This window comes from Mytilus edulis, chromosome 7, assembly GCF_963676685.1.
Source record: "Mytilus edulis chromosome 7, xbMytEdul2.2, whole genome shotgun sequence".
Classification (NCBI taxonomy): domain Eukaryota; kingdom Metazoa; phylum Mollusca; class Bivalvia; order Mytilida; family Mytilidae; genus Mytilus; species Mytilus edulis.
This window is the reverse complement of record NC_092350.1, coordinates 80812860-80873807: the sequence shown is the minus strand read 5'-3', so window position 1 is coordinate 80873807 and position 60948 is coordinate 80812860. Positions and strand designations below refer to the sequence as shown.

Sequence of the window (60948 nt, the reverse complement as noted above, 5' to 3'; positions counted from 1 at the left end):
TTCACCATATTAATTAAACTACACAGTTCGGTGGGTTTGAAAGTACTGCAAATGGTTTCAGAGGTGATGGATACACAGTCCATATTTTTTGTTTGTGCTTGTTAAATGTAAAAGAGGCACTGGAAAGGATTATTAGTTCACTAGGTCACAATTACTGTCATCAAAAAATGAGACAGACTGCAAAAGTTGTGGATGTAGAACATAAATTGACTTTCTAATTTAGAACAAAATTAGTCACATCTTCCAAATCAATGGTAATCTGTTAATATTAAAAACAATGTAAAATTTTATAACCATTTGGACCTAGACTGCTTTCACTATCACTGTCTTTAATTTGGTGAACACACATTTATTTGTAAAGGAGGTAGAATCTACCCAAACTGAAAAAGTTGCGCCATTGTTAAACTTTATTCAAAATTCATTAAAATGTCTTTCTGGTAAAGCTTTTATTATTTTTCCTACTTTGTTTTCAAGGATATTTGTTGAAAACAAATGTATGTCCTACTTTTAATTATAAGAACAACATTATCGAAACAATGAAATATTAACCCTTTCTAGGGCCTCTAGTTTTTTGGTGCATATGTACTTGTCAGGTACAAAATTGTTATTGAATCACTAACCTTATCATATGCTTCACAAATGTCAGTATTTATAATAAATTTTATAAAATATTATTGTCTATTGAAATTGTCATTTTGTATATATTTATCAGTCAAGGTAAAATAGTTCTTTGAAACCATGAAAAATACAGATATTAGTGGAGAAAAAGTTCAAAATATCATACTCTTCTTAGTTTCTATTTTTACAAAAAAATTACAAACACTAAAGGGCGTTAATTGCCCTTCTATGTAATGTCTGACATTTTTTTCATTGCATTGATTACTATAATAGAAATAAACTTCATGCAGCACACATGACATGTTATAAACTTTTTTAACATGTAATCGTAGGAATATTTTGATGTAATTAATGAATGACCTAGGAAAATTTAGGATTGATTAATTTTATTTATGGAAAGGCTACACCATAAAAAAGTGAGTTTTTGCAATGCGTATAAAAAGAGGGACTAGAGATTATAGATTGAAAATAAACTGACAATGCCATGGCTAAAAATAAAAAGACCAATAGATAAATATTAGTACAAATGACACAACAAAAAAAACTAACGACTAAGCAACACGAACCCCACCAAAAACTTGGGGCGATCTCAGGTGTTCTGAAGGATAAGCAGATCCTGCACCACCTGTGGCACCCCACGTTTTGCTAATGTTATTACAAATACCGGTAAATAGTCGATTCGGTAGGTCACATTCGTGAAAAAGGAACGTGATTGTAGTTATATCCGATATAATCTGTGAAACGGATATTCCTTAACAGTCAAGCAACTCGTGATGGCGTTCGTAAAATTTACAAAGGGATGATTTCAACTTCACCATTTTGAACTCTTGGATTAATAGCTTCCTTGTGAGCAGCAACCCTGTATCAAGGAAATGATGATATGAAATATGGGAATATCGTATCAATTGGGAGATATATAATCCATATGAAGGTGCTGCTGGAATGTTGCTACCTAAAGTTTACGATTGGGAAGCTGCAATTTTCTCTGTTGTATAAAATTTTGTTTTGAACCGACCTTCATTGTCAATTTCTTAAGTGTAAAGTGAACATATAACTTTGGATAGTAGTCATTGGTTTTGAATGGTTGCATCACAGATGAAATACACAACAATCTCTTAAAAAGTATAAACTGGTTCCTAGATTGATATTACAATACCTTTTACACAAACATGGTCTGATAAGTTAAGCTTTTTATTGTGATTTGTTATCTCCGACTACATTTATATAGGTTTTTTCTAGCATACACAATCTTGAACCAACAGTTAAAAATGAATGCTCGCTTAACATTCTTGACGTCCCAGGAATGAATTAATCTGCTCTTACAAAAGGCACAAAATACACTTAATTTATTTGCGTAATGATGATAGATTTCACCTTAAAATTGTTGGCTTTATATTATGAAAGTCTTGATATTTTCTTATAATTGTTTTACCAGAGTTTACAGTTAAATCACATTTCTCCCATTTCGTATTCAGAAGAAAAACCCATTCCAAGAGCAATATAGATTCTAAATATAAAAGTTGCTCGTCAAAAAAAACTCATGCTACATTTAAATGAACGTTAAATACTAAATTACAAAATGCTTTATTGGGGAAATAATCCATCAATTTAAGAATGTATTTTTAGAACAAATTTGCCGTCTTGTGTAACATATATTCCATAACGGTCAACCAACTCGTGATTGCGTCCATAAAATTTACGAAGGGATAATTTCAACTTTACAACTTGGAACACACATTGTTAAGAAATAATGTAATGTTATTCAAAAATTTCGGGCTATCAATTATAAACTTGATTAGAAACTGTGACATGTTCTAACATTCAGGACAAAAGAAGTCATTTTATGCGTGGCTGGGGATTTTACCAACAGTAAAACAGTTAATAATATTTTGTTGTTTATTTAAATACTATGAATACAAATCACAGGCACTTGTCTCAGATTTTTTTTTACCTATATAACATTAAGGTATATAGGTAAAAAAAAATTCTGAGACAAGTGCCTGCGATACAAATGTAGATTTAAGAACATAGTAACATATTGTGAGATAGAATATCTAAACTATTATATTTATAAAGAAAAATATATTCCTTAAAGAATGCTAGTCCGATTCGTTCCAAACTAGTTCGTTCCAGATTTAGACAATTCGTACCAGGTCAATTGTCATTTATACCCTATAATTTAGATCTAAAGGTAACTTACATGTTTTGTTATCTAAATGGCTTTTTGCAATGGTTAATTAATTGTCTTTTTTAACCTGTATTTTTTATCGTTTGTCAGACAATTATTGCTAATTTTATTTCACTTGACCGGGCGGGGTTTACGAAGCTCGGTTTTTAAGACCAGTCCATCTATAGATAGGGGTTTTGGGATAAACTCATCAATGAAGTGTCAAGATATTCGTCCCATAAAATACACTCAGTTCTTTTGTAAATGTGTTTGGTGACTCTGATAAGTTATTAGAATTCAATAATAATTATAATGGCAATCATCCTTATCACACACATCTTCAAATAGGATGTCCTTATGCAAATTAAAACATAATCTCCGCCTGATCAGTTGAGATAAAATTGGTAATACATCATTGTATAATTTTTTAAAACTCAATCTATTAATAATCAAAGTCGGACCATAATAGGGAAAACCCAGTTATAAAAATAAACAATTACAAGGATATATATTTAAAGACACTTGACAGGAATAAGACAGAAAAGAAAATAATACGAGTTGGGTGGAATATAAAGATCCTTCTGGCATCCAGATTGAAATGTAATATTAACAAACGACAAGGCCAAAAAGTAAGGTTAGTCCTTTTTACCTTCTTTGTTTTGTGACGATTAATCAATTTACAAGTACTTCAACATGTTCAGTTTGGTATATATATGCCAGTGAAAAAGAAGTCAATATTCAGGATAACTAACGAATGTACTGTATTTTTCCAAACTGTATTTTAAAAAAGGTCATTGTATAAAGAATACAAATCAGTTCATTTCTTATAAACAACTACACCTTTCCATGTTCAAAAGGAATGTTACTATCAAAGTTGAGGAGTACCAGTACTTTCAACGTGGCCCTTTATGGCTGTAACATGTGTAACGACAAAATTCTTAAGAAATATATATATATGTATGTTTGTACACCTGTGAACACAGCTCAGAGTTGATAGTTATTGTTTGAAGAGCGTTGTAACGATTGAGTCAGCATGTATTTTCATTTGTATCAGTATTTAATATGATGCAAATTAACTGTTTATATATGTTTACCTTTGGACAAGGACTAACATGTCTAATCAAATGGAATTTGTTGGCTTAACAACAGCAGTATTTTTATGAAATTTTATATTAATATGTGTGTTGTCTACAAATTTAAAAATGAGATATTTTGTAAAATTCACTATTTCTGGAGCTTTGTGTTAGGTTTTGACAACGATGTGTGAACAAAACAAACAGACATAAAAGGAAAAAGTCAAAAATAGGGGATACAGCAGTCAACACTGTGTTATAATCTTAATCATATAAAGATTGTACAACATAAACAAATACAAATAGAATAGTCAATTCTACTAATTGTATTCTTGCTTTTAAGTTATGTCTTTTTAACATTTGTAATCTTGTTTACGAATACTTTTTTCGGCATTGGCCTTTTTTCATATCAAATAATATCGACAATTATTGCAGATCCGCGATTTTCGAAGCTCTAGAAAATAAAAAAAATATCCAACGAATTATAGAATTTGAAGAATTAAATTGAAGACTTAATTTGAATTTAAAACTACTGCTTTTGGCAACCAATTTCATCAGATTACTTTTGTGAAATAACATGATTCGAATTTTTTTTTGACTTTTTAACCCACCATGTTTTCTTAAAATGCCCTGCATCAAGTCGGGAAAATTACAGTTGTTATCAAATAGGCAATATCATTAAATATTAAATTTAAAACACCCAAATATAAAAAAATGTCCAACTCAATTATTACTAGAACACGCTGTGGAATTAGACCCTATACTTTAGATAAAACAGAACCAAACGAAGTAACGAAGAATCATCCTCATAAATACTAAACAAGGACATAAACACACCCTAAAACCAGTAGCTAACATATCACACTAAAAGGAATCGAAAAGCTATTAAACGAGATTAACCCTCATAAAGCCACGGGCCCAGTTAACATCACTTGCCGCTTACTCAAAGACATGCAGACACAAATCACACCAATGCTTTGCCTTAAATTTCAAAAAAATCTTACATCACCAGAACTACCCCTAACGACTGGAAACCTGCTAGAGTCGCAACAGCATACAAAAAGGGAGACAAACAAACCGGTAAACTACAATCAAAAATTGTAAAAGAAGTTCGGTATTTTTTTGAAACTTTTTTTGAATTTAATTTTCCAACATTCGTACTATCTGCTACTGAATGGATTTGATTGTTACCCCTTGTCAACGCGTCCGTTACATGTAGTTACAAAGCTATTTGATATTTTGATTTATTAAAAGAATCGCTGGTAGGTGTTTATGACACCCAGGAGTTGAAACTTCGTCACGAAGTGTCGCACAAAGAAGCGCAGTGATGAGCCTATAATCTATGATAACCCTTGACAGAAACATTAAACTTATTTTATTCTAAAGAATGTACTGCAACTGTTTTTTTTCTTTTTTTTTCTTTATTTATAATTTTACTTTTAATTATTCCAATGTCAGCTGAAGAATTCAACTGTATGTCCTCACTTATATAACATCGACTCATATAACATATATAACACATATACAACGTAGTGAACTTAGAACCTACTTTTGAAAAGTTTAAATACCATTTTATCAAAGGTATATTGACGAACCTTTATATTAAATAGACATTACAAGGATCTATTTTCAGTCGTATGATTCAGTTATCTGTTTTGTTAATCATGTATAGGGTTGCAAGATAAAATTTCATGCTTATAATATCTGTGTACGCTTCATACATTAAACATTTCAATTAGGTTTAACGTCTGCAATACCTTATGAAATAACAATTAATTGAAAGCTGGATGACACCAATAGGATACAACATATAAACTTCTTGTAATTAAACATTCCGCATATATAGTTATACTGTAAACAGGGAAATTTTCGCGGTAGTTTTATTTTCGCTATTTTCGCGGTAAGAAGTGAAAAGCGAAAATAAACGACCTCGAAAATATCAAGGAAAAACTCTTTTTATTACATTTACTTTTACAAATTGTGACTCAGATGGAGAGTTGCCTCATTGGCCCTCATACCACATCTTATATATATGTGTTTTCTAATTTCACTTCTGATGACGTACGCAAGACTATTCATTAGTTAATTTATTCATCGGTTTCTTTTTAAGCAAACTGTTTTAAAATCTAACAATCAATTAACTACTAGAATATGTTGTTCAATATATAACATCACACATGATCATACACATACGTTTACTGTTAAACATTAAGTGAGATAATTGATATCTGGATTTTATACCAGTCAACGTGTAATACACGACTCTTAAACTGAATTTCAAAGCATTCATCAGTAATTGTTAACCCTAAAATATATTGATTTGCTGCATTCAAATATTAAACTATATTGCGAACCTGTACCAAGCAGAGTCGTATAAAGACCTATGTTGCCTGGTATAAATTAAGCTCATAGTAGATAGCAGGATTGAAACTTAAGTATTTGAGCCAGAAAGCGTTTCGTCAACAAAAGACTCATCAGTGACGATCGAATCTAAATGTGTTATACCACCATTGAGTTCCCCTATTAGTCTTGTTAAATTTGCACTTATCTAAAAAATGGTGCAGATTTTTTTTTTTTTCCAATAAAGAAATAGTTGGCATGAGTAAAGTTTAATCCTGTCAAGTACTATTTAAAAACAATTCACATAACATTACATAGCATATAAGAACAAACCCATCACTGGAAGTTAACCAATCAAGTTTTCCCCTTTTTTAAACATGTGTTCAAGCTTTATTAAACATGTAACCTGAAGTTTCCAAAATATTCTATAGAAACCCAAAACCAAAAAAATAGTGCATTGAATTCTAATGATAAATGTTTATGAACCAAACCAAAAATTATTTACTGCAATGGAATTTATGAATAATTGCCTACAACTTACAAATTCAAGGAAATATTTTTTTCTACCTATTTTCGATTGCAACCGGATGTAACATACTATGATTTGTTGGTATTAAACCCCTAAAAAGGTTAAAACAGCAAAATATTCAAAGTTGAAGAGCATTGGAAATATAAATACCCAATACATTTTGATAACTCTTTTCGGAAACATTTATTCTAAAAGAAGTGTATTTTTACTTTTCATTGTGTAAACTTTTATCATATACATTTTCAATGCAATTACTTATTATTATAAAATTGTAAAGCATTGTTGTACTTATTGAAAACGTAAATTTAAACAGTTTAAATACCGTTTGGTTTGCAATTCGAAATATGAAAAAAGCTTGATTTATATGTACCACAAGACATGCGAAAGCTAAGATTATTTTAATAACAAGAAAATAGTATGTAGAAAACAAGATGATTAGATAAGTCGATTTGACATTCATATACAAGTATAAGCTGTCAACCTATACGTTTAAAATTTTCCTATTTTGTCAACTGGTAATGCAGTTAGACAATGATTAAATTAAGCGTCTGTAAAAACTGTAGTACTGTACAGAGAATATAACAACATTGTATGGAGTTGAAGAACCATATTTGATACAAGTATCTGTGTTGATATTGTTTGCTAAAAGCTTAAGACCCATAAGTTATGTTTTCGTTTTATTGACCAGTATCTTGTAACAGTCTTGACCACAAAACTATAACGAATTAAGCAGGTTGAAGTTCTTTCTATGAAGACACAAGGGTTTAAGAATTTTATCTTTCCTTTCAATTATTACACATATTATGTTCCATTCTAAGGTTATGGTGTTTTTTTTTAAGATAAGAGTTAGCGTTTAGTTGATTTCTATGAAAAAGTGAATATTACTTATTTTGATCGAAAAACCACAACTGTTTAACTTTAATTAAGCAATATGTTTTAACCAAAGTTTGTAGGTATTATAGTGAGTATAAGTGCCATGTCACAATTGATATAAGCAGAACAAAAAAGATGCAACCTTAACATAAAATGTTAGGCACAAAAGATAAATTTTTGCATCAATGCCTTTCTCTTGTTAAAAAAACCCTTGTGAAAACTTTAAGAATGCAATTAAAGAGCTACATTAAACTAATAATTGAGTATAGAGTATGCAATATTTGTTTCCTTTCATCTTGACTTGCATTCGTTTGAAAAAAGTAAACAAAAAGTTCGTCTGTGCATGAATTTTGGTTGTTTACACATATGATAATTCATGTGTAGTTTTCAGTGTTTTGTTCAATGTTTCATAAAAAAAAATGGCAGTTGCCTCCTTTTGATTGCTTGGATGATCTTTATGTTGTTATTAAATGAACAAAACTTGATATTTTACCTTTGTATGTATAACTGGTATTTATTGCATTTATTTTATGAAATAAAAGAGTTTATTTAAATCCTTCACTTCACAAATGTTCTTGTATATGACGTTAATTTTGTACAAAGTAGTGTTACTCTTGGAATGACATTATATTTAACGGTAAATATCAAAAAGAAGATGTGGTATGATTTCAAATAAAGTCTATTTGAATAGTTGAAAAAAATCTCCAATATAGAAAGAGTCTGTATTGTGCTATTTTTGTTGGATTATTTAGTACACAATGGGTGATAATAGATAGAGGTCTAACAAAATCATCCTAATATACCAATCTACTAAAAAAAAATATACCAATTTATTAAAAAAATGGATTTTTTTTTATTTTACAGTTTTTAGATTATATCATTTATATTTGAAGGGGAAATGTTGTGGGATTTTTTTCTTTTTATCATTATAGTTAAATACAAGAACACTATTTTAAAACTTAGATGTCTATGAGTTTTGTGACCTTGTTATTAATATATATAGCATTTATTATAATAATATCATGTAACCTATTTTCTTACAATACAAAATAAATTCTTAATGAATGACTCATCCATGTGTTAAACTGCAAGTTAAATAATGTCAATGGCCTTTTGTCTTGTCCTTATGAAATGTTATGTATTGATAGATAAACAGACATATATGTAAGAAAAATATTTAATTCTTATTGTTTGTTGTAAAATCTTTCTTCTAACTCGGTAAAGACAAATTTGAGAGAGAGAAATTGAGGTATTTTTTTTAATTATTTTTTTTTTCACCATATTAATTAAACTACACAGTACTGCAAATGGTTTCAGACATGTCGGATATACAGTCCATATTTTTTGTTTGTACTTGTTTAATGCAAAAGAGGCACTGGAAAGGATTATTAGTTCACTAGGTCACAATTACTGTCATCGAAAAATGAGACAGACTGCAAAAGTTGCGGATGTAGAACATAAGTTGACTTTCTAATTTAGAACAAAATTAGTCACATCTTCCAAATCAATGGTAATTTGTTAATATTGAAAACAATGTAAAATTTTATAACCATTTGGACCTAGTCTGTTTTCACTATTATTTTTATCTGACAAAAACATTCATTTGTTTAGAAGGTATACTCTACCCAAACTGAAAAAATTTATGCCAATGTCTTTTTGATAAAACTTTTATTATTTTTCCCTTTTTGCTGTCAAGGATATTTGTTGATAACAAAAAGATATTCTACTTTAAATTATAAGAAAAACATAATCTAAACAATGAAAACCCTTTCTATTGCCTGTAGATTTTGGTGCATATGTACTTGTCAGGAACAAAATTGTTATTGAATCACTAACCTTATCATATGCTTCACACAATTATGAGTATTTATGATAAATGTTATAAAATATTAGTTGTCTTCGGAACTAAAAACATTTATTCAAAAAAACAGTTGTTAGCATGACACGGGTTATGTTCTTCTCATGAAGTCTGGAGCTGGCATGTCAGTTAACTGCTAGTAGTCTGTTGTTATTTGTGTATAATTGTCATTTTGGTTTTTTTTTCTTTGGTTGCATCTTCTGACATCAGACTCGGACTTCTCTTGAATTGAATTTTAAACGTACGTATTGTTATGCGTTTACTTTTCTACATTGGCTAGAGGTATGGGGGGAGGGTTGAGACCTTATAAACATGTTTAACCCCGCGACATGTTTGCGCCTGTCCCAAGTAAGGAGCCTCTGGTCCTTGTAAGTCTTGTATTATTTTAATTTTAGTTTCTTGTGTACAATTTGGAAATTACTAAGGCGTTCATTATCACTGAACTAGTATATATTTGTTTAGGGGCCAGCTGAAGGACTACTCCGGGTGCGGGAATTTCTCACTACATTGAAGACCTGTTGGTGACCTTCTGCTGTTGTTTTTTCTATGGTCGGGTTGTTATCTCTTTGAAACATTCCCCATTTCCATTCTCAATTTTATTTTGAAATTGTCATTTGAATATATAGTCTTTGTTCTGAGTTGTCAGATAGTCAGCTCAAATAAAAAATGGCACAACATGGTTAAGAAAGCTCCCCTTTTGGATTGAAGGCAAGTATGAGATGTTGGGAGCCTGTTGTCTGTAATCTTTTTTGAAACTTTTCTCTGAAACTGCACACTTTATTCAAATTCAGAGTAACATGGCCTTCAAGGTTTATAGTAAAATGCATCTTATTGGGTTTTATTTTGAAACCATGAACTTTCTATTTGTACACTTATTGGCATTATTTGCCCTTCTCAATGTGTGGCATTTTATATCGAGGACTGATAACTATATACCAAAATAAACTTTCTGCAGCCTACATGGCTTGTTGGAAACAGATAATTTATACTGGAGATATATTGATGCAACTGATGATTGACAAAGGAAAATTGAAGATTGATTAATTTGATTTACGAGAATGCTGCACCATTAATAAGTGCGTTTTGCATTTATGCATACATATGATTCAGTTGACGAGCCACAAGCGTTATCTTTTTTATTCCCTACCTAAGGACATTATGTTATTTGGTTCGTTTGTCTCCCTTCAGGTTTTTGATCAAGGTAGTTTTGAATTTTACGGTCCACTGGACATAAAAAAATGATGATGCGAATGAAGCATCTATATACTATAGACACATTCTTATTGCTCGATTGTGACATCACCAAATAAGACTTTAAGCAAAACTGTTACTTGTCATTGAAAACATCATATACTTAATGACAACATGAGTCTCTTCCAGTCATAGTTGTTTACAAGTCTTTTAGTGCGATAATTGGATTTATAAAGATTAATTCTTAATCAACTCATTTTATAAAATTTGTACTGAGACCAACCGTGGTCATTCAGTTAGGTTTGATATGTGGATTTATGATAATTAATACATATCAATTCGAAACCAATGACTACGTATGGAAAATGACCCGCACTTAATCTCATTGACAGTTACAGGATTCTAACGAACAATATACTGCAGTTTGAACGAATACCAAATTTGATTTTCTGGTGAAATAAGTCTTGTAAAAGGATATGAATGGACAATCTATAGTAATTTTAAAAGTTAATACAAATGCTGCTGTACGATTTGAATTTACCTTGGAGTTTTTTTTAGGTTTTTGTTGAATTCCTTTTAATATGTCAGAAACCCATATCTTGTTACAAAATGATCTCAATCTAAATTTAGACAGTATAACGCTTGAATTGTGTTTCTAAATTGGCTCCAACTTTTCAGAGTTTGACCTCTGATGAACAATTTTGGTGTAATGTTTTACCAAAACTTGTATCATTGTACAGTTCATATGTTCTACCAAAACTTTTACTTTAGATGTCAAAATAACACATGTTCCAGTTGAACATTTTTTTTAAAGTCATTACAATTTACAATATATAACAGTGATAAGGTTTTGTTATATAATTTAATTTGATAAACATAACAAAAATAAACAATATTAAACATAATAAATAGATAAATATCATCTTTTATTTTAAGAAACCTGATGATATATAGTATCAGGCTGCGCTCAGCGAAACATTTTATTTGTTCAAATAGTATCAAAAGTACCAGGATTATATTTGTATACGCTAGACGCGCGTTTCGTCTACATAAGACTCATCAGTGACGCTCAGATCAAAATAGTTAAAAAAGCCAAATAAATACAAAGTTGAAGAGCATTGAGGACCCAAAAGAAGTGCATATTTATTATTAAATTTTTGTGTTAACTGTTTTTATTTACATTTGTATTTCCTTCAACATTATCACGCCTGATTTAAATGTACCACTTGTAATTATAAAGATCTTTTTTATTAAATAGGACCATAGTATGTATGAAGTTTCCGTCACTTAATCTTATTCAATTGAAATGAACTAAATGTAACTAAAGAGAGTAGTAACGTGTGTTCTATCTTGAGTAATATCTACAAATTGAAAGGGAACTCGATGGTCGTTTGAAAAGACATTATATTTGATTTGTATTATTTTTTTCATTGCGAATTATCCATTTCTGTCAAATCAAATATAATAATCTATTCAAACGAACCTCGAGTTCCCTTTCAATTTGTAGATATGAATCACGATAGAACACACGTAACTTCTCTCTTTAGTTACATTTAGGTAATTTCAATTGAATAGATTAAGTGACGGAAATTTCATGAAATCAAACATATTTTATCCCATTGAAATAAATAAGGAAGAAGAATGGTGGGGTTTTATGTTGAGCCTTGATCCATTGCTATCTTGGATTTGAATTGACAACAATAAAGCAAACGAAGGTCATGAATTTGTATGTCAAAATTCAATATGCCATACAATTCCTTTAAATATCTTTCAAATCTCAAACGATGATGACACAGACTCTCTGTAGGCAATAAAGAGATGCAGAGAGAATACAAATAGATATGAAACGTTATCAATATGTTAATATTATTTTATAATTAAGAATTGAATGCTTCTTTTTGTAACTCTTTGGGGGTGTAAAAGCGTTGACCGACGTACATTTTGTGTTTTCGCACGGTCAACGCTTTTAAAACCCTATGAAGTTACAAAAAGAAGCATTCAATACTTATAATTATATTTTTTTAGCCAAGATCATCAAAACATGAATTTTATAATTTTTTTATATAATTAACCTGTGCACTTTATAATCGGACCTAGTGTTTTCATAAATGATTTTTAAAGTTTTATTGTGTATTGAATTGCTTAAGGAATAACATGTGATGTGCAATCAGCCAATCAGAATAAGGTATTATAATGAAACATTCATCTAATTTAATTATTCAATAATAACAAATACTATTTACAAATCTCAGGTCACTGGCCTGCATATATATGATATTTCATAAATATTAGTGCTTGGAAATATTTAGTCCCAAAACATACGGACATTCCAACATTTGTCGAATGTTTCCAAGGTTATAATTCAAAAATAATAATTCGAAAGCTTATATCTTCTTTTCTAAACTTGATTAATTTGATTTGGTATACAGGTAATAACAATCCATATTTAGAAATATCCACATATTTATGAATCAAGTATTGAAAGTAATATCAACTGTTCTGAATGACTTTAATTCGAATCCTGGTTTATATCATTTCACCAATTCTATTACCTGTTTGGTTTGAAGAATTGATAAAATACTGCCCGTTCTGTTTATGTACTACAGTTGCTTTAAATAAGCCTATTTACAATACCAATTTTGACCACAAAATATTCTCTTTTTTTAATTATATCTTAGAATAAAACTTTGAAAACAGTTACACATGTTCAGGCCTGGACCATTAAATTGCAATGTAAAAATTAAAATCACAAAAATACTGAACTCCAAGGAAAATTCAAAAAGGAAAGTCCCAAATAAAATGGCAAAATCAAAAGTTCAAACACATAAAACGAATGGATAACAACTGTCATATTCCTGACTTGGTACAGGCATTTTCTTATGTAGAAAATGGTGGATTGATGTAATGCATTACATTACAATAACTTTCTGTTTTTTCCATGACATTTACAATAACAATTACAGTTTTTTAGGTTTTTGTTTAAATCTTTTTCAACTGTCAATGGCTGTCCATGTACATGTATTAAAAGTAAGCATGTGGCATTTTTTATTCAAATAAAGGCAAGAGTAGTATACCGCTGTTAAAAACTCATAAATCCATGAACAAAAAACAAAATCGGGATAACAAACTCAAACCGAGGGAAACGCATTAAATATAAGAGGAGAACAACGACACAACACTGAAATGTAACACACACAGAAACAGACCAAGCATCAGACAAAATCCCACGAGAATAACAAATAGCACATCAAAACCAAATATATGAATTTGGGATAGACAAGTACCGTAACACGTCTTATCGCACTGTCAATTTACACACAAAAATAAGAGAAAACAAACGACACAACATAACATAGTATTTAAATACATCGCAAACTATACACCTATATATATATATACTAGCTATCTGTTGATGCAAGCCATCGTTATTTCTGTATAACTATAATTCGTATCTCTCTTTTATAAAGTGTGGTAAAAAAATTAATTATGACTTGAATAAAATGTTAAACTTTATGAAAATTAATTAGACGCAGTTATGCCAGCCGATTAAAGGTGACGCATTAAAATCGTTAATACAGACATTTCCGACTTGTTTAATCCAATGGCAAGAAATTCTTTTGTAGACTTAATCTTTAATATTCTCATTCAAAGCGAGCGTTCGATTTTGTCGTATAAGGATACACGTATGTGCATATCGAAACAATCAAAGTATCATTTCGTGAAGATTATAACTTTAATGATATTTAATACTTTCTTAAGATTTTAAGGTAGAGTAAACGTTAAGTAATAATATTTCCAATGACTATTAACACATGTAACAATGAGTAATACTAGTAACCATTTCAGAACAGTATTTTTTATCATTTGATCAAACCTTTTAAATAATTTGACTATCCTAGTAGATACGTCAAGTAGATTTTTTTTAAAACCTAGTCTATATATAAACATTGAACCATTATGGGAAACCCCAATTACAAGGACATATATTTAGAACTTGATATTAAGGGTTCACAGAGAACAAACGGAAAAGAAAATAACATTATTTAAATCTTCATTGGATCGTTTGGTATATAAATGTTAGAGAAAAGATCCCCTTGGAGACCTGATTGAAATAAAGTATTCACAAAAGAGGCTTAAAAAAGGTAAGAACATTCACCTACTTAGTTTTATGATGGTTGATAAACTCACCAAAACATCGACCTGTTCGATTTGGAATGTTTATATATATGCCTGTTAAAAAGAAGTTAATGTAAAGGTACGATAAACAAACGAATGCAATGTCGTTTCAAAACTGTACTTTAATTAAACCGGTTACGGTAAATATAAAAAAGAACATCTGGTATGATTGTCAATGGGACAACATTCAACAAGAGATTATTGACACCTATAGATTACCATATTACGGCCTTTAACAATAAGCAAAGTCAATACCGCATAGTCAGCAATAGAAAGCCTAGAAATGACAAATCTAAAACCATTCAAACGAAGAAAACTAAGGGCCTTATTTCTGTAAATATAAACCAGATTCTCCACAGGGCGCAGCTTTATACGACTTATCTTTTTTAAATATTATGAGAGCTTGAAACTGTCGTCATTTGTCATAATCAAGGTCATAAAAAATAATTATGAATTTTGAATACCCAACTGAATCAAATCTATGCATAACTTCATAACTCATTTATTAATGGTGCAGAAGTTCCATAATTCAAATAAATCAATCTTAAATTTTCCTTTGTCAATCATCAGTAGCATCAATATATTTCCAATATATCTGATCTCTTTCCAACATGTCATGTAGGCTGCATGCAGTTTATTTTTGTTTATAAAGATTGAGCTTGGGGTAGTTGACCCTAAGGGGTCATAAAGTGCGGAGGGTATCTATTTTTCTCTTTTTTTAAGGGGCTCATACTTTTTTCTTTAAAATTTAAAATTTAATTTTTGCACAAAAGATCATTTGGATCTTTGACCACATTAATTTAGTGTCAGAAACCTATATCTTGTCACAAAATGATCACAATCTAAATTTAGACAGTATAACGCTTGAATAGTGTTTCTAAATTGGCTCAAACTTTTCAGAGTTTGACCTCTGATGAACAATTTTGGTCTAATGTTTTACCAAAACTTGTATCATTGTACAGTTCATATGTTCTACCAAAATGTTTGCTTTAGATGTCAAAATAACACATGTTCCAGTTGAACAGTTTTTTTAAGTTCATTACAATTTACAGCATAAAACAGTGATAAGGTTTGGTTATATAATTTAATTTGATTAAACATAACAAAAATAAACAATATTAAACATAATAAATAGATAAATATCATCTTTTATTTTAAGAAACCTGATGATATATAGTATCAAGCTGCGCTCAGCGAAACATTTTATTTGTTCAAAAGAAGTGCATATTTATTATTAAATTTTTGTGTTAATGGTTTTTATTTACATTTGTATTTCTTCAATATTATCACGCCTGATTTAAATGTACCACTTGGCATTATAAAGATCTTTTTTATTAAATAGGACCATAGTATGTATGAAGTTTCCGTCACTTAATCTTATTCAATTGAAATGAACTAAATGTAACTAAAGATAGTAGATACGTGTGTTCTATCTTGAGTAATATCTACAAATTGAAAGGGAACTCGATGGTCGTTTGAAAAGACATTATATTTGATTTGTATTATTTTTTTTTCATTGCGAATTATCCATTTCTGTCAAATCAACTATAATAATCTATTCAAACGAACCTGGAGTTCCCTTTCAATTTGTAGATATGAATCACGATAGAACACACGTAACTTCTCTCTTTAGTTACATTTAGGTAATTTCAATTGAATAGATTAAGTGACGGAAATTTCAAGGAAATCAAACATATTTTATCCCATTGAAATAAACAAGGAAGAAGAATGGTGGTGTTTTATGTTGAACCTTGATCCATGGCTATCTTGGATTTGAATTTACAACAATAAAGCAAACGAAGGTCTTGAATTTGTATGTCAAAATTCAATATACCATGCAATTCCTTTACATATCTTTCAAATCTGAAACGATGATGATACAGGGTCTCTGTAGGCAATAAAGAGATGCAGAGAGAATACAAATAGATATGAAACGTACTCAATATGTTAATATTATTTTATAATTAAGAATTGAATGCTTCTTTTTGTAACTCTTTGGGGGTGTAAAAGCGTTGACCGAAGTACATTTTGTGTTTTCGCACGGTCAACGCTTTTAAAACCCTATGAAGTTACAAAAAGAAGCATTCAATACTTATAATTATTATTTTTTAGCCAAGATCATCAAAACACGAATTTTATATTTTTTTTTATATAATTAACCTGTGCACTTTATAATCGGACCTCGTGTTTTCATGAATGATAAGTTTTATTGTGTATTGAATTGCTTAAGGAATAACATGTGATGTGCAATCAGCCAATCAGAATAAGGTATAATAATGAAACATTCATCTAATTTAATTATTCAATAATAACAAATACTATTTACAAATCTCAGGTCAATGGCCTGCATATATATGATATTTCATAAATATTAGTGCTTGGAAATATTTAGTCCCAAAACATGAGGACATTCCAACATTTGTCGCATGTTTCCAAGGTTATAATTCAAAAATAATAATTCGAAAGCTTATATCTTCTTTTTTAAACTTGATTAATTTGAATTAGTATACAGGAAATAACAATCCATATTTAGAAATATCCACAGATTTACGAATCAAGTACTGAAAGTAATATCAACTGTTCTGAATGACTTTAATTCGAATCCTGGTTTATATCATTTCACCAATTCTATTACCTGTTTGGTTTGAAGAATTGATAAAATACTGCCCGTTCTGCTTATGTGCTACAGTTGCTTTAAATAAGCCTATTTACAATACCAATTTTGACCGCAAAATATTCTCTTTGTTTAATTATATCTTAGAATAAAACTTTGAAAACAGTTACACATGTTCAGGCCTAGGACCATTAAATTGCAATGTAAAAATTAAAATCACAAAAATATGAACTCCAAGGAAAATTCAAAAAGGAAAGTCCCAAATGAAATGGCAAAATCAAAAGTTCAAACACATCAAACGAATGGATAACAACTGTCATGACTGTCATATTCCTGACTTGGTACAGGCATTTTTTCATATAGAAAATGGTGGATTGATATAATGCATTACATTACAATAACTTTCTGATTTTTCCATGACATTTACAATAACAATTACATTTTTCTCACATGTAAACCATAACATTACGATTACCTTGCCTGCGTAATGCATTACATACATGACATACCATATTACCTTTTCAATATAAAAACTAAAAAAAATTCAAAAACTGATTTTTATAAGAAATTTATAAATATAACTGGGGTATATGTACATACAGTGTTGATGGCATTGACTTCAAATATTGGTTAACAAACATGTCAATTGCATTTTATCATCACAAGTGTTTCAAAGGTTTGAAAAATGAATGAATTATCATATAATTTTGTTACCATCATTGATCGCATAAGCATTAAGGGATTTCACAGGGATATTATAAATGTGTCATTTAAGGATTATCTTGTTAAATGCCTAAGGGTTCTGTGAGACAAACATAAGTTGATTAAATTTCACTACAATAAAAAAATTTGGATATTAATTAGATGAAATAAAAACACAGCTGGCCTAGAGAATTAAGTTATGGATCCTGGAAAATTTTTTTAAGGGCAAACTATCTATAATGATTTATTATAGAAAATAACTGTGACAATATTTTATTCAAAATTTTCTTTTGTTTTTGTTAATATTTAATTCTTTACTATATTATTCAATCTTATTTTACCTTTTTCTAATGACAAGTAATGTAAAATAATGAAAGCATTACATTGATTTTTAACTAAATTTAATCATTTCATTGCATGAAATTGTAATTCAGAAAATGTGCATTACAAATTTCTTTGCATTACATGAAAAATGTAAGATTACATTGCATTACAATTACAAATTACAAATTACCATTACCCAAGGCCTGCCCATGTTCAACCTTCATTACAAATATGTCACTGAGCCACTGACCTGTGCAATATAAATATCATAATGTCTTACCTAGATATAGAAATAATCAACAAAACAAATTACAACCAAGTTCTAAATAAAATGTAAATGTCATATCATAAAGGATTTCTAATGATATATCTCCTCTCAAAGAAAAAACATCTTTGTCTTTACATAACAATACTATACACACAATGCTGCTGAGTTAAGATGAGTGCTAGAAACTATTTTATATTGTTCTTTTTTGTGTGTTCAAAATTGATAGGTTGTTCAATATTCTTATGAACTTCTTGTAACAATACAGAACCAGCAGCCAAAATTATTTCAAACTGTTCTGTGAATCTTGATAAAACAACTCTTATTTTTCCAAAGAATTGTCGACGCGTTTTCATTAACGTTTAGATTGTATAAATGCAGCATACTTGTTATATCAAATTATCGCTTATGGAAAAGTAAAAAATTCAGTTGGGATACTACATCAAAAAGAGCCGTATGTTACCGCGTTGTTTGGCATAAATTGGTAAGAGCCAACACTGTAGTTTTTTCCTTATGGTACCAGTCTTGTATTACAACTCCAGTTTGCGATGCATGTCAAAACATGTAGGGAAATAAAATAGTCTATTTCTTCTGATTTTTTTACTGGACTCATTTTTTCTGTTTGATTAAAAGTTATGCTGAATTGAAACATATATAGATTTGAAAAAAAATCTTGCATCTTTTTGGGGATATCAATCCCGGATAGTGGAAGGATATCATGTTTACTGGAAGTGGTGCGGTCTAGTAAAAATAGCAAACAGAAAGTAGGAAAAAATGTTTTGACTTCAGGGTAACGTAACATTTTATTCTTCGTGGCATGACCCACTTTTTTTTTTGATTGAATCACAATTTCACATAAGTACATACATTTGTACATGATATAAACATGGAAAAAAATTCTATGTAGCATTTTTTTATTTTTATATGTTCAAAGATCAACTGTTTTGCATGTAAGTCTATGGAGCAACCTTATCCCTAGCTTAATTCGACATTTTGTATAATTTTACGATTTGCATGTTTTTTTTCGGTATTTGAGTATCAAATCTGAGTGACAAAACGTAAATGAGTAAATGATTTTGCGATGTTACATAAAATAGTTATTTACTTTAAAGTAATTCTGAACTGTATTTAAAAAAAGAACAATTATGAACTACAGATTTGGCTGAATCTAACCGTGAGTATTCAAACAAATCTTCATCAAATATGCTATGGATTAAGCGTAAGCAATGGTCGTGGAAAATATACAGACAATATATGTATGGTTGAATGGACACTTAAATTGTCAAATAGTTATATCTGCAGGTGTAGAGTATTTAGATTTTTTTGCTGTTATTAATTCTTCCTAATTTGTTTTGTTTCAGGTATGGCTTTGTCTACATTAGCTAAAGAGCAAGAAAACTTCTTGAGATACGCAATTCTGATAGTTGATCATTCCAAAGAGGCACTACAAGATCTTATTGAATTAAATTTGAAAAACAAACATCTTGCATTCGATGAATTCCTCAAACAGAATCAGCATGAAATTTACCATTTATGCTATGACTCACGATGCTGTCAATGTCAAAATACACCACATAGAAGAAAACGAATTATATTCCCTTCGCAGTTGGAATTATTGTTCGATAAATACAAAAAGTTACCTTTACACAGAGGGATTGGACATAACGACTTCTGCTGTAGTTTTGCAAAAGTTGGTATCACTTCGCAAGTGTTAGATCTATCACTTGCACGATGTTTGTTGGTGAATTGCTGTTTGGATGTGTTTTGGTTCACCAGTTTAACCTCACATAGTCAAACATTGGAACAATTTCTCAATTCAAATAAGCATACTATTTACCATCTCTGGAAAAACAATCAAAACTGTTGTCAGTGTAAACCTGAATTCATTTCCCCGTGTAATGATTCTTTAATCACTGAAAATGAATGGAAAAGTATGTTCAGCTCACTATTGCCGCCCTGCGAAAATGATAGAAAAAGAATGTCAACAGGATCGTCTAGTGTTTGTTCCGTTGGAGCTACACCTGGTATTGCTACACAAAACATTAATCCAGAAATTCAGCGATTTATCCTTCAGAAGTGCAGCCATATTAGTAAAGCTGTAGATTTCCTAGTTGAACAACGAAATTTGAGATTTGCTCATGTACCAGAAGCAAAGATACCAGATAGTGACTTTAGACTGTTTTTAAAGGATATTGAAACCCATCTTCTTGGAATATCTCGTGTTTGTGGAAAGGAAGCTCACGTGAAAAATATTTTGAGAGATCTTCACTTGAAACCATTATCTTTGAACATGTTAAGAAAATATGAAAAACTACTTCATAAAAACATGGAAGCAATCAACAAGGTATATATAGTTTGAGTTCAGTAATTTTGTGATTTTACTTTTTATTTCAATGTTTGAGCGTTGAAACAGTAAATACAATGCCAAGTTCAATAAATGTTTCAGATGTTGTCACCAACGTCATCGACAGTATTTATCATTATCAATAACCAAGATATCAATAATTTTACCAAATATATAGATAATGATAAGTTTTTATCTTATAGTTATTAAAAGAGGTGTTATTGTTGAAATCGTGACTTAATCGTATATTGAAAATGAATTACCGTATGCATGTGTTTTCATAATTAAGGTAGTCTGCAATCATGTGTCATTTTCTCTTTAGTTGTAGTATCGACGATACCGACTATTTAATTGTAGTTGTTTGTGCTCAGTTGCTTATACGGACTTATGCTTTAAATATTGTAAAATGGCCGATATGAATTCGATATGAACATTATGAATTTCAATATGATTTGTTTGACTAAACTAGCTATCTTCTTTTTCTGTGGTTTCGATATCGATATTTAACTTTTCCCTCATTACTTAATGTTTGAATGGGGTTATATCATTGTGCTATTGTCAACGTATCATCGATAAGTTATTGTTTCGATATTCTATATAGTGTGTCTTGATTGACAAATCAATAAAATTGAGAATGGAAATGGGGAATATGTCAAAGAGACAACAACCCCACCATAGAGCAATGGGTCTTCAATGCAGCAAGGAACTCCCACATCTAGAGGAGTCCTTTAGCTGCCCCCTACACAAAATGTATATTAGTTCAGTGATAATGGGCGTCATTCTAAACTCCGAATTATACACAAGAAACTATAATTAAAAATGATACAAGATTATCAAAGGATTGAGGCTCCTAACTGGGGATAGGCGCAAAATTGCGGCGAGGTTAAACATGTTTAGAAATTTCATAGATAAATGATATAAATTCTGATATCGTTATTTCTTTTCATCTGATTAATTTTCTCATCAACGTGATTGTTCCGATATTCTATATGGTTTGTCTCTATTGAAATAATCAACCAAAAACTGAATCGTATTCAAAATTGAGATGTGTTTCGATTTAAATTTGCTTATGCTTTCAGCAATTAACTGTCAAATGCATTTTCAACGAATCGACTCATAGCGGAATCGGACGTTAGGTTGTCATAAAAAAACGTATATATTTAACAAATTACAAAAGTATAAAAGAAGCTAATACACGAACTTATTAATATGTATCAATGATTCGTGTTTATTTCTATATGAACGTTAATTTAACTTGAGGGAAACATACGCAGTACTTTGCATTTCGTTATCTGATGATTTGTTTTGTATTTTTTGGTTAAAGAACTGTTCAAACCATTAACTTTAAATGTTACAATATGCTATAAAATTGAGAATAGAAATGGGGAATGTGCCAAAAAGACAACAACCCGACCATAGAGCAGACAACAGCAGAAGGTCACCAACAGGTCTTAAATGTTTTATCAGAAATCGTTAATTGGAAACTTGTTAAATGTGATCATTTTATGTCAAAACACCATTCCTTAGTAGAGATTTTTAAAAACTATTAGATCAGAATTATAAACACAACGAACAAGATTCCAAGCAAAAATTCAACTGACTTATAACTGCATTTCCATCCGTTCAGCAGATGAAATTATCATAATTTTAACTTTCAATTTTCCCATTTGGGGTAATAGGTTTAAGACATCCTTGTTTTTCAAATGCTTTCGGTTGGGTCTTCGTAATAAGGTATATCTAACTAAGCACTTTGGACGCACGACATAAATAAAAAAAAAAAAAATCTATTTGGACTAAAATCATGATTTTAAGATTTCCTCAAATATATATTTACACTATTTCGATTTGACTTTTAGAATGTGAATCTCCAACACAGAACTACAAGACAATCAATTCCAAAACTTGTAGACAAATCAAGCAAGATAAGAAAGATTGAAGAACGAGTAGATGCACTAGAGACTTCAGTAGCTGCAATCACAGAGGAGGTAAAGGGCCTAAGTAAAATTATCAAAGGTAGGAATATTTTTATATTTTTTTCTTACCGTACTTATCTTTTATATTCACTATTAAAGTATCAAGAAGACTACGCTTCTTGCTAGATATTTTTTTTATTTTTTTTTTCATTTTTATTATTTGTTCATTTTTGTCTAACATGTCTAATGCAAATCAATTATGAAATTTGGATATATACTTGACACTGGGCAATTGTAGAAAATCGTATCTTCGTATATATTTTTTTTGGTTTCTTTCCCATCAATTCCTTGTTTAACGAAGTGTTAAATTCTGTAAACACGTTGTATTTTATCAACTTGAATGGATATATTGTTATTCGAAGGGTATAACTACACCTAGTAACGCTTGTGGTAAACTAAACACATTTATTCTAAAAACAGTTGTTGGCATGACACGGGTTATGTTCTTCTCATATGTGTTATGATGGTATGCTACTAAACCCCTAACGGGAAGGACTGTGTCTGATGTTCATATGATGAAATCATAATTTTTCAGTGAGTTAAATTGAAGTCTGGAGCTGGCATGTCAGTTAACTGCTAGTAGTCTGTTGTTATTTATGTATTATTGTCATTTTGTTTATTTTCTTTGGTTACATCTTCTAACATCAGACTCGGACTTCTCTTGCACTGAATTTTAATGTGCGTATTGTTATGCGTTTACTTTTCTACATTGTTTAGAGGTATAGGGGAGGGTTGAGATCTCACAAACATGTTTAACCCCGCCGCATATTTGCGCCTGTCCCAAGTCAGGAACCTCTGGCCTTTGTTAGTCTTGTATTATTTCAATTTTAGTTTTTTGTGTACAATTTGGATATAAGTATGGCGTTCATTATCACTGGACTAGTTTATATTTGTTTAGGGGCCAGCTGAAGGACGCCTCCGGGTGCGGGAATTTCTCGCTACATTGAAGACCTGTTGGTGACCTTCTGCTGTTGTTTTTTATTTGGTCGGGTTGTTGTCTCTTTGACACATTCCCAATTTCCATTCTCAATTTTATTCATACAGTGATGAGTAATATTCCAAAATTCTGTTAAAGGATATGTTTTTTTTTAATTTTAAACCCATTGAGTTATATTATATGCAACTGGTAGCCATATTAACAAATATGCGAATGAATATATAACAAACTGCTTTATTGCAAAACATCAATGCCCATCACATTAATATATCCTGGAATTAGATGTTTTATCAAACAATAACAGCCAAACAACCTGCATGTGTATATTATACAAATATCACTGTAAAGCTACGTCCGCAGCCAGTCTACTTTTGTATATTGCTTTTTATTATTGCTGTATAAACTTTCATGACCTCACAAAGTTTATTGCAGTCGCATTCCAATGACGTATTAATAAACGTTATGTTGCAATTCTAAAGCGTAGGAAAAATCATACATTTTTTTTCAAATCGGACCATGTGTTTTTTTTTGGTTATCAGTCAGTGTTGCTTTATTCTTTCTTTTGCTTTGCTTGTAGACCGATCAAAAAGACAAAGACTTATAGGTAAGTTTATTATATGCATATGACATTTATTTATAAATAGAAAATTTAAGGTCTGGTAATTAAGTGGATTATGAGTTATAACGAACGGAAAGCGCTAACAGAAACAATGCGCGATTTAAATGTGATTTTTTATATATATAAGAAAATGTTAAGTAAAGTCCGTATGCTGGTAACATACAAGAAAATTATTAAAAGATAATAACGGTTTCAATACATCACTTTTTTACTAGTACTTTCACTGCTTTCGCAGATCTTCAGGTAATGTGACTTGGAGAAAATCATTTTGACGATTGACCATATACAATGGAAATATTTGAAATCGTCCATTAGAACAACGATGGAAATGGTCGTTTGACCTGATGAGTGTTAAATCTTCATGGTTGGTTTGCTGTCTATGTAAAGTCATTCTAGTCCGCAGTTCATTTTTCGTTTCTCCAACATAGAATTCTTCACAATTTGAACATATGAGAGAATAGATGACGTTTGAACTTTTACAAAACATACTCTGATTTAAAGAAAAAATTCTCTGAAACCGATATTATCAAGATGCTTGATTTCTTGATTGACAACATATTTGTTACGTTCGGATGACGTGTTTTTCAACAGACTGTCGGCATCCCAATGGGAACAAACTGTGCCCCTCTACTTGCTGACTTGTTTCTTTATTATTATGAGGCTGACTTCATGCAGGAACTTCTTAGGAAGAAAGATAAGAAGTTAGCAATATCCTTTAACTCTACTTTCCGCTATATAGATGACGTTCTCTCACTAAACAATTCAAAATTTGGTGACTATGTGGATCGCACCTATCCCATCGAATTGGAGATAAAGGATACTACAGATACAGTTAAGTCGGCTTCATACATGTATCTTGACTTACATCTAGAAATTGACAATAAGAGTCGGTTGAAGACAAAACTTTACGACAAAAGAGATGATTTCAGCTTTCCAATTGTGAACTTTCCATTTCTAAGTAGCAAAATTCCAGCAGCACCTGCATACGGGGTATATATCTCCCAATTGATACGATATTCCCTTGCTTGCATTTCCTATCTTGATTTTCTTGATAGAGGGTTACAGCGCACAAGGAAGCTATTAAACCAAGAGTTCCAAATGGTGAAGTTGAAATCATCCCTTCGTAAATTTTACGGACGCCATCACGAATTGGTTGACCGTTATGGAATAACCGTTTCACAAATGATATCGGATATGTTCCTTACGTCGTAACTACAATCCCCTTCCCTTTCATGAATTTGACCTACCGGATTGAACTATTTACCGGATTTGTAATCACATAAGCAACACGACGGGTGCTGCATGTGGAGCATGATCTGCTTACCCTCCCGGAGCACCTGAGATCACCCCTAGTTTTTGGTGGGGTTCGTGTTGTTTATTTTTTAGTTTTCTATGTTGTGTCATGTGTACTATTGTTTTTCTGTTTGTCTTTTTCATTTTTACCCATGGCGTTGTCAGTTTGTTTTAGATTTACGAGTTTGACTGTCCCTTTGGTATCTTTCGTCCCTCTTTTCTTAACAGTAAAGTGCTTTCCATTTTTGAAATAAATTGAACTTTCTTCTATTAAATTTGGACAAGTCATACATCGTTTATCGTTAAAAAATTTTACAACTGGCACAGATTCATTAAAGTCAAATTTTGAAGATGTTAAATATCGTGTCAGATTTTTCGACTGTCTTTTGCTGTTGATAATTTTTTTTTTGTAAGACCTTGTCCATTCTTACACTTTTGTGTCAATTTGTTTCAATTTGTCGCATGAAACTAAATATGTAATTATCTCGCGGATTATAACAAACGGAATATTTTTGTTTAAATTGTTCGATGATTTCTCGGTAGTTTCGGATTGCCGTGTTCTGTAACATTTGGTCCTTTTGAATTTCGTAATTTATTACTTGTTCCGGGTATTGTTGCTTCTTTAAATACGCTTTTAATTCTTCCAGTTTTTTATTAGGTAATATGTCTGTACTTGTAATAGTAATTATTCTTGGCGCTAGATTAAAAGGTATATTAATTTTACATGTTTTGGATGGTTTGAATAAAAATGTAAATACATATGTGTATCAGTGTCCTTAGAGAAGATATCTGTGACAATTTCATTGTATTCCGTTATAATTACTAACATATCCAACAACGGCATTCATTAGTTTACATAAATAAAGCCGTTAGTTTTCACGTTTGAATTGTTTTACACTGGCTTATCGGGGCATTTTATAGCTCACTATGCGGTATGGGCTTTGCTCATTGTTGAAGGCTGTACGGTGACCTATAGTTGTTAAAGTCTGTGTCATTTTGGTCTTTTGTGGATAGTTGTCTCATTGGCAATCATACCATAACTTCTTTTTAACTCACCTGGCCTTAAAGGCCAAGAGAGCTTTTCTCATCACTTGGCGTCCGGCGTCCGGCGTCATCCATCGTCCGTCGTCGTTAACTTTTACAAAAATCTTCTTATCTGAAACAACTGGGCCAAATTAAACCAAACTTGGTCACAATCATCATTTGGGTATATAGTTTTAAAATGTGTCCGGTGACTCGGCCAATCAACCAAGATGGCCGCCATGGCTAAAAATATAACATAGGTGTAAAATGCAGTTTTTGGCTTAAAACTCAAAAACCAAAGCATTTAGAGCAAATCTGACAATGATTAAAATTGTTTATCAGGTATAGATCTATCTGCAATGAAATTTTCAGATGAATCGGACAGCCGTTGTTGGGTTGCTGCCCCTGAATTGGTTATTTTAAGGAAATTTTGCCGTTTTTGGTTATTATCTTGAATATTTATATAGATAGAGATAAACTGTAAACAGCAATAATGTTCAGCAAAATAAGATCTACAAATAAAACAAATGACCAAAATAGTCAATTGACCCCTTAAGGAGTTATTGCCCTTTATAGTAATTTTTTTTACATTTTTCATAAATTTTGGTAAATTTAAAAAAAATATTTTCCACTGTAATTACTGGACCAAGATCATTATAAATAGAGATAATTGTAGCAACAAGAATGTTCAGTACAGTAAGATCTACATACATGTCACCATCACTAAAACACAATTTTGTCGTGAATTTATCTGTGTCCATTGTTTGATATGCACAAAGACCAAGGTGAGCGACACAGGCTCTTTAGAGCCTGTAGTTTATATTTCCCCGACATTTCTGCTAAAAGTGAAACGAATACGTGGATTTATAGAATTGAAATCAGAATGAAAATCTGAGACAGATATATCCGAATTCCAGCTTAGAAAACAAGCGTCTAGAAATCGTTTCAAGTTTTGACGTAAGGAAATGGCAAATTCATTTCCGTATGACTAATTTTTTCGTATAATAATTGTTCCAAATATCCAAGTATCAAGTGGCATATAAAGGCGCCATTTTAGTTCCAATAGCTGCTTTTTATTCTGAAATGTGCCGTTAAAGTTAAAAATATTTCTTTGTAGTATAAGTTTCAAAGATGCAAGGATAAATTATTTTGATAATCTGTTGTCAATAACGTTTTCCGTATTTTCTAAACAATATTTTTCGGCTGTTATTCCTAATGCATGAGGGATATTTGTGTATAGGCTGACAATATCAAAGTAATGAGTTCTGATTTCGGGTTTACAGTGTTTGGTAGATGATTTAAAAATTCCAAATCGTCTCGTATACAACTTGGAACTTCACGACATAAAGGTTTAAGTACAATGTCTATAACATGGCTGAAATGCTGATTAACGCTGTTGGGTCCGCACACAATTGGTCAAAATTTCAAATCATTTGGTTTAAAAGTTCGATGTATTCCGTGTTCTGTTCTGATACCACATATGAAATTTCCTCACTTTTATGAAATTTTGGTAAACCAAAGAAAAATCTTTCTGAAAATGTAGAATTTGAAATGTTATCCAACTCTTCTTCAAAACATTCCGTCTTATGTATCTTTAGTAATTTTGATATCATTGTACTTATTTGTCAGTCCAATTTTTTCTCTGTCACCTCATAAGACATTGCATCTTGCAACATGTTTAAAATATTATCTGTGTAATACTCACGATCCATGATTACAACTACATAACCTATATCCTGTTCTTTTCTTATTATTGATTTATCTGATTTTAAATTCTGTAAAAGCTGTTTTCTTCTCATGGGTTAAATTGTCCTTGACATTTTTATTGCTTGTAGGGGAATTTGTTTTTAATGTTTTAATAATTTCTTTTAAATCTTTATCTTTTGTTGGTTTTGGAATCCAGTCTGATTTATTTTTACATGTGGTTTATTTTCTTACTCTTCGTTTTCTCCGTTATCCTCACAAAAAATATAATTTATCCTGAATCTTCTGCCAAATTCATCAATGTCGGCTCCAAGTTGTGTTTTATCGTCATTAGGAATTGGTGTAAATTTTAATCCTCTTTTTAAAAGATTTATTTCCCTTAATTGTAATTTTCTTTGCGACAAGTTTATGATTCTAGGGAGTTTTTTCCGTGTTTGTTATGCTATTTCCCTCGGGAACGTCTCCTAGCAAGTCGTGTTACCTGATGATTGAATTTGGTTCCGTAAACTGCGGTCTGTTGTCCCTCCCCCTTTGTCCTTCATCCTGCGTTGTCCTAAAAAAATGATTCTGTTAGTTTTTCCCTATGTATGTAGTACCATTATCATTTTCAACATTTTGTTGCCTTCTATCTGGTGCAGGATTTCTTCGTTATCTCAAATCATAGTTCTTCTGTTTCGTAAATAATTACAGTATTTTGACTTTTGAGCAAGTTCCAGAAATTTTCGTTTCCATATTGAGATAATGGATTTTCTTACATTGTAAATATCTTCAGACGAAAAGTTCTTGTGAATTGATGGTTTTCTGGTCATCCACAATATTGAAAGATATTTTCAGTTCTGGTTTAAGAGTTTCAATGATTTTAGATTCATCAATATTTTAAGTCTCTGACATATTTATCAGCTCTTCATGAATTAATATCAACTTACTTGATAATTTTTTAAATGCTGTAGTCTCCATATTAATAATAATCATCAATTGTTCGAATCCCTAGTAATATCATGCCAATACATACGTAAGTAGATAAGAAGTAAAGTACGTATGCTGGTAACATATAAGAACTTTTAAAAGATAATAACGGTTTCAATGCATCTCTTTTTTACTAGTAAAATTGGCTAACCGCATGACAATTCAAATGATTGAACAGAACATTCACTGGAGTGATGCCCAGCGACAGGTTCGTGAAAGCTTTAGATAAAGGAACTAAATGTGCATTATCAAAAAAGCATCAATAAGAAATACTAACAGTTTTGTTTTCACTCATTTTTTTAATGTTAATATACACAGTTACGTGTATTGAATTATAGATTTTTGTTTAAATTATGAGATTCAAGATTTGGGATAAGAATCAATAGACCAAAACTTATCTGTTTGACTGATCTATGTTTACACCTAATATCAATGTTGTTAAAACTTTTGACCTTGACGAAGGCCATTCGTTGAGCCAACATATTTGCGAACATGATTCAATAACAACATTTTCGAATAATAATTTCTTATATAAGTGCCGTTGTGCAAATTTTTAGACTGATATAATTTTTTCCTTATCTGCATTGTATCGTCTATTCTAGATGATCCGGTAGATAGTAAATTTGCAGGTTTGTCCTGTTTATAGACTTCTATTTTTAATATCAACTTGACGTTTTTAAAACATCTATCATGTATTATGTTTCTTGTCACTTGTGTTATTATGTTTGCATTTTAACCCGTCAGGGTTTCACTTTTTTTTAGCATTAAAGTTCAATTAAAGAATACAAGGAATTTCCTTTCCAAATTGGTTACTATGTAAAAACATCTAGGACCTTGATAGCTTACCTGTTTACTCACCAGATCGAAAGGCAAAACGAACTTTTCTAATTGATCTTCCATCATCCTTCATCGTCCATCATACGTCATCGTCGTTGTCGTTCGTAAACTTTTTATAATTTTTTTTTCTTTGAAACCACTATCTATCCAAACTTGGCCGCAATCATCATTGGATTATCTAATATAAAATATGTTTTCATTTACCCTGCTTGTCAACCTAGATGTCCAAAATGGCCAAAAATTGATGATATTGGTTAAATGCAAGTTTCGTCCTTTATTTGAAACCTGCTATAAAAAGATAAAATTAGGAAAATGGTTAAACTGCTCAAAATTTTGAGCACTTACTATTGTCCTTTAAGAGAGAAAAAATGACGACTTCTTATTGGGGTAATTGCCCGTATATCACGAAATTTATAAAAGATAGACATAATTTTTTAACAGCATACGTGATCAGCAAGACATAAACTACAATGAAGTCATTACAACCAAAATCGTTAGACAATTCCTCATTAGAGTTGTTGCCCTTTAATGTAAACTTTTACCATTTTCCCTTTGTTTCCCTGTCATGTTAAATTCTGTAATAGATAGATAGAAAATCTAAAGAGCCAAAAATGATCAACAAGACACAATCGACAAATAAAATAACTTGACAAAAATAAAGTTCGTCTTCTTATTGAAGTTATTTCCCTTTAATGACGCTTTTTTATAAGACAGTAGAATGTTTTTGTTCAAATGATGCCATCACAATGTAAGAATAGTCGTCGTCAGAAGACTTTCTGCTCTTCTACGGGTTTCTTTGGAATTACACCACAAGGTTTAATACCACAAAATGAACCTTAATGTTGAAAATGATTTTTTCGATCAATGTCTAAAAGTAAGAAAAGAGATTAAAACGGAGCTATTTTCTTGTTTAAAGCGTTAATGATCACATCATTAATCGATGTCTATCTGTAGTTGATTTTGTATATTATCATTTTGAAAATGATACAAATCATTGTCTCTATCTTGAGTTGAAAGTTTAAAACATTTCAGTGAAGAAAAATCTGATAACTAAGGCTCTGATCTTACTTGGCCAATACATTGATATATGACGAGATTTATGTTTGAAGAAGTTTCAATACAAAAAACCTGAATTAAATAAAAAGAAATATAACGTTTACCTTAATGATAATACATTCCTCTTTGATTTCCGTGTCTGTTAGAGTTTACATATCATATTCACGAAACCAAGAATCAATCAGATATATCATACGACAGCTACTTAATTAACACGTTTCTGACAAGGAACAAGTGGCAGGTTTTAAGTTTTTTTTAACAAGGGTAGGTATATAGTTCAGACAAAATACCTGAAATGTTTAAAACCTGCAAAAAATACTTTGATTTCACACGTTCAGTGCAAACCGGTAATTACGGACCAATTTTCAGTATGTTTGATTCGTAACCTGCAATTTGCTTCAAACCTAATGTAATTTGAATACATGAAGGTTTTTATATTGCTTTTTAGAAACGCTTTTTGATATTTCCTTTCAACTAAACTGTTGTCTAATGCATCCCGTTATTGTTCAGGAAACTTTGATACCGATGTAAACATTTTAATTGAACCAAAATACAACGTTTTTATTATTTAAATAATTGAATACTATTTTTCAACAAATGGAAGTTTTTAACGACCTTGACTGGCTATACAGCCCTTGCACGGTCGGTACTATTTTTCATAGCCTGTGCATTTGTTTTATAGATAGTTAGGCCACTCCAATTTAATTTCTTGTTCTACTGATTTTTGGACTCCCAAAATTTGGGCGAGCGAGCGATTTGAAAATTTAATAAAAAAAAATATTTAATTTGCTAATTTTTTAGTTGAAGCTTGAAAAGTAAAGTCGAGCGATTATATTTTTTTTGTTAACATAACATATTAGGTTTTGACAATATTAAAAATTTATTTATCACTTGTACTTTGACGTTTCTTTAATTAATGAAGTATTTTTACCCTGTTCACCAAAAACCAATTGAACAATTAAATCTGGTGTACATGTATGTTAGGTGTGCATGACAATGAGACTATTCTCTATCCAAGTCATAATCAGGTTGGGAACAACCCCTTAATGTTATAAATATCCTTTTAAAAGGGATACATGTAAGTTATAATATATTTTTAGTACAAAAGGACTCATATTTTATATATATCTGGTATTATATGGTCAAAACATATCCATGAATTTTGTAATATTCCTTGACTTTAACCATGTTAGCACATTAACTTTGACAGTTGAATATTTTTCAAAATATTAAAGTGGACCCCTCTTTTAGAAAATTTGCTGAAAATATGATGTATTTCTCCTGTTTTTGAGTGGAACATTGTAAGTTTTCAAAGGTTTTGTATAGTAGCACAATAAAAATCCTTACATTTCTATTTCTTTTCTACCAGTAAAATTACCCCCTTTCTGATGGAGGGTTGTTCCCAACCTGATAATAACAAACACAGGTCAAAGTACGGTCTTTTGTCACAGGGCTTTGATGCAGACAAAACAGCAAAGCTATAAGGGACAAGCAAACGTGTTCATAATTCGAACAGGAAAACCAACGATCTGATTTCTATATCGAAACAGGAAAATACCAATGGACAATGATGAACCACATGACATTCACATCAACAAACGATGTAACTGCTGAACGGCAGGCCCCCGTAGCACTCACACTTGGGATAAATTGGTTTCATGCTGAAACAAATGTTCTCACATATATTTACACATTGTGGTGGGGTGATTATAGGTTTAAATTCGATGTTTACAGGTAAGACTGTGATTTAAAAAAAATATATATGTCTTGATACAATATTTACCAAAACAACGGTGCTGGAAATGAACATGATTACATTTCCGGACGCGGGAAGCGGGAATATAAAAAAAAAAAAACCAAAAAAATGTTTTGAAAAAAATATGTGCGGGCGGGTCCGTCGAACAAGGTTTTAAATTTGTGCATAATGTGTGATTATCGTAATGGTAAACTTAATTTTTTGATATAACTGATATGGTATATATTTTTGTTCAAATTTTGAATATTTTATGTATAATACTAACACAAACTACATTGTAACAGCTGTATATATATATATGTTATTCACTAATGTTAACGAGGTCGGAATAAGGTACAGGTACTTGATGTTTTTTAAAACTAACGAATGTACAGATTTCAATAAAATATGATAAATTAAAAATAAATCATACTTAAGTAAGGACATCATAGTACACACCCAGCCTGTGATACTATTTATGGGAAAAGTATTTTTTTAAAAGCCCCAATCCTTGCACTAATTTCAAGACACCAGTTATCTGAATGAAACATCTTAATTAATTATTTGTTATCAAATAAAAACAACACATACACCAACATTTATTCCATTGTGGATATCTACAAAAATACAACATAATCAAGAGTAATCAATATATATTTGTTAAAATGAAAGATTTGGTGAACCTTGTACATGTTGACTTTATAACAGATATGTTTCTAATATGCTGTGTTTGAAATACAACTTTTATTACATTTCCGTCCAATCATACGTCTACTATAAATCTTTATTAGAGTGTATTTTTAGAAAAATTGAAAACAAATTCATGTTAAATGTTTTTTAGTCCTTTTACATGTTGTAGAAATATTTTTTAATCAAATATTTTAACATTGCTTTTTATTGAAATGTTTGACGTCTAAACAAAATGGACTTTTCAAAATTGCTTAATATAAGAATACTACAGCAGAAAAACATAATTAAAGGAGGGCAATATTGATTTAAAAAAATTGTACTGGTACACGAATAAACAGCTCATAAATCTCTGTCGTCATATTTATTTGCGTCGTATTATATTTGCGTGCTATTCTATATATAGTGGAAACTCACTCAGTCTGAGAAGTTGCACTGTCAACACACTATACATTAATCTTAGATTTATACTTTCGAATTAGTCGATATACAAGGTATCTTTTTTCATAAATATAGACAGGTTGTAATAATAAAAATAGTGAGATGGACCTACTAAAACTCCTTAAAAGTCTGAGCAATGGCAACACATTTGGTTTTGTGTATAAGACAAAATTGATTGTCGTAAAATGATTGAATTGTTGGAATATTTTTACTTATTTAAGATATTAAAAAAATGTGTTTTTTAAGTCGTGGTTTAGAGTTATTATCAAACATTTTATACAGTTCTGCATGCGTTAACCTGTTTATTTATACTAGACACTTCAAGTTGAGCTATGATAGAGACAGTCGGAAACCAGGTTGAAATAGAACAAAAGAATCGAAGCTCTCTATTAGAGAAGGCGATAAATGTTTACTGTATTGTTTACTATAGTGACAATTTTTTTTAAAGTTAATAGAAACAAACAAAACTGCAATTTTCTTCTCAATTACGAGGTGTTTTATTTCAAAAACACCATTTGCATAAGTTTTCAATTTATCTAGTACATAGTTAAGCAGAACAATTAGATATCAAGTCGACGACATGGGTATCTTTCAAGTTGGATGACAAAAATGCATAACCTCCGATTTTTTTGAAAAATTACCACGGACGGAAAACATATCAATCTATTAGTTCAGTAATTTTCGTGTCTGCCCTTCCATTATGTGACTGAAGAAAAAAATTCAAAAAATAGGTAACAATTGTATCGAAAAGAGAAAATCGAGTGCACCTTTTTGTGTTAGGGCGTGTTTAAGTTGAGTATTTTGTCTTGATATCGTTCAAAGTAAGAATATTTCATACATCGTCTCGCTTCAGATTCTATCATTTTTATATATTAAAGCTACAGGTTGACTTTATAAAGCAAAAAAATAACAGTGCTAAAAGATGAAATATATGGGTCAAGTGAAATACCTATCTAATGAGTCACAAAACCAGGGAAGGTGTGTTCGAATAGCTATTTTTTACTGAAAGTACTTGACGACAGTCTTACAAATTGGATGATGAAACTGCTATTGATGCTGACATTTGTTGTTATATCATAGTTTCTTGTTAATCTCCGTTTATCAATTTTGAACTTAAAAAAATAAGGTTCCAAGACCGTGAGTCACAGTTAATTCGAATATGCTATTATTATTAAGTCCCATTTAACCATATACTGGAAATTCATTTTTTCGCGGGATACATGCACCAATCGTTGATTTTCCTTGTAACAAGTGAACTACGAATTAAAATGTTAACAAATTACAAATTGTTTATAGGTTTGCATGGAGATTTTTTTTTAAACTACAAAATAAAATGTCCACGCAAATACCATGTTTCCTTAATCCATGAAAATTTATTAATCCAGTAATTCTTCGCGTAATTAGGAACATATACCAACACGCCTTTCGACATATTGTATTGGGTGTTTCTGGGTACAGTAAATCAAAGAAACGCTTCATGTGGTATGTGACCTTCTTCTGATTTTTCCTCGGAGTTCAGTATTTTTGTGATCCTACTATTTTTCTGACACATAAATATATACTTAGATAAAGGTCTAAGATAATTGTTTCTCCATTATGTCCCTAGTATATTACCATAAAGAGACACGTCCGGACTATTAACTAATTGCAATGTACTAATATTTAGATCAAACATCTGCGGAAATTGAGAGTCACAAATCAGACGGTACATACTTAGAGGTAGGAGCAGTCAAACACTGTGTCCAGTTATTAGAAAGCAGAAATGTTGTGATATTGTCTGGCAGAGAGGGCAGTGGTAAAAGTAGAAATGGTTTAGAAGTACTGAGACAGCTCAAGGAAACAAACAAATACTTTGATGTTTTTAAAATGATCGGACTAACTTATATATCTGACATTGTAAAAGGTAGTGTGACAAGTATTGTTCTTTTTGATGAGGCTTTTGATAAAACTTGCGAACAATTGTCTTACGGTAATCATGTGCTTGATCATTTATACTCCTACATAAGTCAGAATAAGGTTAAGTTAATTTTCACAATAAGAAATACTGTGAAACATGCATGCCACCGGTTATTGTCAGCTCACAAACTATTTCATGATTCGGTTGACATTGATTTGCATTCAGAGAAATTTAAGTTGACTATGGTAGAAAAGGAAAAAATGTTAACTAAATATTGTGTCAGTAACAAAATAATAATATCTGACGTGGATGATGACAATGCCGATCAGTCAGTGTCAAATGGCCCTAAAGGGGACGACTACGAGTCTGTTCCGTCAGTGTCAGATAAAGCTTTTGTAATTCTTAAACGAGAACTATTGTATGAAATTATAAAAACTGATCCTTTGGTTGGGTTTCCGGAATGTTGTCGATTATTTACTGAGAATCGAAACAGCACTTCTCTAGATGTTTCTTGTTTTAAATGGCCTTCAACTGTATTGGTTAATGAGATTGAGAAATTAAGAATGGAAGGAATAAACAATTATATCAATGGACTGAAGTATGTTATATTGATCGTGATACTTTCGAAGGATTATTCGCAAGAATACCGTTTAAGAACTAATTGTACATTAGTAGAAAGTAACCTTGATGAAGAGGACTGTAAACATATTTTTAAGATATGTTACAGCATGAATGTGGAGGTTCATTTATCTGACATAGAACAATTATGTAAATTATTGACAGAACGTTATCTTCTTAAAAGAGATGGTGATTACTACTTTCAACATAAATCCATACAAGACAGTGTGCTAATTTCTTATAGCAGAATTAACCCCGAGGCCATTATATCGCTGCTTAGTTTCAACCACATCGTAGATTTAGTTCACCCACAAAATTACTCAGAACAGGAAGATGAGATTGTAATTAAGATACCAAGATCATGTTATCCAGCACTAGCCAAATATATCTTTTCAATATGGAATTTATCATACAGAATTGATTTTAATAGGTTTATAGAATCAAAATTAATTACAGAAAACGATGAAGACCTTGTATATCAAATGATTCTCTGTATAGAAAATGAAGAGGATTCCTGTCGTTATAACCATTTTAACTGCATCAGCCATTTCATGCCATTATATTTACTCAGAAACATAGGAAAACTTGATGACCAGATGTTAACTGTCAAGCATACTAAAGATCAAATTTTGATATCAGTTACCATTGGAGAAAAAAATATTACCTTCTCCATAGATCCTAAAATTTCTTTGATCGAATCATCTCTATCAAATTGTAAGGACATCTTTAAATGGTTGTTAAAAAATACCGACCATACATTGCTCGATTTTACAGAAATGTTCAAGGAAATAATACCGGGTGAATTTTTGGAGTATACAAAGTTGCTTTTAGAAAATGTAAAACATAATATGATTAATATGACGCAGTTATTAAAAGAAATTTGCTTCACATGTGAGAGCGAAGACAACTATGAACTAGATTGGATAGTGGATAATGTCGATAATTCTTTGATAGATTATCTTACATGTATAGAAGAACTTTTAGATGAAAACTGCACTGATATTATAAAACATATATTTACGAAGGTTAACCATAAATGGTTAGATGTAAAAGCAATAGGTAAATTATGCTGTGAATACGGATGCAGTGAGATAGTAGTATGGGTGCTTAAAAACATAAAACACAAGTTATTTGACGAAGAAGAGTTATTAAATGTTATGATTGATGTATTCGAAAAATATGAAGACTGGTTTGACAACGAAGGCGAGATTTTAGTAGAACTGTTAATTTTACAGAAACCAGAAATAATATGCTGCAGCGTAAACAAACTTTTTCCTATAGCAAACAGAATGAGATGGTATGGTGTTTTGGAATTATTATTTAAATACGCCAGTATCTTATCGATCAATAAAGATCAAATAATTGAAGATTTATTTAAATATCGGGATGATGAGGAACAAGATTATTATTTGACTGATGACAATGAGGAAGTTCATTTAGATGGTAGACATTGCCACAAAATCTTTGAACTTATAATGAAATACCCTTTACACGACATCGACGTCAATAAAATATTCAAACAAGCAGTGGAGGTTGGACTCCACAAGATTGTAGAAGAATTGTTAAATGAAAAACTTAACAATATATCGCAATATCTGGATATTACATTAAATAAATTGCGGCGTCGACAGTTTCATCAATATTATGATTTTGAAGATTTAAATGTGGGCCATGGAAAGATACTTATATTGCTTTTACAAAAGACAAACAATGAAAGCATTGATTTAAACAGTATTATGAATGACGTATGTGATATGGGTTATTCACCAGTAATTATGTGGTTATTAGAAAATAAACCTTCATGTAACTTTGATATTAGAAAAGTCATGAACAAAGTATGCTATCATGGTAATTTAGAACTTGTCAAATATCTCACACAAAAATACAGAACAGAAGATTTTGATTTGAAAACTGCAATGATAAAGGCTTGTCGATCTTCGAATAGGAATTTCATTTGTAAATGGTTATGGAAAAATCACGACCGCAGTATGTTGGATATGAAGGCAGCATTGAATAACGCTAGTAGATGTGACAACTTTGATGTTGTGGAATGGATCCTTACTGAAGTTGACACGGAGTTATATAATACAGAGGATGCTTTACTTTGTGCTTGTGAACATGGTGCATATCATACAGTAGAGCTGTTGCTGGATAACGTTGGTAACAATATGATTAATTTTCAATATGCGACTACTCTGGCATGCAGGAATACAAATAGTGGTTTAGCTATAACAAAACGTTTATTCATACGCACGAAAAAATCACATTTGAATATGAATGCTGTATTATCAGATGCATGTAAAAATTACAGGACTGATATTATACAATGGATAATTGAAAATTGTGTTCAAAATATACCTGCTACCGAAACCAGCGACAGAAACAAGCATTTCATTAAACATCTTGACACAAATTTTGTCGACATCAGTTGGATGATAACTTGTATTCTTGATATGGATTTGCCTCGCCGAACCACGGGGAATTTCGATGAAAAATATACACTGTTGCTGCTGATCCTTAAGAAATCCAATCCAAGAACAATTGACATTCATAAACTTTTCACAGAATCATGTAGAAAGAATTGGATAGAAATATTTAAATGGATCTTTCTGAATGGAAGCATTAAATTCTCTAATATTCGAGAGGCAACCAATACTGCTTGTCACAATGGGTCGTTAAGTATTGTAATATGGTCGCTAGAAAATATTGAAGCAAATGTCATAGACCTTGATAACATAATGAGGGAATCATGTGGGTATGGTTGGCTCGAATGTTTGGATTTATTGAAGAAACACTTTAATCGATACAAATTTGATATGAAAGCAGCAATGTTTGAGGCTTGTACCTACAACCGACTTCATATAGCCGAGTGGCTTCTTCATAACGTTAGCTACCAACATTTTGATATTCAATTGCTTTTACAGGAGGCAGGTCGGAATGGATGGACTAACATTTTTGGCTGGCTTCTGCAAAATTTTCATTTTGATAAATCTGACATGCATATTGCAACACGCCATGCACTAGAAAATGGTCACCTTGAGTTAGCTGAGCTAGGTATAACAAAAATTGGGAAAGAAAATTTTGATTTTTCCTCGCTTTCGAAAAACGCATATGTCGGCGCTAATAAAGAAGGTGTGGTTAACTTTGTATTGCACAATATTGATCCCAAAAACATAGGTATAGCAGATATTATGACAAACGCATGTTTATCTGGCTGGAAAGACATAGTTACTTTTATCATAGTTAATGATTTAACCAGTCTTTGTGATTTATCGCTTGCATTTAATACAGCATGTGACAATGGAGAACTAGAAATCGCACAACTTTTGTTAGAAAATGTTGACCCTCATATTCTCATCTTAGTTGACAAAGCAATGTATTCAGTAGCTGTTAAAGGATGGGAAGAAATAGCTTTGTTGCTATTAGACAAAATCGAACACTCTCGGTTAGATATCGGAAACGCCCTTATTGAAGCGTGTCGCCATGGTGAGGTAGATGTTGTTCAAGCAATACTTCAGAAGGTAGACACTACCATGCTAGACGTCAAAACAGCTCTTTATAAAGCATGTGAAAATCATATGCATGAAAAACTTGTCTTGTTGATTTTAGAAAATATCGACCAGGAAGAAGTAGATTTGAAAACTGTCAAAAAACAGGCAGTTCGACATAATTGGTGGAAGGTTCAATTTTCATTGACTAAGGTGGACATTGAAGATCTGAATCAAGCCGAGCAAGAGACTGAAACTGATAACATCATAATCTTAGAATAGTCTCGTAAAATAAATCAAATAAATCAAGCTTGATATACTAGACGGTAGAAAACTTGATCGAACATTTACCGACGCAAAGTTTTAGCGAGCAAACTTTCGACAGATTATTCGTTGTTTATAAGTGAAGGCCTTTCTAAAATTCCATAATGGTTCTTTAAATTTCTTAATTTTTTCTTTTCGTTAACCATCTCTAAACATTTCATACAACATTTATTAATATTTCTAAATATATAATTACTCATTTATCCATACGTTTGTATGTATCATCATTGTGAATAGTTTGAAGAAATACAATGCCTTTAAATATATAGAAAAAGAAGTAATAATATTAAGAACACGTGTTTCATAGATGTTTTTTGTAAGTAAATAGTATACATGTAATATATTTACAGTATTTCATGTATTTATAACAAATATAATCCTTTGGTAAATGTAACTTATTTAGTACATGCCGACAGAATTGAGGTAAATAATGATATTAGAAATTTATGTACCTTTTATCACTGTTTAATTTCACTTAAGATTAATGAATACAAATTTGACCTGTTCTTCTCCTATATAACGTTCCCTAGAAAACGCAACTGTGTGGTAAACATTTAAGGTTTATATGCTCTCATCCATTTTGTGTTTTTGCATGTTTTGTCTGGAGGTTGAGTTTTATTTGTATCATTTGTTTTAAAGTTCTGGAATTGTAGTATTTTTCAAATGATGTTCTTTTCTTGTTCTTTTTTCTAGTTGCTATAAACACAACAAAAATGAATACATCTGTTTCCAATAAAAGGTTGTTGTCCCTTTTTTTCATTATTTTTGATGATTAGCATTGGTTATTCCTCGTGTTAATATTTAAATATTACGACAGAAATAGTGTTCAATCAATTAAACTGAGAGTAGCTTACATATATCATGGCTGCTCTCTTGTATTTTATATAGAACTAAACATTATTTAATTTTCCTCACAGTTATAAGTATATCATGTAGAAACTTCGGAAGCTATGCAATTTTTTTTCAGTTGACAAAATGTGACATGTCACTCATTGTATATATTATAACTGCGAAATCGAATATGTTTTATTCTTTTATGTTATACATATGTTATATATATGTCGTTTTTGTTTTCCTCCTTTAAGTGTTTCACTATGATTGACCTTGAATGCATCACTGTGGTATGCATGTTAATGTACTGCAGCTATATGCAAAATGTGAGATATTTTCAAAATAGTGTGACCTTTTTTTAACATTCTTATAAAACTGTTATATTTATAATATTGTTATATCTATTACATTGTTATATTTTTCCAAGACATATATATATTTACAAGAATATCATTTTATCAATATGGGCTGTTGAACCATCGAAACCAAAAAAACAACAGGTGCACTTTCTGCTTGAGAGGTACTTCTCTGGATTTGTGAATAGGGAGGTCACACATTTTGTATTTAAGTTCTTGTTTATGGGAAGAAAGAGCCTTTTTAGGTAAGAACATTATTTAAGAAAGCATATTCCATTCCCGATATTGTCATATGTATTTCTGTTATTTAAATGAAATGTATGTCTCTTCTTTTTGTTCCTCTAAAAGTGTTTATATATGATCGATATTGAATACATCTTGTGTTATGTATGTTTATGTACTTCAGCAATATTCAAAATGTAAGATATCGAATCGATCATATTTTCAATAAACCTTGTGACAATTTTCTATACTTGGTTCTTATTTTGTATTGTTTTACCAGTGTTCCCTGTTACAAAGTGGTTTGAGCATAAACATGTGGAATATTTAATGAGCTAGTCCCAACCAAGTAATTTGTTTATAGAAAATCAAATAAGGCTATTGGCGTTCTTTTTGTGAGGTTTCATATCTTGTCATATTGAGCGAAAGCAGGTATATATGTGATATGGGGTTATATTTTGTGACCGTTTTACGCTGTAGGTGAATTATTAACACTCACATGTTTTGTCATTGGCAATCAGTAATATGAAACACAGGACATGCTGACGACAAACTAAAATTTAATATAACCATACAATGAGATAATATATAGGACACACCATGTCCCTTTAAAATAAAACAACAATATGTTTGAAGTACAAGTTTTGCTGTTGATAGCTATTCAGGATAATTGTTGCGATGAAAATTTATTTTGATTAAGAAGACCATGAGATAAAAAAAAAAAGATAATTAAAAGTGTACCTGTTATAAGCCCAACTGTAAAACGCCTGCTTTATGTTTACTTTTAACGGAACGACTGCAAAATTAAAGCGTATGTGTTTATACAAATTACAAATTAGCCATTTGACATTTAATACCTTTATTTCACGAAATCGTGCATGAAGTTTTAAAAAGGAAAATAAAGGTTAAACACCAATAAGACTATCATTACGAAAAAAAACCAAGAGTAGACCTTGATAGCCATACACAGTCGGTCTAGAGTAAGAGACAGGAGCTTATGAATTAGTTATGGTATAAATCATTATATTCAGTAAAAGTTGGTTACACCTTCGTATGGTGTTTACATATCACAATTGATACGTTATTCACGTGCTTGTTCACACTATACGGACGTCATATACAGGAGTGTGCTCCTTACGCAGAAACTGCTCCAACAAAGTTATGAGGAGGACAGATTAAAATTGACACTCCGTAAATTTTATGGACACCATCACGAATTGGTGGATCCATATGGTGTGTCTTTAACCAATCTAGCTAAGGACATTTTTACCACATGGTAGATTGTGGTTTGTCATTATGTCGTCTTATCTTTTAATTACCAAACGTGACTTATTCCCGATTGTGACTGTTTTCTTGAATGTGAATTCGTATTACTATAAGACGTGTTACGGTACTTGTCTATCCCAAATTCATGTATTTAGTTTAAATGTTTCATGTCATATTTGTAATTCTCATCGGATTTTGTCAAATGTGTGGACGTTTTTCTATTATATTTTTGTGTTATGGAAAGAAAATATAATCACCGCTTCATTTATTAAATTTAATTTTGTTCAACGTAATCTGTACAATAATTTACGTCTGAAGTTGGATTCATAACAAACAGGACATATATATATTATGGTTAATTGCTATTTATAAGTATTGCAATAATCATTGTGTTTAAATGTAATATCAGTAACTAGTTCTAATATAATCTTAAATCTATCCTAATTCCATCTTACTTTTGAATTATAGTTTTTCATCTGTGACGTCATTTTTGCGCTGTTTCAGAAATTTCATCAATTCAAAAATGTGACGTATTTGTTGTGCCTTTTCACCATCGCATGTGACGTCATTTTTATGATTTATTGCGTTGAGGCCTGGACAGAGTCGGGGTATGTCTATTCTGTGTTGGTCTCAGCATTATGTATTCGGGTTTAGTTTTCTGTTATTAGTAATTTGATAACATTTACTGTTTGCAATAGCTTTAATTGTTCGTTCTAAATAAAAAGGATGTTCTTATCACAAGCATTAAAACATAGCCGTATTTGACACAACCTTTTTCAACTTTTGATCTTCAGTGTTGTACAACTTTGTAATTTTTTTCACTTTCGATCTTTTATATCTGGGCCTCTTATGTCGTCTAGTCTTGTGTGGACGAGGCGCGGTTTTGGCGTATTAAATTTTAAACCTGATGCTTTTTGTTATCTATTAATCATGTGTTTCTTTGTCGAATATGTTCTCCTATTTATTTGTATTGTAGTCCTGTTATATTATGTTGTCATTTCAATGTTATATTTAACATTGCCATTAAAGTGCGAGGTTTGGCATGCCACAAAACCAGGTTCAACCCACTATTTTTTCCTTTAAAAATGTCCTGTACCAAGTCAGGAAGATGGCCAGTGTTATATTATTGGTCGTTTCTGTGTGTGTTATATTTTAACGTTGCGTCGTTCGTTTTCTCTTATTTTTTAGTGTAAATTCACATTGCGAGAAGACGTGCCACGATACTTGTCTATCCCAAAATTATGTATTTGGTTTTGATGTTATATTTGTTATTCTCGTAGGATTTTGTCTGACACTTGGTCAGTTTCTGTGTGTGTTACATTTCAGTGTTGTGTCGTTGTTCTCCTCTTATATTTAAGGCGTTTCCCTCGGTTTTAGTTTGTTACCCCGATTTTGTTTTTTGTCCATGGATTTATGAGTTTTGAACAGCGGTATACTACTGTTGCCTTTATTTACAACAAGATATTATCAAAGATCTCTCAAAACCCTAATTGACGGCAAACACTAAACTGACATAAGAAATCAACACAGACAAAATTTCCTACTCGAGTGGGTACATTAAAATATGATAGAATAAAACTCCTCCGATGCATGCTCCGAAGGTATACAGCCAAGGTTTCAGTATGCTACATAGGCAGAGAATAATCAAAATTCTGTAATTCTACGAACGAAATGAAGTAGAAAATACCGATGAAATATTTAAAACATATATGTCGAAGAAAAACTAACTACGCCATTGCAAACCACACAAAATGAAAACGAAAAAGAAAAATAAGACTACAAATCACACCATAGAAAACTAAAGACTGGAGAGTGTTTAGAGCAATTGAAACATTATGAGGTCATCTGTGGTACATATATTCAATAACGATCAACAAAAAAGTGATGGTGTTCGTAAACATTCGAATGGATGACCCTCAATCTTACCAAATGGACACTTTTGTTCAATAGCTCTCTTTTAGCTGCTATCCGCTATAACATGTATAACTGGAGTTTTGTGACAACATAGAGATTCATTTTCATATACAGGCTCTTCTAAAAAGTTGCTTTATTAGAAATGGAAATCTCATAGTTTGTTTGTCGTGAAGTTTTGTTTCCAACTGACCCATATTGTCAATCTCGAAATGGAAGACAAAACATTAAGCACTTAACTGCGATATATTAAAAAAGAAGTTAGTTGGCGTATTAAATTATAATCCTGGTACCTTTGATAACTATTAATTGGTTTATTATATGAAACCAGAAGTTGTTGTGTGATTGCCAATAAGATCTTTACAAGAGACCAACTAACACAGAAATTGGGTCACTTTACGGTCACTTTACGGTCGTCGACAAGGAGCAAAGTCCATACCACATAGGCAACTGTAAAAAGTTCCGAAAGGACAAATGTTAAATAATTCAAAAGAGGGAACTAAATAGTGGGGCGGCTTAGTACCGAAATTTGACAAAATCATGCAAAGTGTGATAAAAGCAAACGATTTGGCATAGACCTTCATTAGGAAGTACTTTATCATATAAGAGGGTTAGCCAACATGTTTTCGATTTTTTTCACGGCGGCCATCTTGAATTCAAAATTGACATAATTTTGCTCAATCTTTGAGATTGAAAAACTGTCCTAACCATTTTTAACGCTATGTATGTAATGGAAACTATTTGAAATACAACAAAATGATATGAAAATATGTCAAACAGACAACAATTGAAAAAAAATAACCACTTCCGGTTTGGGTCGAAAAAGCCGGTTCGTACACTCGAGTGAAATAATAGTGGTAGAGATATATGATAATGTCCGTTTAATATATCGATAACTATTTAGCCATGCTGGAGGATATATCAGTGTAATAATCTACGGTCTTTTCCGATGTATTCCGTTTTAACAGCTACATGAACACAATGTTGTACAGGTCGAGCCAGCTTTGTAGCACTAACATCTACAAGAACAAGTTTTAGCAGGCATATTTGTGTAACTCCTGGCAAGATGCAGCAACTGCTGCTAACTATGTACAATAAGAAATCCACATTCAATATGCGTTCTCCTTAACCAATCATCCATGACTAGGTAGATATTGATCATGTATGACTGCCTGTCCTTTTACATGCCACCTTGGTATGTAGCTCGTTTGGTATGCTCAAGCAGTGCAGCTCTAGTTGGTGGAATAGTGTCAAACTGTCTTCTTTTGCGTGCAAACAATTTAAGTATGGATTCGTTGTTGTCAAATGTTGTTGTAGTTCTATCGTAGATAACCATAACAAATGCCTCTATCAACTCCATATCAGCGGCACTGACCAATTCAGGTTTCTTACTTAATCGTTCAAAAATCAAGGTTACATCATCAAATATTTCCCAAGTCTAACATGCCGATTTCTTCCCCTTTCCATGAAAAGCAGAGACCGTGTCACATCCAGTAAAAGCATGAAAAAATTGCAAAGCTTCTGATTTAGGACCAAGAGCATGATTAATTTCGTAAATCGGAAGTCATCTCAGGGCTTTTCCTTTTCCAAAGGCAACCAAAAGTTTTTTCTACTTGAAGTGTTTTGAAAAAAGAGACACTGCTAGAACCACTACATCAGTGTCTGAGCTGATTATCAATGAAAACGTACACCTCTTTTCAGCTGCACTTTTGATAAGAATAAATATGCTTGTGTGTGCTTCCTCGTTATTACACGGTCTGAGATCATCATGGTCGTCATCTGAATTTGTCATAACAATTTCGCCATTTGTCACAAAAATAATTTTGTCAAATAAAATCGAGCAAATTTTGTCGGCAAGGAAATAAAACAATTCCGTTTTATTTTCGTCCACTCGAATGAAGCTTGACCAAGCCTTCGGAGTCTTACTGGTGCCGACACCTTTCCTCCTAGATTCAGCACCCCTCGCTTTACGTGTTTTTGCGTTTAGACCGTTTTCTATGTAAATATTATAAATAACATCTACTCTGGCATGTTTTGAAGTAAGGTGGATAATGTACGGCAAAATCACATCTTTTGCGTATTCATCAAAAGTGTTTGTTCCACGCGGTGGTATTGAATTGTCAGACCATCGCCGCACTATCATGGGTGTCTAAGGTTCTTCTCTTGGCGTTTGACCAGGATTGAAAAACGACACAAAATCCCTGACCTTATCCATCGAATGTTTTATGGCAGCAACTGAGTAAGCTTGTTCTTAATGGCATTAAGCAGCTAAGACTCACTTCAACAGTTGGTCCATGTCTCTCTGAAGAATGAAATGATGACCATGACATATTTTCACTTGTTAACCTCACCGTATTTAACCACTCATACTCATTTTGCAAACTCATGAATAGATAATCGTGGTTAAGTATATTAGTAATATCGTCAGGCAGAAAGAGAGGTTCTGGTTTTGTTTTAAGATATGCAGGTTTCCTATACCTATAAGCAGCAGGAAGTTCGGGTACCTTTTAAAATTTTGGTTAATGTGAAGTTAATATTAACTCATCCCTTCTAACGCCGATTTTATCTTTCATTGGATGTTGAAAAACAGAGATTCCGGTCCCATGAAAAGATGATTTTGATATGGTTGAGCTTGGGCTGTGATCTATGTTGTCGACTGCAGCTGTGGTTAACACTTTGTCCTTGAATTAAGGTTGGCATACCACACCTTCATTTAGATAACGTTGAACGACAGCTTCACCTACTTTAGTTGATATTTCCAGTACCCGATCGTAAGAGATACATAACCCATGTTGAAATAATGTACCTATAAGCTGTCTTTTTCTGGTTTTTGCAAAGAGTAACAGTTCAAGATACACACAGAATGTCTCACGGTTAGCTGAATGTCGTTGTTGTATTGTAACTGTAACCTTATTGCTGTTTGTGTGATAATTAAACATTGAAAATTGAACCAAAGCTAAGTCAGACTTTGTAGAAACGTTGACTATTTGCGATTTGATAGCAGGTCCATGTTTTATCATTTTCTCAAACTGTAACAATGGAGGGGGTATGCTATCATCGATATCTTCAGAGACAAAGGATCCAGAAAATGATGTCTTGACTTTGTTGTAGCTAATTGACATCGAATTATTTCATATGCCATATGCATTATGTCATTATAATCACAAGCAAAAGCTATAGCTGATCCTATATCTTTTTCAAACATCAAAAGTACATCACTGCCCTTTGTGTGTGCTTCTAATTTTGGCATCTTGTCCTAGGGTCGAGTAGAATCTACCTGTGCAAAAGAAGAACCAAGCTGTGCCAATCTTTCCTCACGTACAGGTTTGCCAGGTCTGTTTATTGAAACACATCCGACTCTTCAGAGTTTCTTTGAGTTTCAAAAGTGTATGTGACCAGCTCAGCTAATGCAGTTTCTTTCATTATAGTTTCTTCATGTGTGCAATTGCTTTCGATCTCTGTTTGTCTCTTCTTTGATCTCTCTCTATTATATACAGCTGCGAGACAAGACGGGTGATACTTCATCTCTTGTGCTGTCACCACTACTCAGCTTTGGCAACATTTGTCTATCCTGAAGAGCTGTTGCACAATCCACCAGTCGTTGGTTTAGTTTCATAGTCATTGCCTCTCTTAAGACAGATAAAGATGACTCTTTATAACAAATAAAACGTTTATGCACATTTTCAACTGGATTTTGTTGTTGATCGTTAGAACGAGGAGAGCAACCTAAAAAGTTAAGGAGACGTACATTCACTAGAACTTCGAGATAGTATCGGTGACTCTCTCAAGTATTATTGAACTTTATCCTTCACAAATTATGGTACTTGGCATTTTCTTTTTTCAATGTGCTTTCAATACCATCTCCGTGGTTTAACCGCCGAATATCAAAATGGATAGGGAGGGCATTTTGTTCATGAAAGAGAGAGATAGTTTTGTCTAACGTCGTATATCCTTCGTCTGGCGATTTCAGTCGGTTTGTTGTGACCTCCTGACACAAACAACATTTAGCCCATCAGGTTCCCAACTATCTGATGAAGAAGCTATTATATAAACAAAAGTAATCAACAATGAACTTATAGAACAATAATGCAAACATTATCTGAACAATAAGTAAATGCAGCACAAAACAAGAACCGGGTGAAACTTATCAACTATTAGAGAAGTGCACGAAGAGTGTGTGTGTCTGTAACACGAATGAATTAACGCAACATAGAGACACCTCACAGGTAAAATTCTAAAAAATGTACAAAATTCAAGATTACTTTTCTAATCATGTTATTTGATGTATTAACAACATTATTATTATAGAGTTTTATTCGTAGCATGGATAAAATCCTTCAAATCAATATCCGATCAGAATTGCAAAAAAAACTTTGTAACTAAAAATATGAACGGTGGATAGACAAGTACCGAGCCACGTCTTATAACAATGAGACCATACACTCTCAAAAAAGTTATAAACTAGAATAAAATTGCACCCTTTATTAACCTATCGAACCTAATGTAGCAATCGAAGATTTGTGGAATAAAATAACTGACATTATTCTGGTATAAAACAGTCATATTCGGGATATTTATAAAACCAGGAGTGGGTTATCGACCGATATTTGACCGAAAGTGATACTTTATCTTACATAACAGTGATTTATTCCATTTTGTAATATTTTGGATACCATACAAGCATAACGGGCCATAACTATGACGTCTTTTCCCTGTGAAGACGTCATTTCGAAAATCCAAGATGGCCGCCATGATTGGATGATTTTTTTTTCGTGGCTATCCCCCTAATATTATTACATTCACCTTAAGGCATGTTCTTGCAAAGTTTAATGCTTGTATTACCATTTGCATGATTTGTGTGGTAAGCTGCTTAACTATAAATGCCTAATGAGTTTGATCTACAAAAATATGAACGAAAAACAAATATGTAAAACTACAAAAAACAACAAGCACTAAACTACATGTCTTGCGAAAGTTATTACACATGAATCCAGGAGCAAGATAATTAAAATTAAATCTATATTTCTTTGCAAGAAATTGAATTAGAGACATAATACAATTGAGAATGTAAATGGGGAATGTGTCAAAGAGACAACAACCCGACCATATAACAGACAATAGCAGAAGGTCAATTCTTAAAAAAAATCATATATATGTCATTAAGTAATGGAAATATCTGTGTGTGACAGATATGGATTTTGGGGGTACAGGGGCCAATAAGACCACCTTTATAGCGATACAAGTCTGTTTAATGCATAGCAGACATTTTATATGCTCCACTAATAACGTTAACTAGTTTGCCGCTCACCCTTTTAAAATCCTAGAAACGCAAAAAGTCTTATCATAATTTTGTTTTAAACGTAATCATTTTTTTTTTCTGTTTGGAATTTTTGTTATGAGAACTTTGTGAATTGTATAAAACTTGCATTGTGAATTTTTCTATCTTTTATGATTAGTTTTTATTTGTAATCTTTTGTTTTGTTTTCTTCTGATTACAAAAAGCTATATATATGATAGTTTAGAAATAAAATGGGTTATAATGTTGCCATGACACTATATATAAGAATTCATTATATCAATATGAGCAGTTTCTGAAATCCAAGCCAAATTGCAAATTGAAAAAAAAATCGCAAAAATACTGAACGCCGAGGAAAATTTGAAATAATAAGTTCCTAATCAAATAACAAAATCAAATGATAAAACACACCAAACGAATGGACAACAACTGTCATATTCCTGACGTGGTACAGGCATTGTCAAATGTAGAAAATGTTGGATTAAACCTGGTTTTATAGTGCTAGACCTCTCACTTGTATGACCGTCGTATCACATTTCATTATATTTACAATGATGTGTTAACAAAACAGACATAATAGGTAAATGTCAAAATAGGGGTACAGCAGTCATCACCGAGTCACATCCTCAATTAGAACAAAACAATCAAATATTTAACAAAGGAGCACAAAAAAGCATCTATCAAATTTAATAACCACATTCATTGCTTATTATTTGTGTATTTTAAATCAACCCATTAAGGACTGAAATATTTGAAGTTGCATTAATAAGTCCACTCTCTTTCCCCCATCCAATTTCATATTACACATTCGTTTTCGTTATTCAAGATTCAAAATCGTTATTTTCATTGGTGTTCAACTGGAATACGAAATTATCTTAGCTTTTTGTATGTGTTTATGTTGGGTTTTTTTTCACAATGCACATATATGGCCTTTTCCCTAAATCATATACATTTTAGCAGGAACGTCAAAGTCATGAAGATACTGCATATTAATTTTATTCAAAATGTAAAGTAAAAAGTATATTCTACAATGTATCTCCTGTATTGATACTGAATATTGTGTTATTACCATACTGTTTGATAATATTCAAGCAGTTGCTAGTGTGTGCATATCTTACTTTAATGAATTGTTTTCCTTCTTTAGTATACATATTATGAATATTTCGAATTGTTTTGAATTAGAAACAATCATGCAATGTCATATGCGAGGGAACAGATTTTCGAGAGTTCTCTTCTATTTTACAGGGTAGGTTCGTCCTTTTTGGAGAACAGGTGAAAATTAGATTAGAATGTATGTTCTGCATTTATTGTTTTGTACATAAATTATGCCGTTAGTTTTCTCGTTCGAATGATTTAACATTTGTCATTTCGAGGCCTTTCATGACTGACTATGAGGTATGGGCTTTGCTTTTTATTGTAGGTCGTACAGTGACATAAAGCTGTAAATTTGTGTCATTTGGTCTCGTAAATAGTGGGCAAAGAAGCCCAAAAAAGCAAATATTACATTTAAAAACCTCATCAATTTCTCACTTAATTTTGGTATTTTGTTTATGTGTGCCAAATGAAGCCATGAAGGATCGAGATATTTTAGGTACTGCGAATGAATCGTATTTTAACACATACGCTGGAGATAATTGCATCTGTGTCGTCAGAATGTTAACGTTACACATGTAGATTTATACAATAATGTTGTCATTCAAAGTATCAAAAACTTATTATAAGAGATCAATAACACAATGGCAGAATGTTTCAAGTACAGAGACACAACTCATGTATAAACGAAACTTAAAAAGTTACACGACAAAGCACACAAGTAAGAATGACAAATGATACAAACAAATCAATGACGGAATGCATAAGTACAGAGCCATGTCAAATGTGTATTACCAAAAACAGACTAAACAGTAAAGGTAATACTAATAAAGACAAATAAAACAACAAGTTAACACGTTATTAAGATGATAAACAGCGTCAGTTTTAAACTCCAGAACCCGCATCATTTAATTGTTCGGGTTGTGCTTATTTACAGAAAAACAAATGTTACTTCGTACCATAAAAGATTAAACACATTTGTGAAAATCTCTCTGCTTCGAAACAAGCCATCATACATATCCAAGTTTTCGATGTGGACTGAGCTACAAAAGAAAACGTTACGATTACCGCCTACGGGAAATTAAAGCATATTTAACCATTTAGTCTTAGGAATTCAATGTTGTTTTTTTAGTGTCGTTTCTTTCGTTTTTGACCCTTTTCTTGCCATTGAGCTTTCAGTTTATTACGACTAGTGAATTTGTTGTTTTTGTCTCTCTTTCATGAAAGCAGAAATGTTTATCCCTAGACAGCGTGAAACCTTATAACAAACGAACAACAAAACGAACGCTGATTCGACGATTTACACAGAAAGATGACGTGTATAAAACAACGAGACGATGAAATTAAATTAAAACGTAAATCATATCTGTAATTTACCAGAAATTATAAACCGTGTTTTTTTTTTAAGATAATAGAATACTTGCGAAAATATTTTACAAATTAGCTATCATGCAATTGGCAATTAACACTTTCATTTCACCTAATTCAGCATGAAGTATGAAAAAGGAGATAAACGGCAATTATACGACCTTAACGACCAAAAACAAACCTTGATGGCACAATTGCTTACAGCAACATTATTAGTTTCCGTTCAAAGAAGAACAATCCTTACATATTTATTGATTGTCTCTCATATTAACTTTCTCTCTCATGTACATGCAATAATTAATAAATGATTTATTGTGTTGTATTTTACATTATTAAAAATTTTATTGTCATAACGAAAATCATTGTAATTAGTGTCTATAATTAGAAACCCTCAAGGGTCCATGATTAGATTAATAAGAATTTCTATTCCTATTTAATTATAAATCATTCCAGTCAACAATACAGTACAGCCTGTGACATCCTCTTAGTTATGTCCACCCTCTTGCATGGTCAACATCCAATGGTGAACATTTATTGGGGTATTCAATCTTGAGATGTTGGCCATTTATTGGGGGTCATAAAACATAGGTAGATTTTTTATCTCATTATGTTACCTGTTAAAATCAATCAGGGTTGAAGTTTTCAGCTGGTATGTTTCATTAAAATTTACCTGTACAGGTAACTCAGGTTTCTTTTAAAATTGACATTTCACATTTTTTTGAAAATGTAGACTAAAATGTTGTTTTAGTCTGTTTAATTTATTATTTGTTTTTTGTTTTAATGTTATTTAAAATCTTTTTTTTTTTTTCATTTTTGTATGGGTTTTTTCATTACTTTTTTGTTTCTTATTCTTTTAATTTCTTCTTGGTAAGAATCTTGAGTAGAAATGGCAAAAGTCAAAGATAAAGTTTATATTGACTAGCATTTGAAATAAACACTTTTAATAATTGTTTTTTTAAGTAAAAGGTTTATATAAATGTACATGATGTGCATTGTATTCAATTGTTTGTTAGCATTATTAAATGAGTTATTACAATTAATAATAACTAATAATCATGCAAATGATATTTAAAAAAAAAATAAAGTATGAAACAAGTCGGTTTCTCAACAAATCCTTTTACAATAAATTTTGATAACATCTAATAGTATTCAGGAAAACTACAAGTTTCATTATATGGTTTAGGACAAAAACTAATTTTGTTTATCAAAATTTTTTTCAAATCTCAAAACAAGAGTTGTGCACAAACAATCACTGAAAAGACTTATTTTCCAAATGCCCACCTAGTTATCATCAAATTTTGATAAATGCTCATTAAAAATGCTAATCATAATGAAAAATGTTCTTATCTCTGAATAAAGTGAATCTTATGAAAAGAAATTATTTTAAGAAATTGAAATTTATTAAATATGTTATTTTCAGTTTGGTTAATTTCTTTCAAAATTTGTCTCCAGAAAATAATGTGCACTTCTAAAAATAGTGACACTTTTATGGTCTATTAATTAAATCAAATTTTTTGTCAGTGTATTATATTGTTGAAAGTGCTGGACTGGCATGATACATATTCTTGGTATACATTTGCAAAGAATATTTCACTCAACCTAGGCCTTTTAGATAAAGTTAATAATTGCAGGGACTTGAATGAATTAGGACTTTTAAAGTCCTTAATAAAAAATGAATTTAAAAAAAAATCTAAGAATAACAACTTATGATAAAAACTGTAAACTTGATTGTGTCAATAGGTAGAATTGTTTGTCATAATTTAGAAATAGAAAATAATGGACAATATAAAATACCTAGAAAGGAAAGAATATGTAAACAGTGTCTCTTGTAGATCAACGAAAACACCTATTCCTTGATTGTATAATTAACAAAACAACTTTGAGATATTAAATCTATATGAAAATTATTTACCTTCTCATAATAATGTCTCTTACCCAAAAACAAAAAGTAAAAGAAATGCTTAACCTCTAAAACATGGATCATGTTTAAAATATCATATGACAATAAAAATATTATCAAATTTTGCGGTAATGAATATTTCTAATATTTATATGTTATTTAATTGAGAAATAATTAACTGCCCACATTTTATTTAGCGTAAGTCCTAAAGACAATCTTAAACATATATAATAAACAATGTTGAATGCAGATCAGTCTATCTACAATAATAAACAATTTTGATTTAAGAAAATTAATTTGAGAAACACCTTTTCATTAGAAAAGGCAGGCATTGTAAATGTGTGCAATTATATTTGAAAAAGATACTTAATATTAAAAATTATTTAAAAGGTATAATAATAAAACTAATAGTCATGAGACAATTATTTTTTTTTGAGCTGTTTGTTCACCTTGTTTTATCATTTCATTTTATTTTTGAATTTCTTGTCATAAACACAGTTATTAAATTTGACAAACACATACATGTATATTTTACCTGAGACACATGACCTGTAAGTTATATAATTTTAACACTTCAATGCATTCAAAATTTCCCTTTATCCTTGACTAGTTTTTGAGTAATACCTTGTGTATTAAAAAAGCAACAGGGACATATAGGGCCACCATGGTGAACATATTTTTTATGGCCACCATTAATAAGATAAAGTCACAGGTAGTACTGTAGTTGTCAACATTAAAGAACACTCAAAGATCTACTTTCAACCTAAACAGTGATATGACATCAAACATCAACAGACGGGGTTCCCGACTTAAGGGTGTGAACATATAGATGTGTTTAACTATTTTTCTCCAATTTTCCCCGTCCGTTTTTTTTTTTTTTTTTGCGGTAGAATACAGTCAATGTTAATACTCTACAAAAGGCAGATGATGTTAAAAATTCCTTAATTCTAGCAGAAAAATGAAGCGAAAAATACCAAGCAAATATAAAAAAAAAACCACACAAGTCGAGAATAAGTTGTTGAAAATTTAAATAAAGTGTTTTTCCCATGATCGCTTTTTATTACAAAGTGTCATTATCATTATTTGACGGGTCGATAATTTTTCACAACATTTCACACCTATAAGATCAATGAGGAAGGTAACGTATCATTTAAACTCTGAACATTGTCATTTAAACTTTAACTAGATAAAATTCAAATAAACGTTTATATGTAGTACTAGAAGTTGTAGATAGGAACTGTTGTTAAAGAGCTGTTAAAATAGAATACTTAAAGGGACAATATCTAAATGTAATGAAAATGTAATACGAATGTAACCAGCTTCACTTATAAATTAAACTGAAAATGATGATAATTGCAGGAATTCAGTCGTATACAGTTACATGTAGCTGTACTTTAACTCGTAAACGATGAAGGAACTATTAACAAGAAGAAATGTTCATATTTGTTATACGTGTCTTTAAAATTTATAAACTATCTTGTGAAGAAGGAATTTAAAAAAGATTTTAACAATTAGAAAAAAGAAAACATAGGCATTTCATATTGTTTTTAGTTTTTCATTTGAATATTTCTGTTTTCCGAAAAGACTCTTCCATTCGCACTTGGAGTTCGGGATTTTCTTGAGATTACTCTTTGCATACGTTTAACTGACTGATATGCTATGTTTCTTATAATTCATAATAAAATTTCTTAAAATGTTGCGTCATAAGTTAGAAAGTTTTATTTAAAGGAACAATATAAACTAAAATATTTTGTTCTGTTTTCTATTAGTATTTTGTTATTGGCATTCATATAACATTTTCTTTTTTTCATTTCGAAACTTAAACTAGTACATCCTGTATAAAGTTAAACAACAATGTGATAAATGTTCAAAAAATGAAAAACAATACTTTATAAATTTTATGCGTCCGACGCGTTTTTCTATATTTACTTTAATCAGGAACGCTCAAATTCGAATATTTGTAATCCACAAATGTATAAAAGCCAAAAACTTTGACAAGCTTTATTTTCAAAAAGGTGACAAAAAGCCAAATCTGTCGAATCTCCAATACAGGTATCTCAAAGAACAAGCAACCGCTGCTTCAAATATGACACTCATTCATGTTCAAAGTGAGAGAAAAGGGAAAACATTTCAAAGCTTCTTGTTACTCTTTTGCATAAGAGGAGGGCCAAAAATTACTGTTGTTCCTGAAAATTTATAAGGGTGATATAATGCAAAGGTTGTTCAGAGAATATTTAAAAAAAAACAGGTAATAAATTAAAAGTGTGTATGTTTAAAAGTGTCATGTCTTATTTGATATTACCAGAGCACACGGATACCATTTTTAAAGATGTTTTTGCCTGTATGTTATAAAAACTAAGATACATTCAAGAATTATATTAGAGAAAGCTACATTAAATGAAAAGTGAAGTATGGGGTATCACGGTGGGTATGGTTGTCCTGCGAGAGAACGTTCTGTGCTTATGATTTGGTCCTGTCAGGTGCTGGTGGGTCCTGATTCTGTGCTGGTGGGTTTGTTTACATTGTATCAGAACGGCAATAAAACGACTGGTTTTTTTCTCTGATGCGTCATAAGTACCATGCAAAGTATATTACAACAATATTATATTGCAAAAGTCGTGCAAGTTCGTTAAACGGAATTGTCCTGACGCTGTGCTGGTGATAAGAAAAACGGTACTGGTTCTGTGCTCCTATGACCTGGTTCTGTGCCTTTATATTTTAGTTAAAAGTGGCATATATTCAAGATCATTGATGCTGTACTGTTATTGACTAATTAACTGTTGTCTGCTTTCTTGAAATAGACATTGTTGTGAATCTGTTTACTGTTATTATGAGAGAAAAAATACCCCTATTTTTTTATTTATTTTTTTTTCAAATTAACTGTAATCTTATTTATTGGCTTGTTAATGGAACCCTTCTTGCCCCCTTTTAAGATAGAAAATTATGTTTACGATTTTCGGGATTACGATAATTTTGCAAGATCATATATTAGCTCACCTGTGTCGAGGGGTCGTGTGAGGTTCATGTATTGTCTTGGCGTCCGCAATTACAAAAAGATCTTTTCTGAAATTACTTGACCAAATGTTACCAAATGATTTTTCAAGAGTGAATCTAGGAAAAACAATATTCATCAACACACATGACCACTGTCTGTTAAAATGTATTCGAGTTTTTAGTTACAGCCGATTCCATTGAGTATGTAGGCAAAGGTAATATCTTTGGTTAGCTTGCTTGTAAGCTAATCCGTGAAGTCATTGTTAGGTACCTCCTTTCGAAGTAGCCTGGTCCTACAGACAGAAAGATGTGTCATTTGTCGGACCAGTCTACTCTTAAAGTAGGGTAGTTTACATAACCTAACAATGACTTTTCTGTTCAGCAAGTAAGATAACCAAAGATATTCCCTTTGTCTACACACTCACTGAAATCGGCTTTAATATTGCAAAAGTTCAAGCAATTAGGTCAAAACTTACTGAGGAAAAAAAATCAAAAGGCCAATGTCTATCTACCTTGCACATTTCAGAAAATTCAGATCAGATAACGACACTAGGTCCAGCAACATTTATAAGCAATTTAAGATTTTGACCCTCACAGTTTCCATTCACCACAAATATTCTCGTTACAACGACTCATTTTAAATACAAAAATACCATTTACAGCCTTTTGTTTATCTATTAATATATGTATACGGATAAAGTTATGAAAGGCAGCAGGGTCACCAGGGTGAGGAGTCCATGTCATCTGAAATAAATGCTAAGCATAGATCTAGAAAGCGACAGAAAATCATGACATTAAAAAAACTCTCTTCTTTTCGATTTTTTTTTCGAACAAATTGACACATAAAATGAATTATGTAGTATTGTGGAATTTTTAACTTGTGTTCAATTCATTGGTTACACCCTTTACTAGGATAACAATGCTGTCAAGTATCAGCTGGGTAAAATATTTCAGAAAAGAAGATGGAAATGTGAAAGTTTCCGTGCGTCAGGTGCAACAGCATACGAACAGCTAACATGCCTCGTCAGGGTGGAAGCTAAAAAGTCCACGAAAATTTGATTTAAAACCTTTATTTGTTCCAACAAAGTTATTGAGATTTTGTTGAGCATTTAACCATCTGCGACAACAAGAATTTTCTTTTTAGAATTTACAGCTCTTCTATAAATATATGCAAAGCAAACCATTGATCAAATTGCTTGCTATGATTGTTTGGATGTTTGTAAACTACAGGTAAGTAGTCTGTTTACTATATACTAGAATTGTTTGGACAATAAACATTAACTTCAATTCCTGTCAGTTTGTATTTGTCCAATCAAATCCCAGTATGTATTGAAACTCCGCCTACCTATTGTTTGAAAACATCAAAGAAAACATAGCAAGCAAGTCAATCAAAGTTTTTTTTGCATGCTTTTATAGAAGAGCTGTACTATATAATGCAAAGAAGCGTTTCTTTCGCCAAAAAATACTATCAATTTCTTTTTGTCCTATGTAAACTTCCGTACCATTTCCTTCCATTCATGATCATTAAATTGAACTGTAAAATTCTTCTTGGTACCTTCTAAATTCCTTTATAAGTCTTATGTAAACATAATTATGACAATAACTGTTGTGAGCACAAGATTCACTGCACACTTTTAAAGTTCTGCTTCATCAAACATTAAAATGTGAACTTAAGTTTTGAGACTTTTTTAATCGACACGATTGGGACTTTTGTATATGAGAACATGGTTTATCTATTAGTTGAAAATGCGGCTTTGAACTAGCTTTCAGTACCTGCGAGCATTCGTTGTTCAATAATGTGTGTCTTTGTGTTATTATTTTATGTGATAAGTTGGTGTGTTGGTACACCACTGTAACAATGAAGGAGGAAATGAGGAGGGTTGGTTGGGTGGAATTGGGTAGGGGTATGCGGAGCGCTAACAAACATGTCTATGCGACATGGGCTTTGATCATTGTTGAAGCATCAATGTAAGGGGCATTTAATATCTTAATAAAACTATTCTTATTTTAGATACTATATATTGTTATCTGATATTGGACGAAAGATGTTGCCCTTTTATGTAATTATGTAATACAAGTTACGATCATTTGAAAACACATATTAAACAGCCAAATGGATGCACAAGAGCTAAAATAGGAGTCATAGATCCTATTGACAACAATTATCTGCCCAATTTTATTGATTTTGTAACATTTGTTTCAAATATGACCAACTTCTTATCCAAAATCACCAGCACCGTATCAGGACCCACCAGCACAATGACAGGACCCACCAGCACAGTATCAGGACATGAATAAATTGAGAAAATGCTAAATTTTAATAAATTGCAATGTTTTTTCACAAAATAGTTTTGTCGTGTGGATTGCGGTATAGAAAGCGGACTCTATGAGCATTTTTGTTTTATTTTTTCAGTTCTAGATTTTCTGAAAATGAGCATTTTTGTGTTACGCTTACTGAAACAGTTTAGAGGGTCAACTTTTAATGGTTTACATATGAACCCATAAAAAAACAAAATTGAAAAATCTCAACTGTTTTCTTCCATTTTTTATGAGTGAAAACGTCAAAAATCATCATTTTCGTCTTTGTTTACATTTTTTCATTGATCACCAGCACCCGTCAGGACCGAATCACCAGCACAGAACGTTCTCTCGCAGGACAACCATACCCACCGTGGGTATGCAATATTTGTTTCCTTTTATCTTTTTTTTAGTACGGGGGAGTAAACGGAACAGTTGAACATTATCATGTGTATATGGCTTTCACGGTTGACAAAGGTACCGTTATTGTCATATTATATTAGAATCGAAATAATTCATGACAGCCGTAGATTTGATTTTCTTAAACCATGGGTTGGGCATTTATATTCTTATCTTAACCCCCGATAACGCTAGGGATAAGATTATCGAATATAAATACCCAACCCATGGTTCAATGAAAAAAATCTAAGGCTGCCATGAATAATTTTTTAATTATCACGTGTCATTATCAGTGTTAGACGGTTCATTAATTTTTTCATCATTCACACCGATACGATCAATGAGG

At 31.4% G+C, this 60948-nt stretch overlaps 1 protein-coding gene across 1 annotated transcript; it reads left to right on the top strand.

The window, feature by feature from the left end:
• Positions 1-14638: 14638 nt before the first annotated feature.
• Positions 14639-27447, top strand: LOC139482384 (uncharacterized). The gene is made up of 4 exons (XM_071266246.1): positions 14639-14791; positions 20092-21074; positions 22931-23087; positions 24562-27447. Exons 2-4 carry the CDS (start codon positions 20094-20096, stop codon positions 24609-24611), a joined length of 1188 nt encoding a protein of 395 aa, XP_071122347.1. The 5' UTR covers positions 14639-14791; positions 20092-20093; the 3' UTR covers positions 24612-27447.
• Positions 27448-60948: the final 33501 nt, after the last annotated feature.

What these genes read in the sequence shown, in the direction of transcription:
- LOC139482384 (XM_071266246.1), top strand. Translation starts at nt 20,094, where the DNA reads ATGGCTTTGTCTACATTAGCTAAAGAGCAAGAAAACTTCTTGAGATAC. An exon ending in ACATGGAAGCAATCAACAAG is followed by an intron (nt 21,075 to 22,930) that starts GTATATATAGTT and finishes TTTGACTTTTAG; the next exon opens with AATGTGAATCTCCAACACAG. An exon ending in CCTAAGTAAAATTATCAAAG is followed by an intron (nt 23,088 to 24,561) that starts GTAGGAATATTT and finishes CTTTGCTTGTAG; the next exon opens with ACCGATCAAAAAGACAAAGA.